This window comes from Netta rufina (genome assembly GCF_964035555.1).
Source record: "Netta rufina genome assembly, chromosome: Z".
Taxonomy (NCBI): domain Eukaryota; kingdom Metazoa; phylum Chordata; class Aves; order Anseriformes; family Anatidae; genus Netta; species Netta rufina.
The window spans coordinates 63,439,565-63,511,479 of NC_140126.1; the positions used below are offsets into that span (position 1 = coordinate 63,439,565).

The window sequence follows — 71,915 nt, forward strand, 5'->3', positions numbered from 1 at the left end:
CAGCTGTGGTGATACTTTCATAGTCCTGCTCTGACAGAATCCAGAGGGGAATTTTCTCCATCCTTGTTCTGCCCTGCTGGCAAGCCAGGTGGCAGACCCAGACCAGAAAGGGGCACTGGGAGCTTACCCATGCTGCTGATTTTCAGAAGAGCCAAGCTGGACAGGTAAGCAGTGGACTGTGGCACTTACCGTCACCCTACTTCGTGGGGTGCGTGATGGATCAGCTCAGATAGCCCCAGCACTCCAGGCACAGGCACAGAGGCTCCTCCTGAGCTGGGTCACGCAGGCACAACACTCCCGATGCACACAAGGCCTAAATAAATGCAGACAAGAAAACTGACAGCTGATGGGATAGCCTGTGCCTGCCTTCACATTTCTACCCACGGAATGGAAGGTGCTCATTAGCTTTGGCTTGACGAGCATTTGGGGTTAAACAACAAACACCAAAAATTGCAGAGTACTCGAGTATTCATGAACAGGACAGATCATTTCCTTAAACAATGCGATGAAGACAGATTTACAATTTCTATTATGATAATTATAAGTAACAAAAGATGGTATCTTTTATGAAATTAACTATTCACCATTTGTTGCTTTTGGCAGTACTTGGGTGTTTTCCTTGTTCTTTGTACAATTGTAAGTGCTCTGTGCAGAAGTAGAGAAATACATTTTGTGCAAGATTTAGGCTGTTTTTCTCTAACAATTATAGACAATTAGTTGATTCCTGACATTTTAGTTTCCAGTTCCTTCAGTATTTCATGTCCTGCATATGCTAGAATACAGTATCAATGAGCTTTTTTATTAGGTAACTCTTAGAACAAGCTCCCATTCAGCTGTCAAAGCAGGCACAAGAAAGCTCAGGATTAATTTCAGCTTTTTTTTTTTTTTTTTTAAATGTGCTACTAGAAAAAGGTCAAATGTGCTCACAGGAAGGCAGAGAGAACTTGTGTTTCCAGCTTGAACCTGCTTCTCCCTTTACACGAGTGACCCTTTCCTCCACCCATTCTTGTCAGGAAGAATAAATCAGAGAAGCAACATCTGCTTAAGAGGAAGAATTTTCTATATGCTTTCAATGTTGTAAAATATTCCCTCTTCCCAAAACATACTCAAGACAGTGACTTCACAGAGAAGAGGGGAGTACTTTTAACACAGTACCTGTACCCTCTGTTCTACTGCAGGCAGCATTCTCAGCTGATTCCAACATAACCCTCCTCCTCTGGGGGAAAAAGTCAAAAGGTTTTCCAGCAGTACTTAATGTCCCTGCCTCACCAGGAAAACTAGTTTCACTGTTTCAAGTTTACTGGGAACACCCACTCACTTGAGGGTACTTGTATCCTCTATGCACTTTCTCCATTTATTTAGAAGGATCCATCTTGCAAGAAGGAAGAAAAATAATCTCTCTGCTCCGTAGGGGCCTTAACACAAAGTCTTTGGCTTCTGAAAGGAAAATGCTTCCATACCCTTTCCTCTCAATACTTGAGATGTAGTCTGCACATTTTAGGAGAAGATTCTTCACACAGAGGGTGGTGAGGCCCTGGAACATGTTGCACAGACAAGCTGTGGATGCCCCATCCCTGGAGGTGTTCAAGGCCTGGTTGAATGGGGCTTTGAGCAACCTGGTCTGGTGGGAGGTGTCCCTGCACACGGCAGGGGGGTTGGAAGCAGATGGGCTTTCGGTCCCTACCAACCCAAACCATTTTATTATTCTGTGATTCTAGCCCAGGAGAGAATTTTCCTTCCAAAGACAAAAAATAAAATTACTTGTCACAAGCTGGCAGTTACTCTTACCATCTATTCAGGATCAATCTTCCCATTACTATGCTTTATAATAAATATCTCTGAACACATAACAAAAGAACGATCAGCTGTGGTTTGAAGACAAGCAATCTGAGCAGCTTCAGATTTGGTTAAGGCACTTCCCCCTGCATCCCCAGAACACAAACAGATGTGGAACATGCTCACCTTATAGAATACTGAGGCCTGTGATACAGGGAATTTTGGATAATAAAAAAAAGAGGAGGTGTGGGGAAAGGTAGGAAAATGGATTAGTTAAGGCACCCTGAATGCTTGATTATTCATTTGTATTATTAATGTTGCAATCTTCTTAAAATTATCTCTGTGCGTGAGGGCTACCAAAAATTAGCACAAATAACACTTACTACAGTTCAATTGCTATGATCATATGAAAAAGCTTCTCCCCAAAACCCATAACTTGCATTAAAAATTTCACTAGCAGAGAAAACACAACTGAGTATGAAGGAAAATCTAACATGGGAAACCAACACGAGGTGATGTTTCAGGTAACACTAGTACCAAACAGTCTCAGCATTTAAGAGGACACACTAGGAAAAAAAAAAATGCATTATAATTCTCATGAAGGCAATGAATACAGGGAGGTCACCATCACAGCAAACCTTTGATTACCTGCACGCAAGGCAAGACCTAGAAGATCAAGAACAAGGATGACATTCTCATCATTCCTGTCGATCTTCCCATGACTGGTTTTATTTTAATGCCTGGCAGAGTCAAGTGACATATATGGGTAACATTGCCCCTGGCAAACTAATGACACTCCTCCAGCAGAAGACTGGTAAATAGCTTCAGCTGTGCTGAAAGTCCATGTGATCATGTCATCTGTGAAGACAAAACTATTACCATTCAGGCTTTCTGCAGTATACCTCTTTTGTGCATGAGAAAGAGAGCTTCTCTTTGAAAGGAATGCAATTCTAATGTCAAAAATCAAGAATTTCTTCCCATCCAAGGATTTTTACTAAGGGAGCTCCAGTTGTAGCTTTTAGCCACATCCTTGCACTAAGTGTTTGCTAGCCAGTCACAAGCAGAGAAGCTTCTTGAAGTCTGATGTCTATAGAAAAGCTGTCCAGAGAAGAATACCCTCCTGCAGAAGCCACATTCTCAGGTAGGAGGGAGGTGGTACAAATAACAGTAATCAAAAGTTAAAATAAAATAAAATAAAATAAAATAAATAAAATAAAATAAAATAAAATAAAATAAAATAAAATAAAGCTTTAAAAAAGTCACATAATTGCTAATAGCTAAGTTCTAATTCACTAAAATAATTTGTTAATAGCTAGGCTTCCTTGAGAGTTGAGAAATTCAACTGAAACATGCTTCATGTCAAGATGCATCTCAGACATATTTTCCCTGAACAGTTAGAAAAATGTTTGATTCAAACAAAACCTGAAAAGACTTCACGGTAGGGAATGATTTTTTTTTTTAAATTATGTGAACTTACAAGTCTGAAATGAGCTTGAGGGAGAAAAGTGAGACAAGAAATGGAGGACTTGAAAATTTCTGAAATTATGAACTCTTTCACAAATAGCAAGAACTATCTGTAGGTCAGAGTAGCACATGTTTCAAAGTTTCCTATTTCTTCTGCAGCAGCAGCACGGAGTAATCCCTCAGAAGGGAACAATGTGGAAAATTTCCAACATCTTTACTTTGAATGTCACATGGTCTATGCATTAAGCAGAAAAACAAAAGTTGGCAAAAGCAGGTGAAGCTCTAACAGTTCCAGATTTGTTTTAGCTAAGCTGTGTAACTTGGGAATACTAAAGATACTCTACATCATATAAAAAATGCTGCATGTTTCATTCTCTTTTTTCTAAGAGTGGAAATGACAAAGTGTTCATTTTCTCCTTATCCCTCTCCCCCCCGAAATTTCCTCAGAACTCATAACTACGAAACTTAACTTGGAAGAATATACATTCATGAGGGATGAAGAGGGCAATTCTTCTTTCAAATGCACTTACGAAATAGTAAGTGTTCCTTGATGCTTATTAAATGTCATAAGAACAATACAAATGAAGTTCCTTTATTTTCTTAAAAAACACATCTAAGTTCCTCAGATTGTATCAGATTTTATACTTCAAAATTACTGTCTCTCTTTTTCCCCTCTCAACATATGCTCTCAAAAAGTACCAGTGGTAATTACAAATGATTAAGCTGAGATTGAGATGTGATTCCACATTTATCCTATGGGTTATGTCTAACATTCGACTCAAAAGAAGGTTTCACTTACATAAAATACAACTTTCTAAAGTAACATAGTCAGACTAGCCCTGAAATGTGTTGTCCTTGATGCAATATTATTGTGTTTTCATATAAATTTACAATTGCATACATGTTTTTGGAGAAGAAAACTTTAGAGGCATTCTTAAATATGCGAATGATGATTTTATTATTAATTTGAAGAGTTTTGTACATCACACAGAGCTTAAGTGCATGACTATAAAAATTAATCACTATCCTCCTTTATTTTTTTAAATCACAGAAAAGCTGAAGAGCTGAGCAACTTACACAGACGTGATAGTACTTAGATTTTCTGAGGTCTTGACAACACTACGTATCTCATAAATCTCCAAGTAGAGAACTGCAAATTCCACCAGACACAGAGGCCCTATTAAAGTATACTTGTAAGTATCTTTGCAGAGTCCTTTTTCTTCTCACATTACATGATACACTTACATTTACAGTTCTGAGCTGCCCAATCATTTCAGCCTGTTCTGTACTTCCCACAACAGACACAGGGAACTGCAGAAACCCTTCTGAGTCCCCTTTTCTCCCCAGACAAAGTCAGACCATCAGGAAAAGTCTATCAGATTGTGTAAGTATCTTCTCAACATCTATATGTAAACAGAAGTCATCAGACCTTCAGTAAAGGCAGTATTTCCTTCAGGATAACAATGAACAGCTTTTGTGAGAGATGTTAAGAGCCAGTATGTTCAATACAACACTCCAGTGTAATACCTTCAGAGATTAAAATACAACATTAATGCTTGCTGCAACAGTATTTATGTGTAGTCAATAGGCTCAATGAATAGGAAATAAAAGTGATTTATTGCAATGAGTCAATATCAGACAAACAGGTATTTAGAAGTCCAGTTTGTTGTGATTTTATTTAAACAAAACAAAGGTTTAATGTTTTCATGCAATATTTGCACTTAAATAATCATGACAAAGAGCAGAAGTAGTTAAGGAATGCACTAATTATAGACCTTAGTGAACATACAAAAAACTCAGCATTATAGGTTATACAAAGTAAAGAACATCTTAAATACTTTCCCAAAATACTGCAGCAGCCGCGACACAGTGATATGCCTTACAAGGGCATAGGAATGTAATTTAGAAATCACATGGGAACTACCCATTTCCTTTAATTTCACAAACAAGACAAAAGCAACATTCAACTCCACACAATGATTTTTCAAATAATGTCTATACAGTACCTTGAGTTTTATCCAAATAGTAAAAGTTAGACATGTTGTTTATTTAGTAAACAATTATGTGGTAAACCTCTATTACATTTTTCCTTGGTTTTACCTGGAGTAGCCATGTTATTTAAAAGTGGGCAGGTTTGGCACTTTTATACTGATGTCGCCAATATTAATATTTCTTGGGATCTCTGGCAGATTCATATTCTTTACAGCTGAAACAGCCCGGGCTGGAGCTCCTGCTAAACCAGCCTGTGTACAAAGCGAGGAAAAATGTAAGTCAGGCAAAGTTGGTTACGAAAAGATTCAATAGCAGTGTACACAGACAACTAACTTTCCCAGTACTTCCATGGTTTTACACAATTAGAAAGACCAGATGGTAATTGTGTTTGGAATGAAATGGGTTATTTGGAAATATTAAACCAGAAAGAGAAAACAGTTCACACGTTCCTTTTTATATGGTAAAACATGTAATGTCAACTTGATGGAAAAGTATGCAGAGAGGAATAAGAGGGCTCATCCACGTGTGTGCAATATGCAGGTTATTGAAGAGACAATGTCGAGGTACTTAAGTTCAACGTGCTGTCTTTGTCTCTCGCCTATTCTAAGAGTTCATGTGGTTTGGAGTTGACCGATATTGGTTACAGGTTCAGAATATGTAACCTCAAAGTAGCAAGTTACTGAAAGCCAGTTGAACCATATTACATATCAAAATGCAAACAAATATGAGGTAATTCAAGGTGGCTTAGCCTGAAATGAAAAGGGTGAAAACCTTGCATTTCTGGATGATAAGGAGCATGTAGAAAGATTATTTCTCTAGACCAAATGATGTAATCTGTTACCCTTCGTAATTATTTGCTAACATATCTGCAGCCTTTAGGCACACAGGAGCATTATATAATCTGATCATGCCAAATTAAGTACTGTAATACCTACTTTGTAATAAATTCCTCTACTGCAGTTTCTCCATTTAAAGCTATAGTTCTACTTCATAAATATACAAATTTAGCAATATAGAAGTAAGTTCGTTACTGACTTCCATTCAGTTCTGCCTTTTAGATAAAATAACTGTGCAGTTTACACACTAGAGCTTATTACTGAAGTACTAAGAAAGATGATTTCTAACTTGTAAGTCTGAAGACATACAGAACATGATCATTCCCAACTGTTTCTGAAGAACAGCTTTCAAAGCTTCCTTAGTTTAAGGACTGTTAAAGACCAAAAACTGTTTGATATTTGATACTGTGTAGAAAAGGTAGCACTCATTAAAAATTTGGAATTGTTTCTTCTAGAAGTCCAAATTCACTAAGTATATTTAGAATTAGCTCTGTGGCATTATTTCAGACTTGCCACTGAAGTGCAGAAGTCTTTTTTTTCTTGCTAAAAAAATATAAATAAAATAAATTAAAAATAAAAAAGTTAAAGCCTGTAAGATCTTTAAAGCAAAACTAATAGTTGCAGAAATTCCGTGAATAAGTAGGGGAAAAAAAAAAGGACTTTTTATTTTTGTTTTAAAAGTAGGCTTAAAAATATTTGCAAAAGATAAAACACAATAAAGTGAAACGATTTTCAAAACTACTGTGGTTTTACATTGTGGCATCTGACAGGTCAGTAAAAAAGGGGAGAAATACAAGAAACAAAGCAACATGCTAAGAGTTGGTAAAAAAACAAACAAACAAACAAAAGAAAAGCCTAACAACCCTGTAGAAATGGAAGGTCTTTCATTAAAAATGATTTTACTTAAGGGAGTCAAAGACTGAAGAAATCAGTGCACTCGTGCATAAAATAATTCTGAGCCAGAAACACAGCATTTCAAAAGGAGAATATTCTGGAAAAAGTTTATATCATATTTGATTAATTAGTGTTTGTAGATTACTGCTTTTAGTATAACCTTTTCATTTTCTCAATTTTCGCTGAAATTCATTGTAATTACAGGGTATATTTAGACAGAGGAGAATATTTTAATTCTGATGTGTACACCTGCACTAATACACAAAAGGAGGTGGACACCTCATACACTCCTCAGAGAACAAATCCACTATTTGAAGGCTATGCACAACTACTTTTCCCTTTTACTACTCTCTTAATAAAGAAACAACATATAGCCAAATTAACATAAAGTTTCCACCTTAAATCCTACTTAGAGTTCTGCTGTAGTCTTTTCTCCCCTCCGAAAAGATAACCCATAGTCAAAATAAAACCTATTAAAGTTTCTGACTTTGAGCTAACCCACTTATGTTATGTGGAAAGGCTTAAGCATCATAAATCCCTAGATGTTAGCCACAGGAGGATTCCTGGTACTAGGAACAGAGACCAGATAGCCGTGAGTCATCTGTTACAAAATCCCCCCTGCCAAAGACTCCTATGTGCTACATGCCAAAGTTTTGAAAGGCAGGTGGGGGTATAGGAGAAAGCTCCAGAAATCTTCTGTCTCTTAATGCAACCAAGTAATTTGCTCTCACTTCTGCCCTTCACATAATCCAAATTATCCCTTCTCAGCTGTATGGCTAACTACAACTAGAAAGGCGGAAAAAATTAATTTTAAAGCCTCTTTTTCCTTGGTTTCCCTTCATGTCACCAAGTGTTATGCACTTCTGAGGCCGTTTCAATTCCAATCCCTTCTTGAAGGGGAATGTATGGACCTTATACTAGTAGTATTAAGAAAAGTACATGTCCATAATCCACAACCCTTAATCTGCAATATCTTAAAGATGCAGCATTAGATACTGCAATTTCTTGTTATTTAACATGTTCAAAAATGGTGCAGAAGATATGTAGATGTTTGTCAGTATCTTTTCCTGTTTGAGAACTTAGAGTTATTAATTTTAAATGAAGAGTAAATACCAGTGAATTTTTATCAGATAAACCAATAAATGCATTTCCTTTTTATTTGGTTCTACCTTTTAAATTCTATATTCAGTAATTGAAGAAAAAATCTTGAAGAAAAGCCAAAAATGGGGCAATGTAAACTGTTTTCCATACAGAAGATGAAAATACTAATAAAGTAGTAACAAAAGCAATGAGTTATACAATTCGTAACTGAAAAAATGGGAAACCAGAAAAATACCATAAGTGATGGACATGGTCCACACAAACAGGCATGGCTGGCAATTCAAAAGAGAGATGCCTTCTAGGTGACTAGGATGGAGATTCCTTACCCTATTTTAATGAAAGTTAATTATTCTTAATGGACAAGTAGAAGTTTTAGTAGAACTCGTCATTATTTTTACCTACCTGCAGCTATCCTCTTTACACAGACTTACAGTCCCTGCCTCCCGCCCCAATGGCATAGGACACAATGGAGACACAATTGAGAATTATTCAAAATACCACAATTGACACATTGCCCTTCCACCCCCCTATGTAGTCACGACTTCCAACAGTCACATTTCATTAGGATCACTTGAATCAGGATCAACAAAGATCCCTTAAAAAAGTACTAGGAATTTCAGTTTACCTCTTTTTTTTTTTTTTTTTTTTTTTTTTTTTTTTTTTGCCAGCAAGGTTGTCTTTCACTACCACATACTGGAGTAGAGAATTTCAAACTATTACAGTCTCTTCTCCCGTGATTCTCTATATTAAGTGGTTTTGTATCAATGTATAGGTAATATGCACAGCAGAATGCTGTTTATTAAAACTAATGTTGATCATACAAAACATAACAGTCATACTGTATTTTGAAGTCAGAGCAGTTTGTAAAAAATATCTAATAAAATGACTGAAAACTACTTAAACTTCAAAACTGGATAGTTAATAAATTATTTCAAATGCGATTGCATTCCTTTTTAGCATGTCAAACAGTGAACTAGTATGTAGTCTGCCATTAATCATCTTTTAGAGCAGGTGAACTGTATCTACAAACACAACGGTTCTACATGAAATATTTCCAGACCACTGTGCTTTAAGCAGTTTTATAGAGGTACCTGATTAAAAGAGCCATCATTGTAACACTGCACTGGACATGTTTCAACTGCCTTTATTATAAAATAATTCAGCAAGTAACTTGGTGAGGTGCAAAGAAAAAACCGTTTCACTTGAAAAAAAATCAAAACACGCAAGCTTTAAACATGCAGTGAATGATGAGTAGTCTGTCACAGCCAGCAAATGACTTAAGCAAGTGAAAATGATACTTCTTAAGACACATTAATGAATTTTCAGAAATACAGTACGAATTGCATACAGCTGGTATTACAAAGAGCCAATAAATCAGATATTTTTTTTTTGCCACAGCTGCTTTGTATTCTCAATTTCATTTCTTATCAAAGTTGTACTTGAATCTTGAAACACTCCATATTATCTTTTTAAGTTCAGTTACTGCACAAAATTATTGCAAACATGTTCATACGCTTTTAGAGTGAAAAAGCAATTCTATAAATGCAAAACAACGATGCTATATTAAAGATTGAAATAGATGAATTTAATAACAGAACTTATTCTAGTGGTCCTAGTCTATCAAGTGAGAAATATGAACTGTTGTTAGTTTACTTAGGTCATTTTTTATTACTGTAAGAATCAATTTCCTTTGTTGTTATGATCACCGTTTCTTATAGTATCCCAGCGGTAACATTACATGAAAGTAACCCCCAAAACATTGTTTTATTAAAAAAAAAAAAAACAAAAAACAACTCATATCATTTGGAAAGAAGATTAGAAGATTACATATCACAAATTTAGTTAATGTGTATATACAAAAAAAAAAAAAAAAAAAAAAACAGGAAAAGGGAAAAAAGATTCAGACTGCCATCCCAAGCAACTCTACACAGAGCGAGCTACCACCAAAACAAACGTGAAAATATATAGCTTACTGGAAAACAAAATAATTCAGGCTAAAGCTTTGCAAAAGAAGCTTTTCCAGATATACTGGAGGTACAAGGATCTCTCTGCTGCTGGTGTTTCATACTAATACTTCTTTCCAGAACAAGTATGACTTCAAAGCAGCAGGGTTATGAAAGAATGAAAAGATGCAATACATAATATAAAGGAATGATCATGTCCCCTGCTTATGAGGTTAAATAAATGAACATAATTAGAGAAAAAACAAAATGAAGTCTGCAAGTATATCAAAATGAGGCCAAACAGATAAGAAGACTTAAGACGTACTCTTAGAAATTTTAAGCACTTGAATCACAAAGAGTAATGGATGGGAATGATTAATTATTTGTTTGTTTGTTTTTCATTGCCAGACCCAAAAATAAAAATAGAACATGGGTGAGCAGAACAGAGAAAAAAAAAAAAAAAAAGAAAAGAAGTAGCTTTGCACAAATAATAAAAAAAAAAAACTGAAATCAAGCTCCCTACTGTTACAATGAAATACGGATTATATGTTACAAGTGTTGACATATTAGGCAGAGGAAGGTCATTTCCTTGATTTTCTTCATGTGCCATAACAACTCCAAATTTATGTAAAATATTTCATACTACCCAAAAATATTTTAGCTAATGCTATAAAACCTACTGCTAGTAAAACCAATTACAGAACTGTATTTTCTAAGTTTTAAAGTAAGGTATTATATTACCTTTTTTCCTGGAAAAATCATGTAAAAAGACAAGAGCAAAGCTATTTATAAATTAAATAAACTTAATCTCCTTAAGAGTCTAGCTATTTAAACTACCTACAGTTCAAATACATAGATACTTAAAATGAATGGAAATGAAGTTTGAAATAGTGCAATTAACATTGACCGACATTCAAACGGCTGAATTCAACTAAATGTTTCAAATAGCAAATGACAGGGGGACAATGACCATAAACTGAACTTTAAACATATATTTTCCTCCTCCTTTTTCAATTCCTCATTAACATTCATGTTCAGTGACTGGGGTTACCAAGGTATCTTAAATCAAAATTCAGTGATTCATGGCAAGGGTAGTAAACGTACATCTGAAGTTTAGTACAAGCTTACTGCCCTTTTCATTTTATGTTTGATACACTTAGTAACTGAAAGAACAATTTTGGTATTTCTACATCACCTTTATAAACTATACTGAAAAATTTATTTCACATGTATAAAACTGTTTGGATCTGTTTGTTTTCTTTTTAAGTTCTGTTTACCTGAAACTTACTCTGAAACTTCACTTCTCTTTGCAAGCAGGTAAGTTGTTTGTTTTCATCTGGAAGTATTAAGTTGTACTAAGCAAGACATTTCTTACCTATGTTAAATTTTTTCAATCAGGAAGCTATATTGACTATATCATCACATTCTATTTTGCTAGCTGTGTGTTCAGTTTCTATTAAGATCAGTTTTGCAACTTTTAAAAAAAAATCATACAACTTCATATTTCTTTGTTTCTTAAACAATGATACAAAGAAAAGTTAAATTCTAAAATGCAGGAAGAGAAATAAAAGAAAAAATATGATGTCAATGGAAAGCTAGTAAAATACACTATAGCCAATAAAAAGATGAGGGAGCTACAAGAAGAAACTAGCACAAAAAGTAGGCTACAAGGACTAGTATGGGTATTTTTACACATAATTTTTGAGTCTGGCCTACATAATTTATTGCCTTTGACATCATTTTGCTTTCCCTTTTTGTTAAAAGTACATTTTTTTCTCAAAGTCAGCAATACCTTTGTCTACCTGTCCTGTCTGGGAGACTGAAAGATAAAGGTCTGTAAGAGAGAAGAATGAAAGAGCTAGAAAAGATCAGGAGGTTCGGAAAAAATGAGGTCCAACTTAAAAGTCTAAATCACAGGCAGTTGAACACTCCAAATAGAGAAAAGGTAGCCCAGGTTTACCTACAATACTTCCAGAAGCTGTGGATAAAATCCCAATGACCCCTCTCCCATAAATTCCCTCCCTTAATCACAACGATCCTTTGGCTTTAGAAAGGTTGACCAGAAATCCATTCACAGATAAACACTAAACTTTAAGGTCGGGAGATACAGTAAAGACATTTTTGCAGGGTACAAATACAATTTCCCTCTTAGCTCATCCACGCTACTTAAAGAGCTGAATCAGAAATCAAAGCTAGGGATTCAATCACAGTGATATAAACAAATAACCTCTGTTGAAAGGATTAATTAATACTTTGAATGGATAACATTGTTCAAATATTCGTGAATTAAACAAACACATTTTTTCTCACTTGCTAAATTCCAACCGAAAGCTTATTTAGAAACCTAATATAAAACTAATCAAATACTCAATGTCAAATGGCTGGATTTTGTGTATCAAAGGAAAGTTGGGTGGACACACTGCAAAATTTAGAACACTTCTGTAAATGGAGCTTACTTACAATTTCATTAGATTCACCGTTTCAGCCGGCAATTCAAAATTCAAAAAGCAATTCAGCCTCAACACAGATAAGTAATAGATGCCACAACCATGACTGCGGTTGAAAAAGTGGAACAGAGTAAAGCTTGAATGCTGTGGCACAGGTGGCAGTCCTATGAACTACAGCTGATATAATAATAATTTGTTTTTAAAATAAATTTTATTTCTGATGAAACAAAACTAAGAGGATCCACTAGTTTTGATTTCTTAGTGACCAGCAATCAAAAACATTATTAATGAAGTTATTACTGTTTTTGATTTACACAAACTGGATTTTCCTCTATCTTCTATCTAAATACATGTTTAGGAAAGACACTGAAAGATTTACAATCCTGATCAAAGAGACAAAAGGAAAAGAAATATCAATCAGCAAATTTCTGAGAATATCCATGAAACAACCAATTAATGAGCTACAGAGATATTTATCAGGTATTGCGAACTATCACAATAACTGTTATATTTGAGAAGAGACAGTCACTGAACTAAAAAAAACATTTGTGGTAAGCAGATTGTGAAATGTTCTGCTCCATCCCAGTCACCAAGTGTTTCAATTTATTACTGCTACTTCTTTACCTTCCATAATTCATCGCCAAATGTGAAAGAATAAATTACTATTTGCTATTTTCCCTGCTTATGCTCTGAGTTCTCCATGTTTTTTTTGTTGTTGTTTGTTTGTTTGTTTTTTGTTTGTTTGTTTGTTTGTTTTTTAACCTTCTACCATCTGATTTTCTTCTAAAAGTACCTTAACAGAAAGAATGACTTACTGATGGATAATGGAAAACAGCAAAAATTGCAGCTGGCTGCACTGAATTTATATGTTTTGGATGCCTAATGAGAGACTGGTTTATAGTTGATTTGGTGATAGAATGCATATAATTAAGAAAAACCTTCTTCATTAAATGCTTTTAGGTGAAACTGATTTTGTGCATAACACAAGGTAGAACATACTTGCTTAGTAAATTCAGCTTTTGGGACACTATACTACTCTTCCATCAATATATAAAAAATATATGTATACAGAAATTATTCAAATACAGCAGTAATTCATGAGAATAAATCCAAGTATTCGTCTCTATGAACAACAACTCATTCTGAGTTTGAGAAAGTGGTAAAATGAATGTACTGAATATCTTCATTATCTGTAATATGATCTTTCTGGATGTGTATTGCCATGCACAATATCCTATCAAACTGCTTTTTCCTGCTTTTCACAGTGTTGTCCTGTTCTTGGGAACAGTTTGGAAGTTGTGTAAAACAGACAATTAAATGTATCAAAACACTCAAGATGATGCAGTGTGAGATTGCAGAATTAGGAGAACAGTATACATTTACCCCAAAAAAGCTGAAGAATTAATTTCTCTCTGCTTTACAAGATGTACTTGAGTTAAAACTAGGAAGCTCTCTGTGTCTTCCCCACAAATGTCATTTAGTTCATATTTATGCCACCTGTAGTATTTCAATCCACTCAGCTGACCTCAGCTTTAGAACAAGTCTCCAATTCAAGCAAAAGTTGGTTTACAAATTTGAAAAAGCTTTGAAAGTCAGGTGATATGTTCTTCTGATATGTTCTCTCTGTTATCAGTAAGAATCACAGTCTTACTACTAGCATTTTAGCTTACATGACAAGTCTGATGATGTTTAAAAAAGTAGCATTCTGTCTCATAGCTAAAATAATTTTAAAATCCCTTCTCTTTCTAAATTTCTCTCCTAAACATTCAACAGTATTAAAGACAAGCATTTTAATATCCAGATTTGCACACTCCAAATCTTGATGTGGAATTACAGGTATGTCTTATCACTGTTCCACAAGTGTATATCTTTTCCACTTAGCAAGTGGAAAAGAGATTTCCACAAGTTATGCAAGTATACCTTGCTAAGACTAATATCGGTATGTAGAGAATTCCATCTTCTCACTAGAATCTACTCAACCAATGACCAAATGTTCAGATTATCAATATAACAGAATTCATATCAACTTCAAAGGGCCTAAAAGTGGGCTTTACTTTCTATCAAGTCCATCTAACTCCAATTTACTATATCATGTCACAGTGTTTTTGTGACACTAAATACAATTCCATTTATTTCAGCTGCCAGAAGCAGACAGGAATATGTTGTCTACATACTTTGGTTCTTCTAATTTCAACTGTTACAGTCATCAGTGGTTTCCAACAAAATAAGTGTACTGGAAATAAAATGCTTTCTGCAGAAGAAACTTACAGAACTACAGATGTATCCCAATAGCAATGACAGGCACTGCTATTAGATACAGATAGCAAAAACTAAACAGCTAATCTTTTAAGCAATTATAATGAAACGTACAATACACTAACTTAGTGATACACTGTGAATTTTTAGCATTATAAGCAAGCAGCTCTATATAGTTTGCCACTGAAGAACAAGCAGCATTACAAAGCATGCATTTACTACAATCATGTTTTTAGTTTAGATGCTACATAGTGCTGCTTCATTCTTACCTCAGATTTCTCCAGTTTATTTTGAGCATCAATCTGAGTGACAATTTCATTCATGTTGGTCTCCAAAACCATTCCACCCATGACCATTTCAGCCAATATATTATGGACCTAAAAAAGAACATAGGAAAAAATTTAAATGTCAAATACATATCTGGACAAATGATGCCTAGGTTCATCAATCAAGGAACACATATATTCTGTAAATAAATTAAGATAATTTCTTTAAAACAATTTGGGACAAAAAGCTCATAACCTGCTGTTTGTTTGTACAACATCCTCTTTGCTCATAGTTCTTTTACAATCTCATAATCTACCCCACTTTGCTTATCAATGCTAGGAGAAGAAACTGTCATTCATCTTTCTTTCAGTATGTGTCTTCTGTCCAAGCACTATGAACAAAAGCTCTAATTAGCAGCATAAGTTCTACAATATTAACAAATTGGTCACAGTTGTATAAAAACTACTTTGGGCTACATCTATGAAGGACAAGAGATTGAGTGATGTTCACCCATGACTACCACGACTAGGCTCAGGAACGGCTGTAACTCAACTGAACACACACACCACAAACACAAAGATGTCGGTATCTAGGATGGGGATTGACAGCCTGGACCCAAACTGAAAGACTGAATAAACCAATTGGAGACATTAATGAAATTGCTATGTCTAAAATTCCTCTTTCCTGTAACCCTGATTTCAGAATGAGAGCCTTGGTTCACTAATCTCTGCCTTCGCATACTTTCTACTAAAACTTGAGTTCATTTATAATGTAAAATAGTGCAATCCCAAAAATTTCCCCTAAATTGTCACCAAAACTTCAACCTTGGATATAGGAAGAACAGACTTCAGGCTGCTCAGAGAACTAGTTAATAAGGTCCTCTGGGAAACCGCTTTTGAAGGCATGGGGGTCCATCAGTACTGGTCAATTTTTAAGTAAAAGCACAGGAACGGGCAATTTCAAATTGTCAGAAATCAAGCAGGCACAGGCGGCCTGGCTGAGCAAGGATCTTCTTCTAGACCTTAGTCAGAAAAGGAAAGTGTATAGCCACTGGAAGTGAGGTCAGGAAACATGAGAGGACTAATAAGACACTATTCGCCTTTGAATGGAGAAAATTCACGTGGCCAAGGTTCAATTAGGGTTGGCCAGTACTGTGGGGAACAACGAAAAGGATTTTTGTTGTTGTTGTTGTTTTTAATATGTTAACAGCAAAAGGAGGACCAGAGAAAACATTCATTGCTCTGATACTTGATGAGGATGGTCACCTCACAAACAATTTGGAGATGTAGACAAAGCTCAGACATTTAATGCCTTCTACACCTCTGTCCTCAACACCAATGATGAGCTCGGGTATACCAAGTGCTCCGAGCTGGAGGACCGTGACTGCAGTAACAACTCCCAGCCAAGCCCAAACTTGTGCAGGACTTGCTGCTCCTGCTGGATGCATGAAAGTCTATGGGGACTGATGGGATTCATCGCAGGGTACTCAGAGAGCTGGCTGATGTCATTGCAAGACCTCTCTCCACTATTTTTCAATGGTCTTGGGAAGCTGGAGAGGTCCTGGTTGTCTGAAGGCTGGCAAATATTGTTCCATTTTTCAACAAGGGCAGGAAAGATCCTGGTAATTACAGGCCTGTAAGTCTCACTCTAGTGTTTGGTAAAATTATGGGGAAAATTATTTTGCGACTTATTGAAAAACACCGGAAGGGCAATTGCCCACAGCCAGCACAGATGAAACATGCGAAGTTTCTGCTTAACAGCCTTAAATTCTTTTATGAAGAGGTTGATCTAGTTGATCGAGAGAAGCCAGCAGATGTCACTTTTTGGATTTCAGCAAAGCTTTCGATACTGTTACTAACAGTATCCTTCAGCACAAAATGTTCGGTTAGATAAAAACATAATATATGATGGGGTGATCAATTGGTGATCAATTGGCTGATGGGTTTGGCTCAAAGGGTCATAGTAAATGGGGTTACACCTGGCTGGCAGCAAGTCGCTAGAGTGGTTCCCTAGGGCTCCATTTTAGGGCCAGTTCTCTTTAATGTTTTCATAAATGACTCAAATGTAGGACTAGAAGGTGTTTTCAGTAAGTCTGCAGATGTCACTAAATTGGGAGGAGCTGTTTACTCCCCTGAGAGCAGACAGGCCTTGAAGAGATATCTTGACAAATTGGAGAGCTTAGCAATCACAAACAGTAGAACAAGTGCCATATCCTGCATCCAGGATAGGGCAATGCTGGCTGTACGTAGAGCCTGAGGGAAGAGAATCTGGACAGCAGCCCTGAAGAAAGAGATCTGGACACTTCGGTTGACAGCAAGTTGAAATAAGCCAGCAGCATGCCCTGGCAGACAGAAGGGCCAACCGCATCCTGAGGTGCATCAGGCACAGCACTGCCAGCTGTTTGAGGGAAAGGATTGTCCTGCTCTGTTCTGTACTGGTACAGTCTCACCTCAAGTACTGTGTGAGGTTTAGGGCACCACAGTTTAAAAGAACAAAAAGCTGTGAGAGAACATCCAAAGGAGGGCTACAAAGATGATGAAGAGTGTGGAGGGGAAGACGTATGAGGTGTGACTGAGATCCCTTGGTTTGTTCAGCCCCGAGCAGAGCAGGCTGAGGGGAGGCCTCATGGCAGCCTGCAGCTCCCTCACGAGGGGAGCGGAGGGGCAGGCGCTGAGCTCTGCTCTCTGGGGACAGCGACAGGACCCGAGGGCACGGCATGGAGCTGGGACAGGGGAGGGTCAGGCTGGGGGTTAGGGAAAGGGTCTGCACCCAGAGGGTGGTCGGGCACTGGGACAGGCTGCCCAGGGAGCAGCACTAAGTCTGTCACAGCACTAAGTCTGTCAGAGTTTAAGAAGCATTTGGACAATGCTCTCAGACACATGGTCTGATTTTTGGGTGGGGCTATATAGAGCCAGGAATTGGCCTCAGTGATCCTTGTGGCTCCCTTCAAGCTCAGGATATTCTATGATTCTGTAATTCTGTGTTTCTGAAGACATGGAACATATGATCACTTTTCTGAGATAAACACATCGTACCTGATACTTCAGAGCATAACTACGCTATTATTTTGGATATGCATGAAATTTTCCCGTGAATTAAAGGTAAATCTCTAAATCAAAGATGTAAAGATGAGTTGAGGGTAATATATTAAAAACCACCACACTTCCTGCTTTTGTGCCATACCTCATAAGTATATTTCAGAAGAAAGCAGCTCTCTTCTGTCTATTGCTGCTGAGTAAAGGTTTAAGAATCAAATATTTGTTAGAAAGGCTAAAAATCCTTAATAAACCACTCACTTCACTCCTAGTATGTATGTATTCCTCACAACATACCAAAATGGTAAGCATAATATGAAAGTGATGCTAAGCAATCAGTTCTCCTGGTTTGCAATGACGTGAATTTAAAGATTTTCTAGCATCACAATCAGAAAAGATACAAACATGGTAATCTAGCATTAATACATTCTTCACTGACAATCCAAATGCATTGGAAAATGACATCAATATTTACTTCCTTTTATTGAAGACTCATTTTCACTTATTGTATAAAGAAAATTTACAGCCCTAAACAAACAGGAGTTAGCATACACATTGCATGGGCTACCTACAATACTGAACACTTACGTGAAGTTGCATTTGGCTACAGATTTGCAAAGAATGATTTCACAGACAACTCATGAAAGATACAACTCATTCAACAGAATCAACAGAAAAAGAAACTGCTCTTTCAGTCAGTTCTCAATTTTACTCATAGAGAAGGCTTGATAATACAAGTTGATGATGTAAAATATTGACTTAAGATATTGTTAGTATGAAAAACAAAATATCAAAGATATTAATATGGAGACCATGATAAACACATAATATTAAAATTGATACAGATATAGCTTTTTTTTTTTTCCCTTAGCATGTTAACAATAAGTAACACAGAGCATGTTTAGAAAACACTACATCTGTGCCACTGGTGGTGTTCATAAAGCCTGTCCACTTTAAAGTGGTCTAGCAAAAGATGATACAGAATCAGAGTTCCAAGTCTGTCAGTTTGGTGCTGTCCCCCCCAACATCCTCCACGACATCCTTATCTTGAAATTGGAAAGACATGGGTTTGATAGCTGGACCACTGAATGGGTAAGGAATTGGCTGGATGGTTGCATCCAAAGAGCTGCAGTCAACGGCTCTATGTCCAAGTGGAGATCAGTAGTGAGTGGTGGGACTGGTACTGTTTAACATCTTTCAGTGACAGGGACAGTGGGATCTAGTGCACCCTCAGCAAGTTTGCCAATGAGACCAAGATAAGGCCTGGGGGTTGGAGTTAGATGATCTTTAATGTCCCTTCAAACTCAAACCATTCTATGGTTCTATGAATGCAGTTATATTTCAATCATTTACTAAGCAAGTATTTTTCACATATTATGTAAATAGTGTTGTTGTTTTTTCCTAGTTTCTGAATGTGCACTGTACAGACTTATGGTAGGACTAATACATAATTCATGTCTCCCTACACAAGTCAGGGAGAAATTTTCAGGTTAGTCTTACATAAGCCCGGCATTAAACATATATTAAATTGTTCTTTTCCTTCTCTCAACAGAAATACAGCGTAACAGTGTAAATACCATCACTTACTATTGCATATTATAGACCTGAATTATATTTTCTTTTTTAAAGTATACGTGGCTCTAAAACAGCAAATACAGTCCCTACCTTTTGACTTTAGAGGAGTACCATACATTTTGCTCTCTTTGGCAGAGCTGGTGATGTCAAGAAAGAAATTCCACTGTAACTTTAGCCCAAATGCATATCCTTAAAATTCAGACACTATTCGCTTTAAAGCCAAGGAGGGTGGAAGCAAAACAGTATTTTCGTCATTGAAGAATACATTTTAATGTCGCAGGCACCTGAAACTGCATTGTTAAGTACATGAGAAACTAAATTCCAGCCTACATCCTGATGAGGAAATGAAATTTAATTTCCTCTTAATATTCCTGAAATCTTTGGTAAGTTCTAGAACTTGGCCCTTCTTCTAAAGCACGGGAGTAACTCATATATATTTCTGACAGAAGAGGGAAGAAAGGACACCTTTTATTTTGCTAGTCAGCAGAGAACTTCACAGAAGCAATGGAAGTCTAGCAGAACAGAACAAGAACACAAACGAGCGGGTCTTGGTCTTTTCAGATTTTTCATTACTGTTTAAAAAAAAAAGTCGTAATATTACTACAAAAGTATCTCAGACAATTTGTTTCAAACAGCTTACTGATATGACATCCTCAGATGTCAAACGCTGAAATAAAAGATTGAATTTCATATCAAATCTCCAAAACGACCAAAGACAGTGAGTATCTGATCTTGCTTTTACAAATGGTCTGGTTTCTCTGCAGTAGATTACAAGTACATTTAAAAAAATAAGTCTCATTCAATCATGCCAGTTTTGGTGACTATTTTTGCCTCCTAAAATACAAAGGTAAGTAATTGCAGTCCTGTCAGTAATAATAAAGATATATTTTTTTTTTTCTTCTAGAGTGCTAACATGGTAAATAAGCAATGCAATAGGCTACATTTAGAATACTGTGTCCAATTCAGGGAATAGCCAGTGCAAGAAATACATTGTTACATGTAAGTTGGAGTCAATTCAGCAAATTATTATTACTATTACGTAATTCTAAGAATGAAGAAGATGAGCCATTTTTCTAATTTGTAAAGAAAAAAAAATGCTTCTTGAACACACAGTCCACTTACAAAAAGATGCAGCCCAATTGTAACAACAAACCATGGCAACTGCTGCATGACACAGAGAAAGAATTTCACTTAAAAGGTTAGGCGAATGCCTGCCATCAAAGCATTCCCTGGACAATCGCCCTTTATACAAGTTTTGAAAGAAGTCCACAACATGGAAGCAAGGTACAGATAAAGAAATAATTGAAAAGGTAGCACTACATGCAGATGGAAAAGGGTAGAGAAGGCAAACTTCAGGATTCTAACCCGTTACGGCACTGATGCTATAACTGTGTGGAACACCAGTATGCCTGCATAGGGCAGGGACAGTTGTTAATATCCAGCCTTTGGTAGATACTGCCCTTATACTTCTTATGATGGATGCAGTGAAAAAGAATGAATACAACAGCTTCACACACACACACAAAAGCTCATAATTGAAACTGTAATGTTTGTAAATCTGAATATACAATTAGCATTAAAGACAGGCAGAAAAACAGGCATATCATTTCTTTTCTAAAACAAATTAATATACAGATGAAACCTCAGTATTCTACAATGCATCAAAACATTAAGAAAATACCTCCTCAATCTTTACAGTCATAAAGAAACTATTTCTTTATTCTAGCTTTTGGTGCTTTATAGGATTGCTCTATTATCATTATGATCTCAAAAAGTATTAAATACACAGTTCAGATTAAAGCACCATGAATTATTGATGAACAGATGATTCAGTATTTCGTATTTGGTGTTTCACATTACAGAATATGTTCATCATAACATTTAACTTTCACATTTTTTAAAACAATTTGCATGCTGGAAAGCGAAAATTACTACTTATGCTCATGGTTGCTTTAAAAACATCAATCAGATGCAAAATACATTCAGCACTTTATCCAGCTCTAAAAATTCATCAGTTGACACTTAAAAAAAAATTAAGCAAGAATTCTGAAAATTACTCTTTATCCTGATATATTATCTCTCACAGAATCACAGAATCACAGAATCACAGAATTTCTAGGTTGGAAGAGACCTCAAGGTCATCGAGTCCAACCTCCAACCTAACGCTAACAGCCCTCCACTAAACCATATCCCTAAGCTCTACATCTAAACGTCTTTTGAAGACTTCCAGGGATGGTGACTCCACCACTTCCCTGGGCAGCCTGTTCCAATGTCTAACAACCCTTTCAGTGAAGAAGTTCTTCCTAACATCTAACCTAAAACTCCCCTGGCTCAACTTAAGCCCATTCCCCCTCGTCCTGTCACCAGGCACGTGGGAGAACAGGCCAACCCCCACCTCGCTACAGCCTCCCTTGAGGTACCTAAAAAGAGCGATAAGGTCACCCCTGAGCCTCCTCTTCTCCAGGCTGAACAAGCCCAGCTCCCTCAGCCGCTCCTCGTAGGACTTGTTCTCCAGGCCCCTCACCAGCTTCGTCGCCCTTCTCTGCACCCGCTCAAGCACCTCGATATCCTTCTTGTAGCGAGGGGCCCAAAACTGAACACAGTACTCGAGGTGTGGCCTCACCAGAGCTGAGTACAGGGGGACGATCACCTCCCTAGCACTGCTGGTCACGCTGTTCCTGATACAAGCCAGGATGCCGTTGGCCTTCTTGGCCACCTGAGCACACTGCTGGCTCATATTCAGCCGACTATCCACCATTACTCCCAGGTCCTTCTCTGCCTGGCAGCTCTCCAACCACTCATCTCCCAGCCTGTAGCTCTGCTTGGGGTTATTGCGCCCCAGGTGCAGGACCCGGCACTTGGCCTTGTTGAACTTCATGCAGTTGACCTCAGCCCATCGGTGCAGCCTATCCAGATCCTCCTGCAGAGCTTTCCTACCCTCGAGCAGATCGACACACGCACCTAACTTGGTGTCATCTGCGAACTTACTGAGGGTGCACTCGATGCCCTCGTCCAGAAATCTCTCCTTCAAAGTATCCTATGTAAGGATTCCTGAAACAGAAATTATTTGGTTTTTGTTGCTGAATTATTTTACAGCCCTTGTCAGATTTTTCTTTTGTTAATATATATCACTTTTGAACCTATTTATTGTATTATTGGTAAATCCAATAAAATGGGACAATTTTATGGGACTTCCATAATTTAATTATAAATCATGAAAAATACATTGTTTTCTTTGTTTCAAACTTATTTCCTGCAAATTTTATCTGATATGCCATTGTTCTGTTTTTTGTTTGTTTGTTTGTTTTTTGTTTTTTTTTTTGTTTTGTTTTTGTTTTTTTTTTTGCCAATGACAAGTTTTCATCTTCCTCAGGCCTTTCAATACTTTATTTTTGTTAATGGTTTTTTGTTCTCTGCTTCCAGTGTCTTGAATATTTAACCTCTTCTCCAATGCAAAAAGTTCCATAGTTTTAATTATGCTTCCTAGGTTTCTCTGTAATTGTATTCCCACTTTTAGTATGCAATATACAGTTCTAACATGCAGTATTTAAAACCATTTATAAACCATTTATAAACACAGTGATTAATGATTTTTTTTTTCCTTGCTCCATTTTAAAGAGATGCTTTTCTAAATAACAGAATGCAATGTTTTTAGTTGTTAATCTGAAATGGAAGGAAATTATGGTTATAACAAGTAGTACTATGCAAACAATGTAATCCACTTATTTCCCTTCTCTTAAATAAATTGCACAAATAAAAGAGTACTAGCAAAAATTTGCCCAGATATAAGCAGTAGAAAGACCAACATTTTTAGTATTAACTAAAAAGGAAAAAAAGAATGGAAGCGACATCAGGTTAGACAGAACTGTACAACTACTGTTACTGTATTGTTGGTGATAGCCTTGCATTACCTGCAGTTCAACAGGTATTGCAGTATTGTATTCTCTTACAGACTTATGCTCAAGTTAAAAATCACTGTGCTGGTAAATGCCATTTTCAAAAACTTTTGAACTCAAGGTTCCACTGATCTTTTATTTTTGAGATGGATTACTCTTATTAAATTACCTACTTAGGTATAGAGGGTTCACATTTTCCTCAGTTTAAAATTCTAGCCTTAACATTTAAAGGGATTCTCATGCATTTTCTTCTATTTTTACTAAATCAAATTAAATACTTCACTTTTAGCTTCCCTTTGACAATTATTTTTCACCAAGAAAATATAATCTCATCATTAGTAACTTCTGCAGCTTGTAACTTGCACAATACAAAGTGAAATATAGTTTCAGGAATTTAAAATGGTGGAGCACGTAAAATTTTCTAAATTTTATTTGAGAGATGTTTTCCTGTAGAATGTAAAAGGCAACATTAAGGAATGTTGCTGAACGAAACATGCTACAGAGCTAAAGCTTAGACTACACAGCAGCTATTTTGCAGCTTAAGCTAAAGATCAAACTCCTTGCCACAAAAGTATTGCAAGATCTGGGTTCTTTAAGCTCAGAAGCTAATATATAAGCCACTCATTTTAGAAGTGTTTTTGAACTTTAGCCTGTCATTTTGGAAACAGCCAAGGTGTTCCAGGCAGGCTGGAAATCCTAATGACTTGTCATAAATATGTTATCAGTTCAAACACTTACTCAAGGTCATTTGCATTTCAGTGTCTGGTCAAGGTACAATTGTTTCTTCCATAAAGAATTTCCTGATTTTGAAATAAATTTAGTCAGTTGAAGGGGTTATTTCAGATATTTGTTACTATTTGAAAATGACTTCCAGTAATATTCATCTCATTTTCATGTCCTTTCCTGCTGATGCAAAAAGATGTTCACAAATGGGGAAGGCAGTTGCACAGGAAGTAATCACAGGCAGAAAAGGCAACTGAAGGAATAAATATGATCTCTATATATTCATTTCTCAGTAATTTAGGTATTACTTATACCAAGAGGTGGCAATGTCTTCTTAAATAAAAAGTACCATGACAGTAGGTTTTCTCAAAACCAAATTAGTAAATGAAGTACTTGATAGCTGGGAGTATTCAAAGAAGGCTGTTTTTAAATTCTTGAAGAAAAACATAGTGTCTGAGATTTAGGAAAGATCCGCACAGCATTTAAGTTACATAAACATCGTATTTGAAAGGCAACTGCCAGACCTAACAGGAAAACTGCAACACTTCCAATTCTCAGTAATATAACACCTACACATCAACAAAATAGAACAAATTATTTCTTTAAAATTTCTCCTACTCTGATAAGTAAAAGCAATATTGAGCTGTCTCCAACTTTACATGTGCAATAACACCACACAAAACTCCCAAATACTTTTTTTTTTTCTTAGAAAGGTGGGTTCCCCCCTAGCTTTCAAGTTTTAAAAAATAATACCTTGCTAGAATCTGTCTAGATTTCACTGACAATACAAGTCAAATCACTGCAGTTTTTAATACCAAGTATCAGCTGAACCAAACATTTCACTTGGCAAGAAATAGTACAGGAGCTCATCACAGTACCTTGTCCACATGGAAAATTAAATCCAGTTCACAGACATTTTCAAAACATTTGTCTAATGTTTCCACAAATACCTGCAGAGAGGCAAAACAAAAACAAAGGTCAAGTTTTAACATAAACTCGATAGACCCATTATGTCTGAGGTTCAACAAAGACAAATACAGAAAATAAACAATGGGCAGATTTTAAGACATTAAAAGCATCCACAAAAATTAGGTGGTTATCATTATTATGTTAATAGAATGTTACTTGTAGAGGAAAAACTGTATGCACAAGTCATTTTATGTCATAACTGCTAAAAATCACAAACAGTTGTGAAAATAGTTGAATCTTGGAAAAAGTGACACCACCTACGCTACAATTTTCTGAGCTGTCATTTCAAGCTTTCATTCCCATTTCCTTAGAATGTAATTATTAAGCAAAAATCTACTGTTTTTTTCCATTATTGTTACGTTTATTGATTACTACGTTGCAGGCATCTCCCAGTTACCAGTCTACAATCAACTCTCCTACAGAGACACAGATCCAATGCAAGATGTCAGCATTATGGCTTTTGGGAACAGTTCAGGGAGCAACACAGCAACTACCACATGGTTCAGACATGCTGAATTCAGGAAGGACCAAGGTAAAAGGTATCAGCCTTAGTGTCACACCCATTGATACTTTCAGGCATACCACCACCTAAACTCAGAAAGGTCCAGCAGTTTCTACCCAGGCTGAAAACCCCTCCTTGAATCTAGAACGTAGGTAGAAAAATCAACAAAATATTCAAAATAGAACAGGGCAGAAAAATCAAAGCAGCTGTTCAAGTCCAGCCACGGATGATTTCTGCCAGCTATGGGTTGTAGGTTACCCTGCTCTGGTACCTCCAAACAGAACCCTTGGCAGGCATGCTAGCCAGTTCCAGGCCTCTAAGATCATCCCAGCCCCCATTTAGGTTGCATAAAAAAAAAAAAATGACGACACTTGTACTCCTGTAGCCCCTGAGTGTCAATCACCATCTGCTTGTGGTATACTGGCAGACTCCGGTCTTACAGAGATGTAAGCAGAATTTCCTTTATGCAAGGGGTAACTCTTGTTTGACTTCACATGAGATATGGCAAGATCTCCAAGTGAAACATATGCTTGAGTTTGAGAGCTTAGGACTTTCAAAGTTAGAAAGAACTTCTGTAAGCATTTACAGATCATGCATTAATGACTAGTAAAGAAACTGCAACCTATGGAAAGTTTAAATTCATTTTTCTATATTTCAGTGCTGTTCTGTCACAATATGCATTTAATACTATTTCTTAACTTGTCACTGCACATAAATTATTTTTCGCAATTCTAAACTCACACCCAAATGCAGGAATATGGAAGAAGTTAAGCACCTGTTTTTGATTCCCTGTCTTTTCAATGTGGCTTATTAATTCCACCTTAGTCTTCAAGAGAAACCAGATTTCAAAATGCCTAGGCCCAAAGAAATTGAAATTTCTGCTGACATCTTCTACTGACGAAAAAAAAAAGGGAATAAAAGGCCTGCCTTTACATATACATATTTATGTCCATTTGATGTCAGTCATTTCCAGTTGCCTACCCTGCATAACAACTCACATTATTGCTATTTTCAATCCCTCAGTTTCAGAACCTGCTTACATATAAAAGAGTACCGTGTACTGCTGTTGCTAGTAACTTACTTTTAATTTCCATTTTCAAGTCCAACTACATCTAACTGATGTTCTATGCATTTAAAACAAGGATTATTCTTACATTCTAAAATACCAGTGAATAATGTAAACCAGGAACATTGAGCATTTTCACAGGCAGACTCAAGACAATGAAGATCATTAACAAGTTAACTACCTAAATGAACACATTCATGTTAAATTTTATTGAAACTAAGCAAAGCAGATTTTTTTCTTCAAGTAGGTGTTAATTTGTTGTGATAATAAAAGTCTTCTATAAACAAGGGAGGCAAGCAAATAAAATATATATATATTAAGCAGAACAAACTACACAGCTCATAAGTATGTGCAGCAAAACAAATAACCACAGATGTTCTCTTACTTTCCTTGTACCTTAGAAGAATGTGGATACAAGGACAGTGCTGTTTGAGATCAGCTGCAGGAAGAAGATTGAAAATAGCGTGTAAACGTAACCTTTACCTAAAGGTTTTAATTATAAGAGTTCACAGATTGAGACCATTTTTGAAAGAAAATATTCCTCATACACATCACAAAGTTCACACATAAACTTATATATCCTGACTTGGACATCCATCTAGTAGCTTGAGAAACAAATGTTCCACATTAAAAAAAGCTCAGAAGACCCCAAAGATATGTTTATTTAATAGCAGTATGTATGCCCACACATCAGAAACACAGAAGTTTTATTTTTCTTCCAGTAACCGGGGCTTCTCCCATAAAAGCCCCGTATCTACAGTAGTTGCTTTCACACCTCTACCCATTGCACAGTGACAACAGTACACAGCGCAGGAACTCATAAATCTCTGCACACAACACAGGGATACACTAAACATTTGTTTTTCTATACAGAAATCAGCTTGAACTGAGTATTCTTTAGAGAGTATTTTCACCAACTAAAGACTTCTGATGAAAGCCCTAGAAGCTTCTTCAATTTTCCATTCATGATGAAATGTTCATTCAGAGTAATGCCAGCACTGACAAGGTATAGAACCCTCACAAACTATTGGTCTATAAAAGCACTGATCTACAAGGCAAACTATGTATTTTTTTTACATTAACATTTCTCATCTGTTTTAAGATGTCTTCAAAAAATTGACGATTAGATAAAATTAGAGCCACTTTGCTTTCATTGCAATTTTAATTGAGAGTTGAATACACTGCACACAATAACAAGCAGTGCCAGAATTTATGTTCAGTAAATATCTCAGATACTGCATTCTGGCAGATCAAAATAAACAGAAGAGAATATACACCAATTGTTTCAGGTAATAAAAAAGGCGAAACAACACAAAAAAAAAACAAATTTACATTGTGATGTTATTGGAAAAGCAAAGGGAAAAGAAACGAATGAGTCAAATACAGAGCAGGAAATTAAGGATTTAAGAATGAATTCACAATGACTGTCTAGCTCCCCCTTGTGCTTCAATTTTGAAATTATAGCTTTTTACAATTCAAAGAAAAAAAAAGCATGAGTACCTGCATGAAAGTAAACAAAACAAAACAACAACAAAAAAAAAACTCTTTTGTAGTAAGTACACTTCAATTAAGCCAGGTACATAACTCAAGAGTAAAGCATATGTATAATAGTATCAATTTGCTGCTTATATTTACAGAACAGAATCCAGGAGCCCCCCATAATCATGAATATGTCAAAACACAGACCACCACGTTTACCAAGAAAACCTTATTTCCTAAACAGGCAAATAATAAGACAAAGGAGAAAAATATAGTTTAATATTGGGAAGATAAGAAAGATGGCAGAAAAAGCAGAATACGTAATCAGTTAAATTCATCTGTCTGAGGCTAGATAAAGTCCAATACCAACAAAAAACAGTATGTACAGAAATGCAACAAAACCAGCAAGCATTACTCACGTCAAGAAGATCCCATTCCTACTTCTAAGCTAAACAGCAGTGGCAAACTTTAATACACAATTAATTCCATCTGCCCATAAAGGGTCCTCCTCTTCACTGCTTTTTCCTGTTCAAATGCTACTTGAGACTCCCAACTAACTTTGGAACATAACAGTCCCACAATACAGCCAGTCCTCTATAAAAAAAGCTGGTTTCTTTTCTGCTTTGAGGGTGGTAGTAAGTCATCATTCATATATCACTGCAAGCATCTGAAGCCACCGCATTACCCACACTGGCACTGACATCCCATCCTTCTTTCAATAAAGTACTCTTACTCACAGCTTCTACAGAGAACACCAAGATTACAGCATAAGGGAAAGACTACTGAAGTCTTGCTATTAGTCAAAACAAAAGTGCATTGGCTTTCAAGCAGACCTGCCAATGAACTTAATGCATTACCATTAAGGGAATAAGGGTTTTTATGTAAAAAAGTCCCCTGCGGCCTGCAGTGAGGACCATGGTGGAGCAGGATGTCCCCCTGAAGCCCATGGAGGACCACAGTGGAGCAGGGTTCCACGCTGCAGCCCATGGAGGAGACCACGGTGGAGCAGGTGGCCCTGCACCGACGGAGGCTGCCGCCTGTGGAAGACCCCTGCCGGAACAGATTCCGGGCCAGACCTGTAGCCCGTGGAGAGGAGCCCACGCAGGAGCAGGTGACCTGGCAGGAGCTGCTGCCCATGGGGGACCCAGGTTGGAGCAGTTTTCTCCTGAGGGATGGACCCCGTGTTATAGACCCATATCTGGAGCAGTTCTGGAAGAGCTGCTGCCTGTGGGAAGCCCACGCCGGATCAGTTCATCAAGGACTGCATCCCATGGGTGGGATCCCACAGCACAGGGGACGAGAGTGACCGAGAAGGAGCGGCAGAGAAGAAGCGCTGTAGACTGACCATAACCCCCATTCCCCCATTCCCCTGCACCGCTCGGGGGGAGGAGGTGGAAGAGGGTGGATGGGGGGGAAGATGCTTTTGGTTTCTTTCCTTTGTTTCTCACTTCTCTAGCTTGTTAGTAATAAGCAATAAATCTTATTGTCTCCCTATGCTGAGTCTATTTTGCCTGTCACAATAATTAGTGCGTGATCTCCTCATCTCAACCTTTGAGCCCTTTTCATCGTATTTTCTCCCCGTTCCTCTTTGAGGAGGGGGAGTGAGAGAGCGGCTATGGTGGAGCTTGGCTGCCCACTCGAGCGGAACCACCACATTAGCATAAAAGAATCTCTGGTCTGGATGATCTGTCTATCCTTAGAAACTGAGAAAACTGTGTCTCAAAAGGAACTGCACTACATCTCCCATATACATCTATATACATCTTACTGAACAACAGTATCATGCTTATATAGTTATATAAAGGTTATATAAGACTTTTCATGCAAGATTATGATCTCACAGATTTAGCTACTTATTGAGACAACATGCTTTGGGAATGTAGCAGTGGGCTATAATCCTCAAAAATGCTTACAGCTGACACAGACCATTAGGCCCTTAGGATAGTTAGGCTCCATCATAAATGTCACTAATTGTACACTCATGCCAGTCCACAGCTTGTTATATTTTTATGTACTTTTTTTCCATGGGCTATAACATTATGTTTAAAGACCAACAAGAAGAGTCTATCAGAGCTACAACTTACCACCTAACTTACACTGAATCCAAAAGACTGCACAACATGGTACAGATGCTGACCTACCATTCAATAATGATACATTAATAAATAAAATATTGCTAGTGTCCATGTTAAAGAAAAGAAAGACCAAAATTAATACCTCAAGCAAATTCCTACTGTTATGTTCAAACGTCTCTAATTTTTACTCAGTATAAATACTGGGGTAGATCTTGTGACTTTTAATACATACAGTGCATTCATTAAACCAGAGCCAAGAAGACTTACCCATGAAACAGCTCAGACCTAATGGTGACCTAAGCGGCCTTCACAGAAGTATCTCAACTATTACTATGTACAGCAAAAATGTTATGCTGAAAAGAACTGATGATCACTATGTGCAATCTAATCTACTATAGTGCTTTCAGTTTACAAAACAGAGTAAGTCTTAAGTGCTACACAAAGGTCTAGGTTCATTTCACCACTTTATATTCATGAAATAGTAAACTGGCCTCCTATATAACTACTTATTTAAACAATTCAATACATGTACAATTCATAACTACAGATGGTTTACTCTTAGCTCGTTGTCTCTGAACTAGAGTAAACAAAGACATATGCAAAAAGTTCAACATTTCTGAACACAAAAACTAAGCTTATTTACTAGAGTATGTGCATGTGTATGTGTACATACTGTCAATATGCACTGCACATGGGATTGAGATGAAATAATAAACATTCTGAGGGTGTTTTTGCAGGGTAAGATCCATTTAACTCTGATTGCTATTGGTAAAAGGATTAAACAGATCTTTCTGGCAGCCATACTGGAAATCAAAAGTGTTTAATTAATCTCTGTATATTTTCTACTATAATCAAATGGTTGAATTACACTGATCTAGAGAAATGGGAACACTAAGCAGCTGCAGGTACTGTGGTGAGACTGTATTTATAAACAAAATCATATGTTTCAGAAAAAAAAATAAACAAGTATTGCTATACATAGAAATAGCATTTTTATTATTTCTGCTTCCTTTAAGTAGTTACAATTGCATGTAAATAAACACTGGGGCTTAATGGAAAAGATGTGAAATACATAGATATGGAGATGGAAATCAAAGAACTTTTGGGACAAGAAGCAACGCAATTTAAAGGAAAGGTTAAGCACTGCCTAATTCAGAGAATTTGATGGTCCTATATTTATATATGTAGTAGGAAGCTGCAGAACCTCAAAGTAAAATTAGTTTACACTATGTAACTGGAAATAATTGGACATTACTGGTGTGTCATTTTTAATATACCATTACAAATAAAAAGCTAGTTGAATCTGGATAATGGCCTGGTAGAATGTAGCAAGTCAGACACTGATGTAGGTAAGTCTTTCCTATTCTTACCATCTGATTAAATAAGAAGTATTATAAATAACCACTTTATCTGCAAAATATCTCTAAGTCGCATGAAACATTAATATGCTTCTTTTCTCAGTTTGGAAGTATTTTAGAAGACTTAACTAAGCAACAAGCAACTAAGCAACTGTGTAGAACAAAATGCTAAAAGCACGCAAGGCGATTATACACTGCCCTCAGCAACTTGCATTATTCAGGTATTGCAGAATCTTTGTATGAACAAAAATGATACTAGAATCTAGAAAAACAGTTTCCTTCCTTGTTATCCACACACCCACCTGCAAAGATAATTTGGATTTACAGTCTGGAAGAGCACTTCACTCCTAAGAGCTGTTCTGAACACTTGTAGGTAACTATAAGAAGCTATTCAGTGCCAAGAAAGGTCTGCAGGGAACCACAAGGCTTTTAAGGCTCACAGGGCTCTCTGCAATGCAATAGTCAATACATACAGGCCCATGTCTCAGGACACCACTGATCACGTAATAAAATCAATTTTCTCGACACACAAGCTTTTAAGGGAATTAATATTCCTAACACAAGTATACAATACAAACATAGTTCAAGCACATTAATAAATTAGCACGGAATCAAGTTTTAAAATGCTTAACCATAAGTGAATCACTGAGCTGAGACCCAATTTTATGTAATGACCTAGATCACTTCAGGGTGTGAAACGATTTTTTGTTTCACACATCTGACTACACTAACAATCATCAGTGAAATTGCTCATGCGCAAATTTTAAGTTGAAAATCACTGGTGTAGTCAGAGTTCTCTGAACATACAAGTTTTTGTATTACCAGACATGATTTTTCTTGCTGAGTTGATAAAGGCCTATTTAGCAATTTAAATCATACATGCTATGCTAGAAGCACTGTGGAAGACACTGTATTCAAGGAGTTAGTGATCTCATACAGGTCACATCTGCTCCATTGGGCTTTGTACTTTGGATTTGAGAAGCCCATATGTTATTAATGTAATCTGTAACTTGCAGCACCTTGGGGAAAGGTAAACTGTAGGTGGATCAAGGAGTGGAATGTATTGATCAAGGACCAAAAGACCATTGAACATACAGGAGTTGGCAATCCACATAATGCTTCATGTAAGCAGCCCCAGGCCTGTGCCATACTGCACGTACCCTGTAGCTTTCAGAACAGTGTTGTGCTGCACAAATATCTTGGCCACAGGATAAATGCTGCCAGCTAATCATAGCAGAGATGCTTGCCGGCAGCACCCGCTTGATAGCGGCAATTACACCACCTGCATGGTGTTGTCTTTATCTAAAATTGCAGCAAGAAATACTCATGAGAACATCCTTTAGGAACAGAGTTGTTTTCTTGTGAGGAAATTATATAATATCTGAAAATAGCTCCCGAAGAAGGGAGAACTTCTCTCTATGGACACAATCTAGTCTGTACAATGTGCTATGAGAAAATCTACCTGGGCTCCATTTGATGCTGCATGAACACAAGATGCATTGCAACTGAATGAACATAGGATTTACTCAGCATCTGCATTCCTCTTCTTATTCTATTTTATTAAACAGTTACCTTATTAAGCTGCTTTGTTGTCAATGCTTTCCTACGGAGACCCAAAGAACCCTGTACCAGATCTCTGTCTCTGTCCTCATTTCCCCTCCCCATCCCTGTACAGAACTTCCAAGGCATATATGAATAAAAGCTCCCAAACCACATGGACCTTTTTATCTAAAGAGGTTCTGGATGCTTTAATCTGTTACGTTTGTCGTAAATACACACACACGCATACACATGTACAAGCAGCTTTGTGTGTCAAAGCTCTAACATCCAAAATCATCTTGGCAAATGGTTGGACTGCATCAATTTGACCTGCAGCCAAAACAAGGCCTTGCAAAGCTGCAATTAAAAATAACTGATGATTGCTCCAAATTAACTGTTCTCTTCTTTACAACCTACTTGGGAAATAACTTTTTCAAAGAAAGTCCAGAAAACTGCAGGTGACCCAAAAATAATTCTCTACATTTTGAGAGTATTCACAGTTAGCTTCATTTCCAAGTATTACAGAAAAAGATAAATATTGAATTGAATTTCTAAGGTACTTAGAATCGTAATTCAACTTTAAAAACAAACAAAAAACAATGAGACAAACTTACTTGTATCAGGTCTAAAATGCCAAGCTCACTTTCTGAGGAATCCACACAGAACACAAAATACAAGGTAGCATAGTGTCGGTAAATAAGTTTGTTATCAGATCCACCTATTAATCTAAAATGGAAAGAAAACATAAAAGCTCAGTTAGCATCTCAGGATACGCTGGACAACTCCCCAGAGTTATTTCAGTTAACAGGAGCACTGTTACTAATGACTGGCTGGAGCTTTCCCAAATCTATGACACAACTTTTATTTTGTGATATAATTACAATGGAAGAAAGGAAAAAAAAAAAAAAACACACCAGGACAGCACAAGTTACATTTAACACACAAGCACAGTTAGTGTTATCTATATGGACATTAATAATTTCAACAAGAAGAGAAAATATTTAAACTGGTATTTCTCGTCTGCTATAGCCTCTCAGAATAAGATACACAAATCAAGGAAAGAGATGTTTGGCAGATCATTAACGTTCACTTTGGGCACGAGGATGTCTGCTCAGATAAAATTAGCCTGGACCTACATGGCTATACATCTCACAGTTCTCCTTTACCTCTATACCAGAACTGAACTACCTAAATTCTTCCAAATATTTCAGTACGCTAAGCTAGTATCTATAAAATCTGAGGCCTTTGGCCAAATTGCAAACTATAAAGTGATACCTGCCCTGAAAAAAAGTATATAGATTGAAATGGCAACTGCAGAATTGAGCAGTAAGAGGAAAGCCAGACTCGTGTTCTCTGTGTCTAGCTTCTTTCTGTTGTACCCTGTAATTTTTTTAAGGCTCCTAATGAGTTCTTGAGCTTAGAGATTTCAAGCCAACATATTTCCAGCTTGTAACCATCTTCAAGAACCTAACCCTAAGATCAAAAGTTGAGTAGTTAATAGAGAAGCATTTTATTTTAAATATATAAATGTATATACATGTATATAAGGGATCACCTTGACTAAGAAAAAGACATCATAACTGACATGGTACAGCTAGATATTTAGGTGTGACTCTGCACACAGAAAGTTAAGGCATTAACATACTAGCTTTCATCAATCAGAAAATTTCCATTATTAAAATGTTTAGCAGACTATGACAATCTCTACGTTTATACTGGAGATTACGAGCCTACTCTATCGACTATGACCCTTTTCCTTCATAGCTATTCAATCTTAATAACTAGTATCTAAAAACAAAACACTTTTCCACGTCAGAATTTCTTCAATTAAAGCCAGAGTGCATAAAAAAAAAAGACTTGATTCAAGAAATAGTATTTTGTATGTGTCTTCTGGAGATGTAGGACCCAAGTCTTGCTTTTTTCCTACTCTAACTATGCTAATAAAAAGTCTTAGTTACAACTGCAGTTAACGCTTTTTTTAAATACTTTTTTTTCTTACTTCATAGAGCAAGTCTGAACCCTGACAGAAAGGCTGGGGACTCCTACTCTCGGAGGCTGTCTCAAATTTTAAGAGCTTAAGCCTAAACAACAGCTATGAAATATCTTAATTTTCTCAGTGGGTATGGAAATAGCCAGTGCATCTGCAAATGAGACCATAAATTTTTAGCTGGATTATAGAGAAACTGGTTAGGTATCATCTGCCTGTTTCTTCCCCATCTTGTGCCTGAATCACTTTTAAGATTAGATATAGCACTGTGTCAATTACAGTACTAGAAAAAAATGTGGTTTAGTGCCTAAGTAATTTTGATACATACACACACATGTATAAGTGTTTATTCCAGTTAGTAAGGGAGAGCATACCTGGGATCAAGATGGTATCATTACTGGTGCACTAAATTGGTCAAGTGACATGGCATTTACATTAGAACTGTAAAAACAAGTGTGCTACTATCAGCAGAAATATTTGCAAGTACAGAATGCTTATTTTAAACCTGATACTTACAAGCCTCCTTCCAGGAAATTACAGACATTTTCATCACGTTTGGATACTAAATGGAAAGTTTCTCTGATAATTTGTTGCTGCGTATCTTCACTCTACAAAAGAAAACATATTTTGCTATCAAGCTAAAATGAATTAACTAACAATGCATAGCACCCACAGCAAATAAACAGAACACAAAGCATATGAGTATCCTTAAACTATCAGCCTTTCATGCCTTAAATCTGCCAAAACCAATATGCAGTTTGTTACTTATGGCATTTTAACACTTGCGGTTAAAAAAAAAAGAAAGATTTTTACAAGCTAAGTTGCAGAAGAACATGTTACTGTGAAGTGTGAAAAATGTGACAGCTTTTAAGAAAATTCTACAAATACCATGATTTAAAACTAGCTTATTCAATAAACAGGAAGTACTGTGAAATATTCAGGAAGAGCTACATCTCCACTGTAGCCTGAACAGCTAGACATCCTTTGAAACTGTTTTCTGCCTGCTAATGCATGAATGTAGTCTCAAAGCTCTAACAGGGGGGGTGGTGCAGCTATGTAAAAAAATCCCACAAAACATAACTCTTTCAGAAGTATGCTCATGTAGCCATTGCATTTGAGCCGTGTATAAGCTCTAAACTATAGATAAGATTTATATATAGATAGATAGATAATTATATTTATTTTATATAAATATAGATTTATAGCTAAGCTATAAACTTTCCTTCTGACAGTCTTTTATTGATCAGAAACATTGCTTCTAACTTTGAGTTCACCGCATTCTTCTTGAGTTCCCACTGCGACTGTCCATCATTTCTGCACATTTGCTTCTGCTACCCTTCTGTAACAGCAGACTCATTCCTTGCAAATCTATACATGCTTCAGCAGCCAAAAAATTTATAAGTAACTCTTCTAATTTTGCATTTGTTTTTTAAGCACTGAACCCTGAAGTCAGCAAGCAGAGGTAGCCCCAATCCCTGAACAATGATGGAAGCCAGCATTTTACACCACTGTATGAACAAATACTGGTGCATGCATATTAAAAGTGACTTCAGCTAGCAATTGGTGCAGTCCCCTCCACGACTGCTAAGCAAACAAAGCCTGGCATCAGTGCAGTTTGCATTCATCACCTTAAATTTGTGTGTTACTTTACAAATAATCTCTACAATCAAGAGACATTAACAAAAAGCTCCAGCAGACATAAATTACTCCATGAAACACAGAACAAGCCAAGTGCAGGTTCCTCTGCTTGTGTAGTCTGTGTTTCTTACATTGTGCCTGCCTTCCTCCACTGTAGTAATCTCAGCTTCTTTCCCTGTGTGTATCAGGAAAGAGAGGATGTGTCTTTTTCCCCTCGAGAAACTGAGATAAGTACTTTGACTACTTAAAATAGTTTTCATTTTCAGAATCTGCCCTTATTCTCAAAGTTGTTCTGAAGCTTATTTTCAACTTCTAATTTATGGCCACAAGTCTACAATATGAAACGTAAAGCTACACAGAAAGGGATGATCAAGGCAAGGTTGCAAACAACAGGCAACTAAAAATAATAATAGATAATGACATCATTTCATGTTTTCATTTGCTATTTTCATTTTAAAGACTACACAGTGTTGTTTACGTAGGCATATTATCCTACTTTATACATTAAGGATCTGTTCCTTCTGACAGGAGCCGAGTGGAATTCCTAAGAGAAATCTGTTATGCTCTTGTCATTCACTCCTCCTTCCCCTGTTTCTCCTTTTCCTACCCAGAAATTTGCAAATGCACAACCATATCAGAAAATAGAAAAAGATATTTATGTTTGAATTGAAATGAGAATGGAATTAAGTGCTTCACATTAATGATGGAGATGCATACCTTTCCAAAGTATTTCATCTACCTATTTAATCGTTATATCCCCATTGAGAGGGAGGAATAAGGGAGACATCTTTCAGAAGTTACTGAAGCTCTGCAATGGAAGTTATCCATAAAGAAACACAGAAATACACAAGGGGAATGTTTATCAATATAGGTAGGTGATAATACTCCACTTGAATTTTTAAATTAGGAACAGTGAAAGAAAGACAACAGCTTGGTAACACAGAATTGATGAGAGAGATGAAAAAGGCATTAACCAACATATATTAGAGTTTTTCGGTATCAACTTTCTGAGGAGAAAGGCTCAAATTCAGTTGCCCACAGCAATAACCTGTATCAGTTACACTCCTTTAATTAAAAGCCTTGCAGCGCAAACCGAGGCCTCAGAGTCATCATTTTTGCTCTGAGGTGTGTGTAGCAAGATACATCCCTTCCAGTAAAGCTAAATATGGCTTCCGTAGTGGCCAGAATTTTAAGTAACTGGCCACAGATACAAATAAATAATAGCACTTATTTGTAAGAATAATTAGTTTACATAATTTTGGGGAGTATCAGCTGTTTTCTTGGATTTTATTGTCCAAGGTCAGCCCAAGCAGAGCTTAGCCTGTTTGCTAGGAAAAGCTGTATGCGTGATTAAAGCATTAGCTTAAAATCTCTTATCCTTGAATTAAGCGTGGCCACACTGTTTCTTGGACCCCTCGGGCTGCACTTTCCCTTCAGACCAAGCCCTCACACCGCATTTTCAGAGCTGCTTCAGCCTCCCGTGTAAAAGAATATACTTTTGCAAGTGATTTTTTTTTTTTTTGGGGGGGGGGGGGGGGGAGAAATGTATTTTCCTATTATTTTGAAAGCTTTCAAAGGGAAAAGGGCAGCGCTGACTTAACTCCGCGGGCCGCGGAACGCCCTCCTCGCTCCAGCAGACAGACAGACAGACACGTAGCGCCACATCCGAGAGGAGGCCAAAAAAACACGCGCTGCGAGCCAGCTCCCAGAAACAAATGAACTAATTGACGAAATTAATTAACGCGAGAAATACAAATTAGTAAGTAAATAAATAAATAAATAGATAGATAGATAGCCCGGGAACGCAGCCTGCCAGTGAACCAGGGCTTCTCCCTCCACCCGGAGAACCACCGAGACGTTCGGCGCTGAATGAGAACACGCCAATAAATGAGGAAGTCGTTGGGAAAACGCCTTTTGCTGCGGGGACCTGGCGACGCGGGGGCGGTTGGAGGGCACCCCCCCCCACACACACCCACAGCCCCCAACGGCTCTAACCCCCGCTTCCACCCCACCCGCCCCCTCCCCGGGATGGTGCCGGCGCCCGTCCCGTACGTATCGCTGGTAGAACTTGGAGAGGCGCGGCTTGCCGTGGTTGTTGAAGATGAGGATGGCCTTGATCATGGTGCGGCCGCCCCCGCCGGCCGGGCCCGCGCCGAGCCGCAGCCGTTAACGGACCCAACCGCCGCCGCCGCCCCGCCCCCCAGCGCCTGACGGGACCGGAGGGGAAGGGGTGGGGGGGGGGGGGGGTGGGAAGGACGGCGTCCCGCGAGGGACAAAACGCCTCGCGGCGCCGCGCTGCGCTGCGCGGACGGGGCGTGGCTTCCGCCCGGCCCGCAGCAGCATGGCGGAGGACGGGGAGCAGGCGGCGGTGTCGCCGCAGGGGGAAGCCGGGGAGGAGGCTGCGGAAAGCGGGGTGGTGGCGGCGGCGGCGGGCGCTGCTGAGCCGGTGCCTCCCGCGGCCGGCTCGCCGGGCACCGAGGAACCCGCCGGCGACGCCAAGAAGAAAAGTAACGCGGCGGTTGGGCCGCTGTGGGGACGGGTATGGGGGGGGGGGGGCGGGGGGGGGTGATGGGCAGGCGAGAGGGCCAATCAGCGGAGAGAGCTGGCGGCGGTAGCCAATGAGGGCGCGGTGGGGGCGGGACGCCGCGGTCGGTTGCTAACGGTGCCCCCCCCCCCCTGCAGTTGACGTGCTGCTGAAGGCCGTGGGCGACACCCCCATCATGAGGACCAAGAAGTGGGCCGTGGAGCGCACCCGCACCATCCAGGGGCTCGTCGACTTCATCAAGAAGTTCCTCAAGCTGATGGCCTCCGAGCAGCTGGTACCTGAGGGGGGCCCGGCGGGGAGCCAGGCGGGTGTTGCTCGCAGGTGATAGGTGATAGGAGCAGAGGGGGTGGCCTCGAGTTGTGCCAGGGGAGGTTCAGGTTGGGAAATGAGGAGGCAGTTCTGCTCAGAAAGAGCAGAAAGAGCACTGGGACGGGCTGCCCAGGGAGGTGGTGGGGTCACCATCCCTGGGGGTGCTCAAGGAAAGGTTGGACGTGGTGCTTGGGGACAGGGTTCAGTGGGTGACACTGGTAGCAGGGCTATGGTCGGACCAGGTGGTCTTGAAATTCTCTTCCACCCCTAGTGACTCTACGATTCTACAGCCCAGCCTGCACTTCACACAGCTCTGTACATTCCGTGCAAAATTGCTCTTCATTGGGAGATTCATACGTGCAGCATAGGTCTAAAAACCAGCTGTATGGAAGGAGCGTTTAGGAAAAACGCTGAAGTGTTTGGGATTGACTTTCTGATTGCTGGTGGCTTGTCTCCTTCACAAGTTCTCTTCCAGACAGTTTAAAGGTGCTGTCAGAAGACTGATTCCTTTTTCAAAACGGTTAGCGTGGCTGGGCAGCACAGTGCCAGTGCTGTTCCTTAATCCCCTTGAAGCCTAAAAGTCCTTCTGTTAATGTAGGAGTTGGAACTGGTACAGAAATACTTTGAAATTACCACTTTTATTTCAACACCCATACACTTTTTAATATGAGCTTTCTTTTTAGATATAAAATAAAAGCTAGACTCAATACAATGCTGAAACGTGCAACTGAAGTATCAGATAAGGTAACTAACAATGTCTCAAAAAAGAGTAATAGTTACAGTTTTTACCGCTGGTGAATATTATCAACAGTTTAATTCATTAACTCATTGTCTTAACAAGAAAATAAAGAGGCACAGACTGTTCCAGCATGGAACTTAAAGCTAAACTTCAGGAACAAAACCCTAGGAACTGTATAGGCTTTTTTTTTTTTGGAAACTGCATGATATCTATATTGCCATCTTACGCTGCAGATCCCAAGGCCCTCTGACACTACAGACTAGCTACTCTGCGTACTTTTGTTTAAAGCAGGAAGTGAGAATGGTGACCAAAATAAAAATAAAATCTGTTTGTGTTTGTGAGTGTTGTTCTAATTGGGAAAATTTAGGTTAGTGGGAGTGGTTTGGATACTCAAAATCAGATGAAGAACTAAACCAGTGAGTTTATTTCCTGCTGCAGTATGGGAGAGCAGTGGATCATCCTATAGGAGAATGCATTCAGCACCTTGCTGGGGCTCATTTGGAAGTCACGCTGCCCCTCCACCCTGCAGTGAAGGTGCTAACTTGTTCTAGTTTGGTGCAGTCTGTAAAGATTATTAAATACATCATAAACATAGGACAGATTTACATATCCCAGGCTGAAGAACATTTCTTCTGGGTACCTTACTTATGAAGTCTCCATCTTCTGTTTTCTTTTCTTGCAGTTCATATATGTGAACCAGTCTTTTGCTCCATCTCCAGACCAGGAAGTTGGGACCCTCTATGAGGTGACTTTCAATTTTAAATATCCTTTTCAAATGTGCTTAGCAGAGGCTGTGGTATGATTCTGGCACATTAAATCTGTTACTGCTCCTAGCTGCACTGGTAGTATCTTCAATTTAGTGTAATAGCGTTGCAAATCACAGATCTGTATTGATAAGGTTTGAAGAGACATGACTTCATACAGCTTCTGGAAGAGCGGTACTTCACATGTGTATGTCATGCCTCCAGTTGTGATGGAGACCTTTGTTATGAACAACAGTATTTCACGATACATTCATCTGGCTTGTTTTTGTTTTGCTTTGTGTATATGCTAGTCTGTGAATAACCTAACAGCTCTTGGTTTTATTTTATTGCAGTGTTTTGGAAGTGATGGCAAGCTGGTGCTGCATTATTGCAAAACCCAGGCATGGGGGTGAAAGACAAGCAATACAGTTGCATAGGTGTGATCTTCAAAAATGCAAGAGGAACTCACTTTCTTAAACTCACCTGTAAATGCATGGAAAAAAGAGGGTTTGGATTTCTGCTTGTGACTGTATACTTACAAAAATGGCAGCAGTTGAATAGCATGAAAGAAGAGCTACCGAGGTTATCCAGTTGTGTAGCTTTCTTCCAATGTACACTTTGGGTACAGAAAAAAAATCTGCATATCTGTAGAACGGAGCCAGCTCTCCTGCTTCTGAGTTCCCAATTGCTGTACAGGAAGGGAAGCTTTTTCAAAGTTGTCTTCGGGACTGGGCAGCACTGTTGCTGTATATGGTGTATGGAAGATAAGGTTTCCTTTTAATTAAAAAGGGATGTGAATTGCACCTACAGCCTGGTATTCAGTTTGCTTCTCAAGTGTTGTTCATACGTTGTGTGCATTCTGTATGTTATGGACTCTACACCTTGAACATATGTTATCTCACTTCAAGAATGTATTTAGATTTTTTTCTCATAGTCAATATGCAGGTATTGGTAAATAACCTTGCTCTATGCCTTTTCATGTTGGCAGTCTAAGTACCTTATTTATATGGCACAGCGTAATGATAGAATATGCCTCAGAAATATGTCCTCCTGACAAATTGCATAGAACTTTGTACAAGGCTGAACACTTCAGCAGTTGCCAGGATATTTCATTTCTGGCATTGTTTAATGAGTAGCAAAACTCGTTGCGTCTTTCTGTTAATGAAGTAATAGACATGAGGTGCTAAAAACCTACTTTATATTTAGTCCTTTTGGCTGCTGCTCTTTCTGCTTCACCAGTTGCTTGTTCCATCAACCAAATAGAGTTCACTTTATGTCCTTGTGCTAAGCCATAATGTAATGAGGATTCTTTATTTTTTTCACCCTAGAGGGGACTTGGTACTTTGACTAGGGTGCCAACCTCTCCTTTTATTTATTGGAGGGTTTGGGAGGTGTGGTTATTGTGGGTTTGTTTTTTTTTTTCTTTTACGTTTGCTGTTTTTGTTTCGGGTTATTTCTGTGAATTTATTTTAAATTGGTTGTGCTATCTTCTATGTTTGTTTTATCTGTACTAAATTAAATGTTAGCTGTCTGCTTGCTGTAAGACTGTTCTTACGCTCGCAGTTTTGGTCCCTGATGCAATCCACTTCTTGAGCACATGCGGGCAAAGCAGCCTCTGCAGGTTCAAAGCAGCAGGCCTGTCCAATAGCTTGAGCGATCTGTTGCTGTCTCATGTAACCTGTGTGTCCGGTATGAGCAGTTCTTATGTGGTCTCTTGCAACCAACATGCCAAATTGTTTCTACCCTTTGAGGAATTCTGGAGGACTAATGCTTGGTTTAATGTAGAGGTGGGTGCTGCTGCTATTTCCATATTTCCATGCACCCAAGAATGTGGCACGTGCACCAGATGTGTAATACTTCCTATGAGAGAATAGTGACTTTTTTGGTGGAAAACCTACATAAGAATCCATTGGATTCAGCTAACAATGCAGAATTTTTGTAGTTTTTCTTGTTCATAACCCTGATCTCATGAATCTTTGTTGATTTAACAGAACTAGTGCAGAGGTGAGCACTCTGATTCCATTCTGAAGAAACTGCCTGCTTAGTTACTGTAAAGCCAGTATAACCTTGTACAGCCACCAGAGGGTACACAAGGACAAAGATATTTGCTTTTTTTTTTTTTTTCTGGATTTTTTTCCAATCTTTTTCATAATATGTCCACTTGCCTACCTCGAAATGTGTAGCAGTTTGTTCTCCTGTGTGGCACTATGTTTGCCTAAGATAAGGCAATAGTCTGGCAGGTCCATTGGTGCCTTTTACCTTATTTGATCTTAACATATGAAACTATTCGATGCAGTGCAAATGTGCTCTTTAGGACTGATGCAAGAACTTTGTTTTGTGTGTGTTTAGTTTTTTTCCTTTTTTTTTTTCTTTAATAAAATAAAAATCCATCGGGATCTGGAAGTGAAGGAGGACTGTAGGTCACCGTATCTTGCCAGCTAATGTTAGAGGGTTGTCCTTTATGTTGAATCTATAGATAAATTTTATCTTTGAGTTTAAAAAAAAAAAAATGTTTGCCTCAATTCCTTCAGAGCTAACAGTCCAGTAAAGTAAAACCAACAGAAGTAGTTTGTGTTGCTTGTATTCACCACATTCATTTCTGAATTTGGACAACTTAACCATACAGGTTTGAGTTATGCATCTATTTAAGATTCAGCATGTTCCTTGCACCACACGCATTACTTGTTCCAATACTGCTCTTTCTAATGCAATTTCTAATGTTAGTTACTAGGTATTTAGTCACTTCATTAATTTAAGAGACTTCCTCAGAGACTTTAATTCCAGTTTATTTTGGTTTTTGTCAGATTCTGAGACTCAGAAATCATTAAGCCCCCTTTCTTGTAACAATTGAAGGAGTTGAAGGAGACATTGAATCTATGTCAAAATAGTACACTACTTGCAGAATTCATTTTATCATTCTACAATAAGCCATAAGGCATAACGTTACCCTAAAAAAAAACACAACACCCTTGATGTGGGTTTTGGGTGTATCCAGCAGAAACGTATGTATGTGTGCATGCATACACTCCTGATGGACAAAGCAAGGACTGCCTAACGTGTCTAGTGAACAGCCAAAAACAGAATCACAAAAGAAAGCTAAAAGGAGCTTTCTCTTCCTACCTACAGGCAGGGCTAATAGTATTTAATTGTTCTTGGTATGTGTTTGATTAGAAAAACATCAGTAACAATGAATACTCACAAAGTCTGTGGGTACTGTCTTCTAATTAATACTACTATATTACTTTGGAGGTTTTTTTTCCTACTGCCCTGCTGCTGCCAATATATATGTATGACTTGCAGCATCAGTATTGTGTTGTTGTTTGCTGCTTTGTTTTGTTTTCGATGCAGTGTTTTTCCTGATACACAATCACTTCTGTTTCTCATGAACTTCTGTTTCCATGACCTTCGTACCTTTCTTGAGGTACCGTAGCCCAAGTAGGTAATAGTACCCTAGCTGAAGTGTCAGCTAGACAAGATCTGTTTTTGTAATTAGTCCTGATACTGTGTGGAGTGAAAGGAAGATGCTGAACTGTTTCTACTCTTCATTTTTTTTCCAACCATAGCTATATTGTTTATTGGCTCCTAATTTACCAGTATACAGTGACTACTCACCTCTTGCCTTGTCTGACTGATGAGTGAATGAATGCTCCGAGTGGCTGCCTTTATTATGTTCCTTTCATTTTAATGACTACCGGTTCTGATTCTGCTAATTCCCCAGTGTAGCTTCCATACTTCATGTAATGTGACTCCTCCTTTTTGTCATTTTCTCTGTTACTGTCTCAAGTCAGAGAGCTAGTCATCTATTGTCAGTCTGGTACCTTTGGGGCCCACAGCTTCTCTTTCTGGAGTCAGGATATAATCGTTCCTGTTGTAAGTGACAGAAGCATTTCTTTTGTGTATTAAGTAATAGACTAGAAAGCAGATGCGTCAAATACATTACACAGCAGATAAAAGACTCGCAGTCCATGGCTTGTAGAATTTGCAAAACACAAATCTTGCAAAAGACAAATTAAATTTTAAAATATGAAGATGTAGCATCTAAAATCATAGATGATCCTGAAATTCTTTAAAATGTTTGTAGTTATCTTTTAAGAAAGAATACTTCCACTAAATTGTAAGCATCAGAAGCTTAAGTGGAACATGACACATCATATCCCCTGTACACAGCATACCTTGAGTAACATTGTAGACTTAGGAGTGTTGTCTTCCATTTAAAGATGCTACACGACTATTCCATATAGAACTGAGCTAACAATATTTGCAATGTAATTTATTCACTTGATTTTATGTAATTGAATGAACAGAATAGACAAGTTGGAAAAAAAAAACAGTAAACTATTTTAAATATTGAGAGAGGTAAGGATAAATATTTAGAAGGAAGATGATTACACTGTTTTCAGGAAGGGTTTAGTGCTTCACAGTGTTCTGATACTAAATAGTGCTATGCAAAATTGTTACTCTGTTTCCAAGGTAACAGTGACAGAGTTCAAACCCTCTCATCCAGGAGGCATTGTTTATGATTTATTATTCTGATAATGGTTTGGAGATTAATTATAAAACTCTAATCTGAAGCTTGAACTAATCTTAAAAGCATGTAGAAAACAAAGGAGCTAAGTGTAACTGAAGTTGCCTCAGGAGTGAAATAATTGCATAATTATGTTGCCTATGGCCATATTGAGCTAATGCCAACTTCTAAATCTCGAAGAATTACTGCTAACGTATTAACAGAAAAGATGTCTGTGTTAATTATACCCTCAACATAATCTTGAACGTACTGATCTACAGTAAAATGAAGGAAGACTTTTCACTTATTAATTCTGCAAACTCATCCTTAGCTCCCAAGCAGATTCTATTCATGCATTGCTGCAATTTGTGGTCACTTTGCAGATCAAACTCTGTTTTTACTTGCCCAAGCTTTTATCTTATGCTGTTCCTGAGTATCCTGAGGTCTTCATTACTCTTCAGATGACATTGGACAAAGGCTATGCAAGGCATTGACATACTACAACATCTTCATATGGAGAGATGAGACAAAGAAAGGAGGGGGAAATGCCTTTAACACTGGGTTTTGCATGATGATTATGACTCTGTTACAACTGTGCATAAAATGCCATATATATTAAAAAGTGTTTTTGGCTTTGTTTTGTATTGGATCATCAAGAGAACAAAAACATTTGGTAACAGAGCAAGTTAAATATGTTCATTCTTATTTTCTGAGATCACACTTTAGCTTTTCTAGTATCATACTTAATATGCTCCCAAGAGTAAACAACATAAGATCCTAGGTATTTTTCTTGCTCCTGCTTTGCTTTTGCTTCAATAACCACAAGCCCATGAGGTGTCAGGTACTTCTCACCAGTTTTTTGTCACCAGAAAACTTTGACTTGATGCCTAACTATATAGAGAGATAAGAATACATTTAGAGGTTGTTTCAACCTAAAATAGATGCTTAAAAAAAGGTTGAATGAATCACATTGTTGACTAAAGAGAGGCCCAAATAAGTTAGAAGCTTAACATTAAGCCAGTCACACTACGTCTGTGTTACTAGAGTCAGTAGTGCCAGGAAATTTTCTGGGGCACTGTAGCTAAGTCATGTGTACAGCTAATTGGTAGAGCAGTTGCTAGCATAGATTTTGGCATACACACAATTCATGCGTTACCAAGGTGCCTTTTCTGGTACACATTTTGTATGTTACCGTCTTGTTCTGGTTGCTAACAGGTTAATAATATGGATGCAGGCTGCACTTTGATAGCTGGCCTCTGTGCCACAGAGCAGTCCTTGGGTTATTTACTAGTAGATACACAGTCCCAATTTCAGGTGAGATTTGATCCCTTGTGTCCACATTGAGAAGAATTAAACTTCAGGGAAGAAAAAAAAAAAAAAAAAAGTTGCTCTTTGAACTTGAGAAGCAGTCTCACAAGTTTTTCAAACAGTTCTCCAGCTTTCCCATGGAACAGATACTTGTGCTAAATGTCTGCAGACAGCTAGGTGCTGTAATGTTTTTTGTTAAAGATGCAGGTTATAGATGGTGCAGAAATACTACTTACACAATCATAATTTTCTCATACTTCTTCTTAGAGGTACATGATGAACATTAAATAGTAAAATTTAGGAAAAACTGCAGGAGTCTATGTCCTTGCTCTACATCTTCTCATGGAGTTGTTCCTGATTAATATTATTTATGTATATATCAACCAATCAGAGTGCAAAGTGTTAAAATACCATTCTTTAGAGGGCTATTAGCATTAAAAATATTAGAGGCTATAGTTAGTTGTTGCAGTTGCAAAAATCAGTGTATAAAGTTAAAGTAGACAAAAATGTCTTTCCCTCAAGACCAGCTTGGTAACAGAACTAACAACCTTGGCAACTCTTGAGAATTAAAATGCATTAAGAGCTCTCCAACTCTGAAACAGGAAACCTCAAAGAAGAGAAGGGCTCCAAACAAAACTACACAGCAAATATTGTCAGTGCAGAGAAGTCTAGGCAGGACTTTATTTAGCTTTCTCAAAGAAATACTACCAAAAAAAAAAAAAAAGTTATTTTAATTTATTTTTCTCACAGAGAGCATATGGATGTCAATATTTTCCATTTTATTTATAACATATGCACCTTCTGCACAGCATACTAACTTCCACCAAAACTGAATCAAATTATTTTGAGTCTTTTCTGAGCTGTGTGGTTTAATGCCACCCAGCAATTCGTGCACTTTGCTTCATTCAGCAGTACATGCACTGCTTAGCAGATGTTAGTGTTTTCAAAGTATGGTGTGACATGGTATGTTGTACTTCACTCACTGATCACTGTATTTTGAAGCCTGATTGTGTTTCACTGTATGATCTGTGTTTGATACGATTTATTCTCATGTTTTGGTTTTTTGTTTGTTTTGTTTTGTTTTTTGGTATCATTGTTCAAGCAGCAGATTCTCATGCAAGGTCTATTGGGTGCAGAAGGCTGGATCTCATGAGGTTATATGGCTGAGAGGAGGCTGCAAGTGCTTTTTCACAGCCCCAGAATGAGTCAGTCTGTCTGGATGTAGGGTCCCCTAATCATTTAGCTTGGTCTTCCAGATCTGAGTTTGGGAACTGCTACTTCAGGTGGTGCATTGCTGTGTATTTCCAAATAGCAATCTTGGTGATGTTTGCAACAAATGTTTACTTACGTTTCCTCCTGATTATAACCCAAAAGGTCTCTTTGCAAATGGCATCCACCCAAAAGTTCAAAGATCTTCATGTGAAATAGAAGGTGCAGAGCTCTAGGTATCACCGAGTCGCTTTGAGTTCTCAGATGCAGGCTGCAGTCCTTCTTAAATCATACAAAGGCTGAAGAAAAAGGTGGTGACTGGACTGTAGGGCTTTGGGACTGTGCAGTGAAATATTTCAGTAAGGTGAATTTCCCTGGGGCAGGTTATTAAACCTATCTCTATGACTGTCTTGTGTCAAAATACTCTGTTCTCTTACCCCTTTTTAGAGAGGTACTGCCATTGAGTCATGTAGTCCCAAAACTTGCAAGGCACAATGCATATGCACAACAGCAGTAGCTCCAAACATTCCCTTACAGAAGCCCCCTCTGCAGATTCAAAGGCACTTAGGGGAACAGGAACTTAATAGCAATGAATAAATGGTTGTAGTTATAACATGTGGAGGAAGAGTGTAAGCTCACTTTATTGGGTTGAAGTGCGATTATCTTTTCAGGATAGAAGACCAGAGGGAGTAAGCACAATGTAGTTGCTTGCCACAATGGTCTGACAATTCAGGCACCTTGGGTCCCTTTTTTTCAGATTGACCACAAATCTTACTTGAAATAACAAGGTGCACCATATAATCTTCAATCAATTTCATCATTCTTAATCAAAGATTTTCTTAAATGAGGCAGGAAAAAAACAAAATGTGAGCTGCACCCCTATGGAAGGTGAGGTGGCAACACCTGCTCGGAACTTAAGCTGGTGTAAATCTCTCTCCCAGTTAGGCATCGTGTCCAGTGATTGCTTGAAGTGCCTGCACTTGTCTTTTGGATAGAATTTGAGTGGTTGGGCATTTGTCCATGGAGAAACATTTCTGTGGTTGTATTTCAAACTCCCATTTTCCAAGATAGGGTTTTAACTGTCAGGATATCAACGGGAATGGTTTATTTGTTTCCTTTCTGCCTCCTAGTGAAGTCATGTCATAACGAATGCAAGAATGATTCACTTTCTGTGGGAACCCTCCAAGTTTCTGTGCTTTTCACAAGGGCTACCTAATGTGAAATACAGAAAAAAATCCTTAAACCTTTATGCTTCTTCCGCAAGCTACATACTTGTTCTTACTCTCACTCTCTCTCTAGCCCAAAGAATGTACGTCCACTTCAGGCACTGTGGTATTTGAATACATTTCATATGTATGTATTGCCACCCTGTGAGTATTGTAGCATCAAATAGACTCAGAAGTACCAAATGTGAGTATGTGTTTCCTCTGAGGAACGCCAGTGTGTGTCATCATTAAGCAAAGTGGAAACAGCTTGTTTTTCAGGGAAGCAAAATACAAGAATCTGGTCACATGAACAAGGAAATGTTTCTGCAGAATTATTTAATGGGAATATGATACTAAATACCTGTTAATCTTGAATGACAAAGACTGAGTACTGGCACTACCCAGAGACAGGTTGATGGATCTGATTGGTGAGGCGTGTTGGTACAGTAGAACCCTGATCAACAGTGATGGAGCAGAAGGGATTGTTTCTGTAATTTTTTTACCTTCACTATCTAATCAAGTAAGATGCGTGGCCATCCCTGACACCACAGCTGTGTGCAAGTCCAGCTCTTGAGGAACTGTCAGTGCAGTTCCTGAGCATTGGCTGCAGCCGTGCATCCTGCACGGTAAGGCATGGCAGTGTGAATCACTGTTCGCCTCCGTAACTTTGGACTTATTTTTCAAATAAGCTTCAAGTCTTTAAATGGACCTAAACTTTTTGTTGTAAAATTGAAAGCTACAACATCCCTTACATTTGTTGGAATAAAGTCTCCTACAGACTTCAGTGTTGTTCTAATGAATAGTTGAGAAATATGTTTAATATTTAATTTCTTCAAGGGTATAAACACATGATTTCCAGAAATAAAAAGAAACATAAAATGCTGTATACTCCTTAATAAGAAGCACAACTGAGAATGTGAAGACAATTCCTGTGCTCTGTGGATTACAATGCTCTCTTCTTTTTTTTTAATTTTTCAGTGACAGATGCCCTAAGTGACTGAAGCTAGAATGTGTTAACTGCTGTACATGCACTCAGATCCTTGTGCCATTTGTCCGTGGGGTGTTAGTAAAAACATAAGCTGGAGAGCCATAAATATTGTTCCTAATGAGTTTCATGCAAACAAATAATGAACTCCTACAGAAGTTTTCAGGATCAAAATGTAATGTTGAATGTAATGTTTTGTTCTCACAAAATTAAAATATGTGTGAGTAGTTTTGAATAGGAGCAAACAGAAGTATAAGGCTTTCTATTACTACTAGAGAAGTTTAAGTCTTTGTAACTGAGTTAAAGGAAAAACTTTGACAAGGTCATGGGTACAGCATTATAAGTGAGCTATAGTCAACAGCAGTACATATTTGAAACTGCAGTAAGCAGATCCAGACTGATCCACTAGTTGTAACACAGGATATATGAAGTGCCCTTTGCTCTTGCTAGCAGTATTTAAAGTAATCACTAATGATCACATCACCATTATGGCAAAGGAATCAAAGTTTTGAAGTTTCTGACATTGGCAGCAGAAGCACCATGTTTTTTCCTGGATTTAAACAACAGAACATCACCAAACATATAGGTTTGTAAACAAGCAAAGAGACATTGTAACTCCTGGAAAATACTTTATATCAGATCTTGGGAATATCAGAATAAATCATATTTGGTGGGTGTGGGGTTTTTTTTTTGTTTGTTTGTTTGTTTGTTTTGTGTGTGGGGGAATACATGTATATCTCATCACTCATTTCACAACCCAATGAAGCATTGCTCCGGTGATCCTTACAGCAGCTTATTTGTTTAAGGTATTTTATTCCTTCTGACTAAGATAGTGTGAATTCTACCTTTCAGATAAATGGCACTGGTCATTTCGACCACTATTTTGAATTCTTCACAACCTACAGCAGTTTTAATGGTGCCCAAGTGGAAATACTTGAGCAAGTACTCTAAAAAAGTGCCACTTACTTGCCTTTTATAGTCTTTTGACACCAACCCATAGCTAAAATTCCATTAGGAAATGAGGCAGTTGTTCTTAATACTGAGGTAGAATAAGTAAGTTAGCAAGGGAGTGATGTCTTTGTTCTTTATGGGTTGCTCTCCCATAAAGACTGGATGTTTTTTAACTGCACGATGGCTGCTGTTATTGTTTCCAGGGTATCCTGATTGCATTGCATAAATTCAGAGTGATCTTAGGTTCTTTCAGATCTCTAAAAGTCTGATTGAAGTCAGCATAGTTCTCCGTCTCCCACATGCCTACCAACACAACTTTCTAAAAGAGTAGCAATGAGGGGAAGTCTGCTTTCTGTGTGCCAGAGAAGTTTTGGGACAGATCAGTGACTGTACCTATTCAGTACATTCAACCATGTTTCACTCCAATGTGTTAGATCCCTGACCCATGTAAAGCCATGCTGATGTCTCTCTAACTGCAGACTCTCAAGTTGCAGCGATGACATTAGTGGGACTTTTTTTTTTCTTGCAGCTACTGGATGCACAGGTCAGAAAGAGAGAAACCAGGCACACTGGATGTCAGTTCCTCTAAGTCAGGCATTGGAATGGGTTGCCTTAGGAGGTGGTGGAGTAACTTCCCTGGGGGTGTTTAAGGAGAGGTTGGATGTGGTGCTTAGGGACATGGTTTAGAGTGTGATAGTGGTGTTTGGGGGATGGTTGGACCAGATGATCATGGAAGTCTTTTCCAACCTTAATTACTCTATGACTCTGTGATTCTAAGGATGTGTGCAAGTACTGTGAGCACCTTGAAAGCTACTGCAGGTTTCACAGTGCTGATCTGCCTGCTTACCACCTCACAACCATCAAGCAGGCCTGAGCAGCTGAAGCCTTTTTTTTGGGGGGAGGGAGAAGGGAGCAAAAAGAACGGTGGCTTTGGGGTGCATTTTGAGTGGAAAAAAAAATGCTGTTTTACAGTCAGTTCTACAGCATACGGTGAATTCAGTGGCCCAGACTCGTGAGGACGAGAGACCCCAACAACATCCAGACCCAGCCTGAAGACCACACTCTCCTCGCAGCGGGTGCTGGGCTGCGGGGGCTGTCTGTCCCCCCGGATATACAGGACCAGGCCGCCCCCCGGCAGCCTCCCCCGCCGCCTGCTGCCCGGCACCACACCCCAGCGGCCGTCCTGCCGGTCGCTGTCCCCGGCCAAGGGCTGGGCACGGCCGGCCGCGGTCCCGCCCGCCCGGCGGGGCGGTGGTGGCTCCCGCCGTGCCTCCCGGCGCATAAAGGCGAGCGGCGGGGGCCGGCCGGGGGTGTGGTGGGGGTGGCAGCAGCAGCAGCCGGCGATGGAGCAGCCGGTGCAGACGGAGATGTGGAAGGCGCGGAGCCTGGAGGAGCTGGTGCGCATCCTGCACCGGCTTTTCGCCGAGGACAAAGTCAGCGTGGAGGAGGTGCAGGCGCTGATGGAGTCCTACGAGAGCAACCCCGAGGAGTGGCTGCAGTACGCCAAGTTCGACCAGTACCGGTACGGAGCCGCTCCGCCGCCCGGGAACGGGCACGGGCACGGGGCAGCCGAGGGGGGCTGCCCCGGGACCCCCGAGGCTGTGGCGCTCAGGGGGAGGCGGCCCCGAGCGCAGCCGGGGCCGGGGCAGCCCGAGCGGGGGCTTGGCGGTGCTTCCCCGGAGGCTCCGGGGCGCTCCCGCTGCGCCCCCAGCCCCGGTGTGAAGGCGAGGTGTCCGGCAGGATCCTCCGGGACGGGCGAGCCTCTCCTGACCCCGCTATCCTACGAGCATCATCCTGCTGCTGCGACTCTCCTGGCCGCCTCTGGCCGGGTCTGTCTCCGGTGGGATCCGATGGCGAAATTGTGGCAGGGAGTGGGAAGCGAAGTAGAGAGGGGGTGGAAAAATGTGTGTGGTAACATGGGAAGTGTGCACGGCAGCCTTGGAGTTGGCCGGCTGAGCTGAAATAGCAGCGTTTGAGAAGTTGGGTCAAGTGCCAGCATTGACTGCTTATGTTCTGACAGCATGCAAGAAATACGTCTGCAGACAGACTGTGGATGCAGTAAGAGGCAGCATATGGGTACAAACCTACTTTGCTGCAAGCATCCTATCGATTACAGCCTTATGAAGAACCTAATTTAAAATAAATAAATAAATAAATATCAGTTGGCATCAGTGCACTTTCTATGTGCCTGTGCTTGCATCTTTGAGACAAGAACGAGGTGTCCTGCATGAGCTTAGATATTTGATTTGCTTGGCAAAGTAAGCCCTGATAATCGTGACTGAAGCTAAAGCAAAAGCAGGAGGTCCCGGTGGGTTATTTGCACCATAGCAGCCAGAAGCCCAAGCCCCAGTTCGGTAGGCAGTGCTAGGTTGAAGGTTGATCTTAGAGGTCTTTTCCAACCAAAATGGCTCTGTGGTTCATTGTGATTAGAGCCCCTGTATGGAGAGGAATGCTTAGAGCAAAATCCCAGGCCCTTCTCCAGGGAGCTTCTCAACAAGAGGCAAGCGACAGCTCAGGAGAGGCTTTCAGGGGGCACAAGGAACCAAACCTAAGAGGTGGCTATTAACACAAAATGTTTTCAAGCCACAGAAGCAAAGCCGGAAAAGCCTCTAGAAGGCTTAATGTTTTTAAGAAAATATGCTGATACACTTTGTTTAGAAGCAGATGCTGGCAGAAATTTCACCACAGGTATTTTATCCACACCAAAAGGCTACAGTACAAGATGTAGAACTTTTAGGGAAAGGAGTACCATGTATGGAAAGCCTGACATCTTTTCTTTTTTGACCTAGTACAAATGAGTGCTGTGTAACACAAAGAAAGCCAAGAATATCCAAAAAGAGCTGTAGAAGAATGTAACTATGTATTTCTCTTCTCTTCTCTTCTCTTCTCTTCTCTTCTCTTCTCTTCTCTTCTCTTCTCTTCTCTTCTCTTCTCTTCTCTTCTCTTCTCTTCTCTTCTCTTCTCTTCTCTTCTCTTCTCTTCTCTTCTCTTCTCTTCTCTTTCCTTCTCTTTCCTTTTTTTTTTTTTTTTTTTTTTTTTTTTCATTGCAGTCCTCTGTTTCTAATTATAAGCCAGCTGCTGGAGTGACTTCATTCAATAACTATTTTGATTTGATCCTGTCTACCACTCTAAGCTTGGACTCGCAGTTCCCAAACTCTGATCATTTATGTAATTCAATTGCAATACGACTGTCAAATATTAACTATGTCCAGTTTTTTTTCTTCCCAGAAAAAGTACTTTCACAACAACAGCTTAAAAGTCCAATTTCACTTTTTTTCCAAGGAAAACTTGGCTTTCAAGAGAAAGGGAAAAAGAAAAAAAAAAAAAAAAGATGTTTATATTATAGTCACAACCTTCCTTCACAACAATGTTTATATAGTTTTGTATTTTATAGGCATATCAGTACAGTAAAAAGCAAACACTTTGTATTTCAGGTATACAAGAAATCTTGTGGACAATGGAAATGGAAAGTTCAACTTGATGATCTTGTGCTGGGGTGAAGGGCATGGCAGGTTCGTATCCAAAGATTATGGTTTTAGCAAACAGATATAAAGCTACCGTATCTTCCACTGTCATGTAAGAGGAAAAACAATCAGCTCTACCTGAGCTATTAGAAAATGTCTGGTAACTAAGCAGTACAGAACTCCTAAGTGTTCCTTTGGTACAGAAGACCTGAATACTTAGTTTATTTTTTTTGGCAATGTTGTCTCTCACAGTCATTTTTAGAGCATTTAAAAATGCTCTGGCCAAATCGTGTGCTCCTTCTGTTGGAGGAAATTTTTAATCCCAGAGACACTGTGGGTCCTCTGGGCAGGGCAGGTTGGTCAGACCCTGCTGGTTCTCAGAGTTCCTCACTTTGTTGTGGAAGCAGGACCTGGTTCAGTTTAAACAGTCCTCATTCTCTCATGTTGAAATCCAACCTCTGTGATATGACAAAAAAACTAGGTTGGGGTTAGAACTGTAGTTCTAGGTTCAGGCATCCCACCTCTCTCAAAGCAGACCATGCTGCTGGTGTGCCTCCAGAGTTGTGCATGCAGACCATACCCTGGACACCGTACCCTGGACTGTGTAGTCCTACAAACGTGAGGGCAGGATCTTGGAGTGTCTTTTGCAAGATGTTGGCTAAAGCACAGTATGGAATAACAAAACTTGCAGGTTTTCTGATTGTCCTTGGATATAAATAGAAACCCTAAGGAGCTGCTGGGATGTTTTTATTATTTGTTTTAATTGAGAATACATTCTGAGCATTTATGGTGTTCTCTAGGGAATGCCATGGAGTTATACCCAGAGAGATGTAGGAACCCAGCCCACCACCTCTATTCCTTCTGGGCTATTCCCACAAAGACTGTAATTTATGTCAAACTATGTTTGAGTTGGATGAGTATTTGCTAGAGCTAGATTGAGACCACAAGCTGGTTTTTTGCTTCCTACATGGGTAGGATCAGATTGTTCTCATGGCTTGTAGAAGGACCATGACAACGTGGCATTTGTGAATTGTTCTATGCCTGAAGCAAGCTCTGCTCTCTTGGCATCTCGTTTTACAGGGAAACTTTGACATTTGTTTATTGAAAACAGTAATGTACAAGTACCAAGTTTTTGATTGAAACTTGTTAGCACTGTACCAAAGGGAGGGCCAAATTCCCCTTTCCTCCACAAACCCAATGAGTAGACAGCTCTCCCTTTGTCTTAATCCTATTGACTGCTCTAACAGTTAGTCTTCTATTTTAAATAAAAATAAAGCCAAAACCCAACTGTGTATCTACTGAATATGTCTCTAAACATAGCAATTAAAGCATACCTCTGAGCAAGGAGACAGATGAAAGAAACATACAGATCATGATAGATCCTGCTGTTTATTCACTGCCACTGCAGTGAAATTGTATTTATCGATGGTTGTACTTAGAGTCAGAGGTACAGCATTTTCTATATTCAGCAAATGCCTGTGTATTCCACCAGTAAAGAGTCCATATAAATTAATTGGAAGTAATTGTTTTTTCCTCTGTTTTGGAGGGGAATATGGTGGCTCTGGAAATACTAGATATATTTGCAACATTATACTGGCCTCTGCCTGTGGTCACTTCAGAGAGCAACATTTTGTTTCTTGGCCCACAAGAATTAGTGTTCTGAAGCTTTTTTTCTGTCCTCCTCCAGGCTTTCTTTGGTAAGGTCCAAAGTTGACCAAAATCTGACTTTTCCCAAAGTTCTGCTGTATGTAAGTTTACCCGGATATATTTCCAATGTAGCATTTTAAAGTAGGCCTATCATAGTCACTCTGTTTTTTGTTTTGTTTTGTTTTGTTTCCTAAGACTCTTATGCATGATCCATGTGCAATAGCATATCATTTTAGGGCTACATCCAGATACTGTATGCTATGCCATCTGTTCTGTTTGCTGTACTTAAATTAGATATGCATATCATAGTGAGTTAGGTTATTCTTTTCACATATATAGCAGCATCCATGATCACACTGATTCACACTGCTTTATGAAGATCCTCCAAGGAAATCTAAAGGAGACGCTGTTTGAATGGCCTGAGAAAAAAGGAAATGGTGAAATGACTAAGAAATCAGAGCGAGTTTTGAGGGAAAATCAATGTGCCTATATTAATGGTAAGCTCTTCTAATAGTTTGTTTCACATCTACCCATCCCTGAGTCTTACTCCGAAGAAAAGTGTTTGTATGCTCTCCAAATAGTCTCCTATCTCTAACAGTATCTTGCTAATGGTGTTTTGCATGGTGGTTAAAGAACTGGGCTCTTTTGCTTCTGCACAAACCCCACATTTATGCTCAGTAAAACAAAAAACAAGTCCATTAACTCTCTCATGAGACATTGCAACAATTGCTCAATACTTAAACATTCCAGATAGCTCCTTTACACCAAACAGCCTTCAGCACTGTGCTGCAAATAACTACTTGAAATTGCTAGTAAACTTACAGCTTAAATAGTATTTAGTGAGAAATAAGGGAATCAAATAGTTTAATTGCTGCTTTTTTTTCTTCTTCTCAGATAAATAATCCTTTTGGACAGTTGTGGAAATCCTAGGGGAAAAAAATACAAAAGCTGTCTATGGAATAAACAGAACAAGCAAAGGCCCTGATGCTCAGTGTTAGTTTTGTCCAAATCAACAGAAGAGTACGGTGCTGAAGTGCAGTGTCAGCAAAAATGGATAAGCTTGAGCATTTCAATCTACAAAGCAAATGCCTCTTCCCACAGATGCTGAGAGACAGCTAAGTCTCTACCAGTAAGGTTGCCTAGGTACCTGGAGCTGTCCCATTACGTATATTCTTAGCTATCACCATGTTGTGCTCTTCTGGAGGCCATCTGTAAGTTGCCAGCTGGGCATAACATTCTGACCCTATGCAAGATATTATATATCATGTTGAAGAGTAATGAGTACCACAGAACAATGGCAAAATGCTGGAGAAAGGGACCATCTGCCTTTAAGATGATGATTCAAAAACTGGAGCACACATGTTGCAGGACTGAGCCCTGGAACTCCCCAAGGGAGCTTCATGTCGGATAATGGATTAAGCCAGGGTGATGGTGTGGAGGAAGCCTGAGTAGCAGTCTGCAGACCTTTGTTGAAGATATACTATGTTAACTGAAAAAAAAAAAAAAAACAAAAAACCATAGGACAGGAAATGCAAAAAGGAGCTTGTCATGTCTGCTGAAGGACGTGGTACTCCCACACCTGGGCCACGGGTTCTTACAATCATTTAAGTTTCCCTCACTGTGTGGTTCTTTCCCATGCAAGCAATTATAGCCTATGTTCATCTTATCCAAACTTTCTCAGTTACTTAAAACAAATTTACTATCTAATTCTCTGAGGCAGTTTGGATCTCTGCCATGTTTCCTAACTGATAGGTGAGTTTAAAAAAAAAAAAAAAAGAAAAAAAGGTAAAACCAGTAGAAGAAAAATACTGATGGTATGTTAATTGCTTTAACTACTTCAACAGTGACCTTCATGTTTCTGTTGTGTGCTTCTTGGTTACTGTTGTACTTTACTTTTAAGGTTAAAGCCCACTCAGCTGGGTTTATTTGGGTCTCCCATTGCATGAGCATAGAATTAGGACTTCCTTCTACCACATCCTCTATTTAGATAAACTATATTAACGGCACTTGGGGCTTACACTTGAAATGTATCAGAGTTAAGAGTGCACTTATGATTCTCAGAGTATCATGACTACATTGCACAATATGAGTCTAGGTATTATATAACATATTAGTGCAAGTACAAAGGCTGAGCTGTTTTTACAGCAGGGTCATAAATTTAAATTCAAGGTCTCTTCTAAGTAACTCAAAAATTCTAGTGTAGAACGGAAATGGTTTGTTGCATGGATATGGTTCTTCATACCTTACATTTTCACCTAACACATTGGTTTCTACTCCAGTGTCCCAGCAAACACCATTACTTCATTAGTAGCCACACAATAGACAGTGCTGTATTTTATTACAAATTCAGTTATGCCTGCTAGTCAGCTAAGGTTGGAAGTATGCCAGTCACTAGTAATTTGTCACCTTAGTCAAAAGATCAGACAAATGAGAAGCCTATTCTTCTCTAAACTAATAAACTGGAAGGATTAATTACTAAACAGATGCCAGCAACAGAAGACAACTACATTTTTCCCCTTGAGTCCATGCCCTAAATACAAGTAGCTGTCTGTTACTATGCCTGATACCCTTGTTACTGTACTTAATTTAACAATATTAAATTGTTAAATAATTGTTGTTAAAATGATTAATAATACAAAAACTTCTGCCCTGTAAAATTTCTTGCTATATTTTTTAGAAAATCTAACTTCCCTGCTTCTAGAATACCTAGAACAATGGTATCTCCTAGGAAAGTAAATAACCTCAAGCTTCTTTGGAAATGATAGCTTGAAAATAAGTGATAGTATGGTCTTCCTTAGGCTTCTCTGGGTTTCTTTTGGCCTTTAACCTGTAGCAGATAATCCAGTGTTCTAGGAGGTGCAGAAGGCAGTAAAGTAATCTGAAGTATTTAGGAACCTGTGATGGGCACCAGCATCCAAATTCCCTGTACTGAGTTATGCAGTGCCCATAAAAATGCAGGTATGCCTAACTGGCTGGCTCATGAATTTAAGTTTGGATGGCATTTTTTCCAGGTATCTGAGATCTCATTAAATCTTCCTGTTAATGCAACTTCTTGTTTCATGCCCTCTCTTGTGTAGACTCCATTGGCCTGCACCGTGTGGAGAACATAAGCCACACAGAGTCTGCCGTCAGCCTGCATTTGTACAGCCCACCCTTTGACAGCTGCAACACCTTTGACCAGAGGACTGGACACAAGCACAAAGTCAAGATGACCTTCTACAGCCAGTTTGGAGAACGAACTCTCTGTGTAAGTAGGAGATGGCAAACAACCCTTCAGCCCTTGACTGAACTCTGCCACATGTGGGGATGGGGCTGAGGGGCTGCACTCCTGCCTTCGTTTATCAGAGCAGTGGCTCTGGGGATGCTGCCTGCAACAGGCAGGAGTTCCTGGGGCATCCAGGTATGACATCAGCATGAAGCCTATTTCCAAATAGTACTCAATTTGTCTGTTAGCACTTCCCTGGTATGCAGTACTCTGCTTCATGAGAAAGGACAGTAACGCAACCATGTGTTTTATAAATGGGAAAACTGAGGCTGAAAACTTACCGTGTATCATGACACTGGATTTGGCTGCTCTGCTCACCACCCTCTTTTTCCTTGCCTGTGGACTCAGTCAGGTTTTGTGAGGGTTGGAATAGCCTTCATCTCCTTGATCAGCAGATCAGTTCTGTGCTGAGAAATGAGAATTTGGCTGTTAGTTGAGTGTCTTCAGACAGCAGATGATGGTAAATACAACCTAGTCAATGGAAAACAGTGAAGCAGACAGATTGTTTTAGCCAATTTAAGTCATGTGTAACATTTCCTGCCTAGACTGTTCTGCCAAAAAGCATCAAGTTTCAAGTCTGTTTTTTTTTTTAAATCTCATAACTTACTGTGAACGGAAGAATTTTTAATAAATTTAATGTGATTCCTTAAAATTGAACCTTTGAAATGGAAAGATAGGCTTTTAAAGAGAGTAGGCTGGTTGTCTGTTGTCTGCATTCTTGAGAAACAACACAAGATTCTACTTAGGTAGAACAAAAATCTTAAAATCAGCTTTGGGGTAGGTACCAAGCTAGGATATCTGGGAGAGCATAATAGGGCTCTTTTTGGCACTCTTCCATGCATTGGAAAACTAAACTATTAATGAGGGGTGAAAAGATAAATTCTTGCTGGTCAGCCATCCAGAGTTTCAAAGACTGTTTTTTCTTAGGTACAGAACACTTTCACCTTTCACTGAAGCCAGAAATTCAGTACACAGGAGTTTCATGGAGTGAGCCTTTAGTAAAATCCTGTTAAAGTTTTATATAATTGACAGGACAATGTAATTATTTCTTTGAAGCTTGTCACATTAAATGGTTACTTTACCAAACAGCTGAAACACCAACTTTAACCTTCCCAAGTTTGAAAGCTCTTTGAGAAAGTAAACTTGAATTTATCCTTCAGATTTTAAAGGAAAATGAATGTGGAAAACTGTTTAGCAAACTTCACATGAGAATGCAGTATTTGCTTGCTTCCTTTTCATTTTAAGTGCTTATTGAATATGAAAAATGTAAGATAACAAGTGAAACTAGATATTTTGACTTGGACAGTTTTTACACTCTTGATCTGTAACCAACTGGCAACATTGGTACCTTTTTTGGGAAATTGGATCTGGCTTACAGGATAGAGGTAAATCTTAATCACTGGGTCTCTTTCATGAATTCCTGTAAATGGAATTCCAGTGAAAAAGTGGTGGCTGGCCGGGGCCATCCAGCTGTCTGAAATGACTTCAGACTACAAAAACCTTCTGGTCTGGGTGAGGGTTTCTGGAAAGCTCGCTGGAAACTCAGGCTTTCTTCTGCTTACTAGATCTCAAAAGTACATACAAAGGCAGAGAGCTATAAGTTAAAAATGCACAGAGAGTAATGTGAAGCACATGTGCATATCTTTTACTAGTGAGAATATCTGCCTAACCAAACATTCATAGCTTCCCATTTGCCTTACGTTTTTCTGCAAGAAAAACACTCAGGTAAATCCCTGGTGGCTTCTGACCACACTGAAGTCTTAATTAACTAGTTCTGCAGTAAAGACTTAAAAAAATTAGATAGGCCTAATAGCTAAAATAATAAGTAGATATGTTACCAAGGCCTTGTCCGTGGAAGTGACTGCACAGTCCAGGTACAAACCATAAGTATACTGATGCAAAAGCTCACTGAGGAAAGGCTGGTTTTGCTATGGGTGCCATAGCACATCAGAAGTTCTTGCTACCAGAGATTTTGCTGGGGAAGGAGGTTCCTTGCTGAAGTCTGCCTTTCAGGCTGGAGTTCCAGTTTCAGTCAGACCAATGTGACCTTGGGGAGAAAAGGCAGCCAGTAGGAGGATGTTCTCCTCAGCTGTCTCATGGTCATGATCAGAGCCAATGGATGGGGAGGTTGATTTTGCCAGATGCATGGTACCCTCTGTAAAACATGGGGAATGTCTTGCAAGCTGTACTGAAAAGAAATACAGCAAGTCTTGTAAGGTGCTGAGCTACCCTGACTATAAATCCCATGCAGAACACATGAAGCACGGTCTCTGCCTCTTTTCTTAAAGAAGCAACCTTTCCTCTTCCCTTTCAGGCAACGGCAGTGCCACAGGAGAACAACTGAGAAGCACCAGCACATGTTTGCACAAGACCTGCTGAATGTTGAACTGGGGACAGAAGACTTGCATGGCTCAGGCCGGCAGCCATCTCTTTCTATACCTTGTACATAGACCTACACTAGGGCAGCTTCCAGCAAACCCCGTTCCCTGAGTGAATGGTGATCATGGGCACTAGGCTAACTAGTGCTGTCAACTACTTCAGAGGTTAGATGCCTTTCCTTAGGCTATTGCCAAGTCAGAATTAAGTAGTTTGTTTTCTGATTCTAGCCTCCTTTTAATTTTGCTTCTGAAACCACACTGAGAATATCAGAAATAAGGTTTTTAAATATCTGACACTACTTAATAGGCCTACATGTATGTATGCTCTCAGTGTACTTAATAAACACATAAACTTCAAAGCTTCCAGTCATTTGTACCTATGGGTAGCACACTAGATACAACTAACAGCAGATTTTTATTATTGTCTTCTAGGTTTTAATGCTCTAGGCCATTTTGTTAGTTTTGTGCATTTTTTACCTTTTTTTTTTTTTTTTACAATTTCATTTGTCAGATCTTGTTTTAAATGAGAGCAGTGAAATGCTTCATATACAATGATTTTCAAAACTGATTGGGCAGAAATTTGGGATTTTAATAAAACTAATCAAACAATGCATCTAATGTCCAGTTTCCAAAGTGTTCTGTATAGCTACTGAAGTCCTTTCAGGTAACTGAAATAAAACTGGATTTGTGCATAAATTTCAAAGTTTTCAGCCTTTTTTTCTTGGTAACTAAGATATTCATCACACTTTACTAATATTCACATTGCTCCTGAACATCAAAGTATTTTCCAAGCAATAAGCTTTCAGAAAAGGCTTTAGAAAGTCAGAAATATTTCAAATATTCAAAGAATCCTGATCCCAATAAAGTTAATGGGAGATTTGCCATTGAGTTCACTGATGCTTTGTAATATCCTCAAGTTTTAGTTAAAGGAAAGCACCACCTTGAAAAAAAGAGTTAATTCTAATTAAATGCATGAAAATAAGTGAAATCACCCTCACTGAGGCTGTCCTGTTCACTTAACACAACTAGTACGTAAGTACGTAAGACAAAGAATCTGTAGAAAGTCTGTTAGTCTCTGAGGTAACTGCTTATTGCTCAATAAGCAATATAAGTTCTAACATTACCCCTTTTAGATGAGTCTCATATTTCCCTCCATCTTGACCAGCCCAGCAAATACAATATTTGCTTGATGAGACCCTGTTTTCCTGTTTTCAGAAAGGCTCCTTCAGATTTCCAAACAATGTTTAAGCAGTGTCACTGTGTTTAAATGAAACTAACTTTGAGCTGCAGGTATTCTGAAAGCCCATGGGAAAGCTATAGGTGCTTTGTCAGGGAAGAGAAAGGGTATCTAAGGAACAGATGAAGAGAAATGAAAGACAAACTGGACCTAAAGGCAAAAGAACAGGGGGAATCATCAGTAGTAAGCAGGGATTTTCTGCCTGAGGTGGACCTGGAGGCTATGCCAAAGTGGGGGTCAAGGGGACATGTGGCCCCAAACTGGAAGCAACTTTAAGAGCACTGACACCATGAGCATAAATAATCTACTGTGATTTTTTTCTGGGGTCTGGCATGCCTTAAAATTTAGCATGTTTCTTTCTCATTCACTATGAATCAGTTCCTGGAAAATCTTGTCAAGCCAGGTGTTGGGCTTTAGCTTTTTAATTTGACACCACTCAGATTGCTGTGAGGATGTCACAGCATCAGAAACAAGTGATGCTGGCAGGCACCAGTGGAGGCTGTGTCAACCAGCAACCCTGCTAATGCAGGGTTATCTAGAGCAGGTAGCTGTGGCTCTGTCCAGTTGGGTTTGGAGCACCACAATTTTGCTTACTAGGTAAAATTAAAGGGCAAACTCAACAGCTCACAGAGCACAGGTCACTCAAGCCAAAGGAAATGGGAAGTTCAGAGAGACAGCCAGGAAGCAAAGAAACAGTGAGGGCAGCAGCTAGCTGTACTGAGATAAACAATATAGAAACTCATACAGTACTCCAGCTAGCCACACCCATACCTAGAAAGTTAGCCAGAGGAAATGTAAGCAGAATAGATGAAAACCCTCTACGCAAATTGGCTCAAACAGTGTTTACCCATGGTAAATTGGACATTGCACAAAACACTACAGGAATTCCAGTGTTTCAAAATATGGTAATAGCCAGGTACTTATGCCTGCCATATCAGAAACAAGGGGGTTGCATACCCAACATAAGGGGCATTAATGCAAGAAACCTCAAGAGAAATCATGAATTTGTTTCAGAGTCTATAGAACATACACCACAGCTGCCTTTTTGCTAAACCCTAAGCACTACGTATCTTGTGCTCTGAACGAACAAACTAACAGCTACTGAGAGCCATACTGAATCAATAAATGTCATGCAATATAATGAAGAGAGTCACATTTTCTCTTGCACAAATGTGTTCACATAACCTATACGGGCTTAAAACATAGAAACCAGCAATGGCAAGATAGTATTTGCACATTATTATGGATGAACAGCCAATGTGTTAAACCTTCTAGCATATGAAAATACTTGAGATTCAGACCAGCACTAACTGGCTAACTGATGAGGTAGCAACATGCTGTGGACTGACAATTAGCTTTCACTGGGCAACGAACAGACATGTTTCATATGCTTTCAGCTGGGTACAAGCTATAGAGTAGGGTTACTGAATTAAAGAGAGCTAGTTCAACATTTACCTGGGTTACTGCTAAGATTGCTAAGTGGTGAGAAACACTGCTCTAAACTATTAATACTACTAAATCATTTAGGCTGGCAAAAGCAGGAGGAAGTCAGTCTGAGTGTGGTTTGGTGAGCTAACTAAGAACCCAGTGAAGGAGCTTCAACAGAAAGATGTAGGGAGGTCAAGTAATGCCAGCAATGGAGAGTGGTATTTACATGAATTTAGCCAATTCCAAGGGTTTGGTGGTTTTGTCATCATTGTTGTTGTTTTGGAGAGTCATTATTAGAAATGTTGCAAGAAGAGGAGTGGTTTATCAAAGACATGTTGTACCTGGGGAGGCTCTGTAGCTAAGAATGCCTGCTTATGCAGGAAAAGGCTGGCAACAGGGACTCCTCTGGGAATGGAAATGACGCCCTGGTCTGTGTGGCTGTGGCTGATGAGGTCCACACAAGCTCATCAAGTATGATGTGGGGGTTTCCACCTACGTGTAACCAGCAAGCGAGCAGCTTTTTCTCTTCCTGTGCTGAGGTGTGGGAGCCTGGAAGCCTCTAACAGGAATTGTTGCAGGAGAGGGTCCCTTGCCCTGTAAACACGGTTTCTCAGTTCATGAGACAATTGAGACTAGAGTTGCTTTCATTCTAACTCACTACAAAATCTTAAACAAATTAGTGCAATTTTTTTGTTTAAGCCTAGATGACACTTGTCTAAGTGTCTTGACTTTATTCCTCTTCTTCCTTTAGTCAACACAGAGAAGAACACAGAGGAATCAAAATCTATGCTGCATGTAGCTCTGCTTCCATTACAAAGTTTTTCCTAAGCCACAAAGATACAAGATGTGCTATTCACTAGCTAATCTTTATAGTTATTATTCACACTCCTGTCACACTAAAGAGAAAGCTATGTTGCAAGAATATAGCCCTCCCAAGGTTAAAAGAGGTGGTGTGCCTACAGTGACTCTTTGCAAATAGTAGATTTGAAGCTCAGTACTTTCCAATCATTATATATATTCTACTCCTGCCAACATACCTCACAAAAGCCTTTGCCATCCTTAAAACGTTAGAGAGTCTTACATTCCAGGCACAGGCAGTAGCTCCAGCCCCTCTGACCAGTAATGGGAGCAAAGCCACCATCAGTGAATTGTGCAGCCCTTCAAGGCTACTTCTGCCCCCTTTGTGAAGTTTTATTCAATAATTAGATCCCAAATATTTGACTCCTTTTGGTACTTAGAACTACAGCTTATTTCTTCAGGGTTGGACAATCCTCAAAATAGAGACAGGCAAAACCTTCTAAATGAAGTGCTCATTCTTGTATGCAAATACAGAAAATTTCTGTTTGTTTGTTTGTCTTTAACAAATAACAAAACAATTTATTTCTCTTCCAGAGCTGTTTCCTCTATGCTTTTACTCTCCAATTCACTGCAAAACTTTGGTACAGACAAATGACTACTTTTTCTCTGAAAGCGTAATTTCTTGACATTTGAGGTGTTCTTCCATCCTGACCCATTGTGAGGTCAGAGGAAGACATTGATGTCAAAATTTACTTTATTTACACTTAAAAACAAAACAAAACAAAACAAAACAAACAAACAAACAAACAAACAAACAAAAACACTTTTCTGAACCACGAAATTAAAAATGTTTGTGGTGGTCACTGTCTTACACTTTAGATGAGTTTTCATGCCCCTCTCTCCTCCTCTTGGTTTTAATTTTCTTTTCTTCAGGGGCCCTGTACTCTTCCAGCTTTACTTATCTAACTGGCTGACCTGCAGCAAAAGGCAATGACATATGTTTAGAAACACAGTGGCTAAAATGTGAGCTAATGTGTTTCTTAGGGGATGAAGCTTCCTAAGTTCATAACAATCAGAAAATACCATACGAGGACTGTGTTGCACATGCTGCTCTGATTTTGCCAGTGTCCCTGAGCGCCCCATGAAACACAAAGCAACCACGAATAAAACATACTCCCTGAATAGAAAGGAAAAAATATGTTCTGGAAGACAACAGCCTGTTCTCTGCTCCTGCTTAGTATTCAGTATTTAGATTCAGACCCCAGTACACATCTCCCCGTGCCCCCTTTGCTTATTATATCACCTTGTGAATGCAAAGTGTTTGATTTTCTCTGTATGTCACTTGTCTCGGGAAGCTCTGAGAGCAGAAGCCAGGAGAAACAAACCTCCTCCTCTCTCCCTAGTGGACAAAGATGCCCCTGGGACTCATCATGTGTTTGTCATCATCTCTCTGATCAAATTAGTGCGCTGAAGAGCGTCTCTTCCCCTGCGCCTGCCTGCAGGCAGGTCCATGGCTTTGCCCTTAAGTGGGTTGCAAAACAGCAGCGTGAGCACTTGGAACGAAGTGCAGGGACCTCCTGTCCATGACTCCCTTGGAGGATGGCCCTGACACGGTGTCCTAAGCATGAGGACAGTCAACCCTGAGGAGCAGGAATAACTCTGGAGATTAGAGAACTGCTCAGTAAATGCTGCGGGTCTGTTGCTACTGCAAAGACCAAGTTCATCTGAGGTCTGGTGACATATGGTTACAATAGCCATGGCTTGACCTTCACCCTGAAATACTGAAAAACCTGCTGGAATGCACTGGGACCCCGTGGCACACGTCTGCTTCTCCATGGTGACAAAGGCTCTGAAGGGGCTTGGGGTTGCTGGTGCAAGAACACTCACTGAACACATGCTTAGAGAATAAAACAGCATTTGGAAAAGCTTGCTTTAGGGGAAATGTGCAAAACAGCCTTGTTTAAACATAGAGGCTGGAGGAAGGCTTTTATCAGCTCTTCAGGCTAGATCTTTATTCAGTGACAGTTGGAATGGCAATGCTGTCATCGGCTGACTTACAACACTTCAAATCAGCTGAGACAATAGTTCTTATTTTAAGCCCTTGCTGGGAGTGAGTGGTTATTTCCAGTTAAATTTATTACCTGAGACTTCAGACTGTGGCCCCCACTAAGCATGGTTACTTACGAGTGGAAAAGGCACTCACAGCTGAAGGAAAACCTTAGCACCCAGTGCCTCAAGTTGGCCAGGAGCAATCAGAGCTAGAGTCTCTGGACAAAAGGCATGTGTAAGAGGAAAAACCTTTCCCTGCCTCATTGCATCGGTTAAAGCAAACAGCACACCTCTCTGTTTTTGCACTTCACCTCATTGCTTCATTACAGCATGAACTCAGATTAAGGAGGTACTTTCATTTGTAGTACCTACTTTGGGGTTCTGATATCTTAGAAAAATAAAACCCTTGTGTTAAAGTTTATGGTCTGGATTCTGGCCCCTGCTCTGTTGGCACAAAGCAGTTGAAAAATGAGCTTGAGTTATCTGGAGACTTCCCAAACTTTGTATCGCTGTTAACATGGCCATTAGGGCATTTTGCAGAGCTGTGCAATACTGTAATTGTAAACATTCTTAAACCAAGCAGGAAAAGTACTCGACGTCCTTAATGAAGTACATGAGGTACATGAAAGTAAATTATTGCTGCCATCTCACACACAACATGGTATTGCTAATGCCATCCTTCCATGGGTAGATACCATGCCAGGTATTTATGAATTAGACTGATATATGAAACAATTTGAGTTATGCTTAAACTACTTATGTAGCCTAATCTGCTGCAGCATTTCAGCTCTTAAAACTATTTGTTCTTACCATATCAACACTGTGGTAGGGGAGTAATGTTAAGTCCTTCAACAGAAATCAAACTGAGGCACAATGAAGTTGGTGACTTTCTGTCATTTGGGGCAGACAGCTGTGCATAAGTGTAGCATACCCCTTACTAGTTTCCAATCCATTTAGCTAGTCTGTATTTCTATTGCTATCTGAAATACTATCATCTTCCATGGTGAACTAAAATATAAGGAGAGTAAATATTCTTACAAAGTGTCTATAACTAAGTTGCCTTGCACTTCTATTGTAAGACTAAAAGGTTGACCTAAGGTCTGGAAATATCAAATGCTCTTTCACAGGGAAAGCTCATTCCCAAAGGAAATAACACTAATACTTTGTGTTAGCTGTTGACTCTGAAGTCACAATCATAATATTCAATAAAAGCATCTTTCATCATCAGAAAGTCCCAAACACTTGTGCAGGTCTTTTCCACAGAGCTTAAAATGATTCAAAACAAATGGAAAAATCTTTCCATAGACTCATACTAAACCAAAGGTGGTGTTTTGGAAAACAGTTGGCTCCAGGCAAAACAAGACCCAAATATTGACATGCAGAATGCCTCTAGAGTCTCCATCTTCTCACCTGCAGGGCAGCTTTTGAGGTCATCCGAAGTAAATGAGTGAGTTAAAGAGTCACTGCAGTGTTAAATGCTCACCTCAGTTACTACATTCAATGCTCACCTCAGTTGAAAACTATTTCTTTGAAATGGTTAATTGTCTCTGTTTGAATAGCTGAAAAAGTTATCTTACTATCACTTGAAAAAAAAAATAAAAAAAATGAAGTGATTGTAAATGACCACATGCTCAAAGCACCATGAGCTTGGGCTTGCAACCACTGCTCAGAGCCAGTTATACCATGTTATGGAGAGACTTAAAAGACATGGGCTGCCAGCTCCCCAGACTTAGCTCTGTGAAAACATTTGTGCAATTCAGTGAGGAACACTCAGGACCGTGACTCACCAGTGATCTAAAATGGACAGACTAAGCCTTGACTGCCTCCAGCTATCCATCTGCACATCTGTTTTTCAAAGACCAGAGCCTCACTGCAGGGTCAGCTGAAGCCGCTTTTGAATCACTGCAGTCTGCAGCCTGGCACATTAAGACAAACTGAAACTGGTGCCAAATTTATGTTAGATGTGGAGTGGTAAATCACCTGAGTTCATGAGCAGCTATGCATTCTCTCAGCTGTTCTTGGTGCGGAGTGGGAAGGGAAGGTGGTGGTCAAGTCATATCAATAAATAGAGAAACAACCATCAGCTGCATCACTCGGATTTAGGATGGGAAAGAAGAAAACAATTTGGTGTTGTACCAGGTCTGCTCTCTGTATGACAGCTTGGAACTACTAGCTGTTGCAGATGTTCTAACCTTGTTCTTAGGAAATATAATGGCCTTGAAGCTGCTTCAGCTTGCTCTTTCTCATGTCTCTAATGAGGAGCGGTACATTAAGTTAACATGTGGATATATCTATATACTACCTCATGCTCTCAGATCATGGATGTGCTTACATATTCAACTAAGCAGAATTTAAACAGCCATACATGAAGAACCATGCAACATGGAAAAAGAGGTGATGATCTTGGACAAAACTGTCCCACTGGCAGTAATCACAAGGTTTAAGATCAGAGCCTCTTAGACAAAAGAGCTCTAAAAGGATTTTTTTTTTAATATTTTTCAACCAACTGACAGTAATTGCTGTCTAGGATCCCATAAGTTCTTCCTATGTAAGATTCATTGTAGGACTCAGAGAAAAATGTTACCTTTAAAAATATGTCGAGTTATTGATTGGTGAAAGTGCAATGGCTTAACAGTTAAAACTGTGCTGATTTCTCAATATTACTGCTACCTGTGTTATTGTGATGCAAATAGTTTATACCAAACATCAAGAGTGCTGAGAAGAGATTTATTTTTGTTTAGTAAGGACATGAAGTTCCTGTTAAGGGCCAAAGTACACAGCCTTGTCTACAAGGGTGGGGACATCATGGATTAAAGGAGACGGTATCTCCTAAATCCATCTCATTTGAATGAATCCTGTGTGTATCAAGAGTTGTCCTTTTTCAGTAGTGGAGCACTGATAGAGAGATAACGCAGAACACTCACTAGGCCACTGTTTTGAGGTCCACACTGGGCTTTTTAAATGCTTTTGGGATGTTGTAGATCTGTTGGCACATCTCCTGGGCAGATTCCTTACTAGCTACCTGTGCCTTGGCACATGGCTTCACAGGCCAACTGCCTTAAACTTCTCAGGTTGACTGTCTCTTCCAGAATTGTCTGTAGTTTCCCTGTGCTCCTCCTCTGGCATCACCTTTTCAGATGATCTTCACATGGAAATGTGAGGCACAAAGAATACAACCACGTAATAAAAATCACAAAGAGGGGTCTTTGCTACAGGGTGGGCCTTGTAACTCATTTTTACAACTCATAAGTTAGTAAAAACAATGCCTAACTCATAAGTTAGTAAAAAAGAAACTTGTACAAACCAAGACACTACTTCTTTCAGCAAGCATTATTAAACCTGCTAGGAGAATTAGGAAAAATGGAGAAGGGTTCAGGCACACATGACCTTTTCCTACGTGGAGACAATGAACAGGCATGATTTCATCTCAGAAAAAAATTATGGTTGAGATGGTAATCTACTGTTTTACAGGAAGGTTCCTGATAGAGTTGAATTCTTTTACAGAATGGTAATATCAGCAAAACAATAATAATAGTAGTAATAATAATAATAAGTAGTAATAATAATAATAATAAAACTGTAAAACCTGATTGACAGGAGAATTGCAAAACAAGACTGTGGTGATGTTCAGAAATACTCTTCAGACAAGTGCTTTTGTAATAAATTTGAGTTTTTCCATTGCCTCCCATGGGAGCAGAACTGGATTCAGTGGTGTTGATGCCTCTCTACCTTAATGATGTTAACAGCAAGTGTTTGCTCTTTTGGGGGTTGGAAAGGGCTGCAGCAAGGCAATAATGTTCTTCACACCTGTTAGGTCCCCTTCAGTAGAGCCAGATGTCATTCACAAATTCCCTTGAACTTTGCTGAGTTGAACAGGGAACAGATTGTTCTTCTAAGAGTTGCCTAGGATCAGAAGTGCCTGGGCTAGCCGGGGTCTAAGACTGTGATGTTGTTTAGTCATATTCTGGCTCCAAACTCCTTGTTTTCTTTACTTTGAAACTACTTTCCTTTGCTGAGCACAATGTCAATTCAACTCACAGGAATTTGTTTTCTGTTTTCCACTCTTTCAAACCTCTTTCATGGTTGGCTTTCAGCTGAGGAAGTTACCTTTTTCCACACAGACATTTTTTCCACTACAGTTGCAATTAGATCTTTTTTTTTTTTTTTTTTTTTTTCCTCTTCACTTTTTACCTTATTCTGGTAAGTAGCCTTATTACTCATTGAGAAATGTTCCTTGTTCTGCAGTTGTATTTTAGGTACTCCAATATGGATTAAGTTAAGAGACATTTGTTGCTGGACATTGTAAAGCAATATCTCACTGAAGAAAAAGCAG

At 39.0% G+C, this 71,915-nt stretch overlaps 3 protein-coding genes across 4 annotated transcripts; 2 read left to right on the top strand and 1 right to left on the bottom strand.

The window, feature by feature from the left end:
• Positions 1 to 4,187: 4,187 nt before the first annotated feature.
• AP3S1 (adaptor related protein complex 3 subunit sigma 1) lies at positions 4,188 to 39,009 on the bottom strand. Of its 2 annotated transcripts, XM_084305535.1 has the most exons (7): positions 38,871 to 39,009; positions 35,697 to 35,788; positions 33,808 to 33,919; positions 25,084 to 25,155; positions 14,979 to 15,086; positions 5,341 to 5,483; positions 4,188 to 4,767 (listed from the first exon to the last, which is right to left on the bottom strand). In XM_084305535.1, the coding sequence occupies exons 1-6, from the start codon at positions 38,937 to 38,939 to the stop codon at positions 5,355 to 5,357; spliced, it is 582 nt and encodes a 193-aa protein (XP_084161661.1). In that variant the 5' UTR covers positions 38,940 to 39,009; the 3' UTR covers positions 4,188 to 4,767; positions 5,341 to 5,354. The 2 variants fall into 2 exon arrangements, with proteins under 2 accessions (XP_084161661.1, XP_084161660.1); XM_084305534.1 differs by lacking the exon at positions 4,188 to 4,767 and having other exon boundaries at positions 4,839 to 5,483.
• Positions 39,010 to 39,144: 135 nt separating this feature from the next.
• On the top strand, positions 39,145 to 41,963 carry ATG12 (autophagy related 12). The gene is made up of 4 exons (XM_084304944.1): positions 39,145 to 39,325; positions 39,501 to 39,637; positions 41,094 to 41,156; positions 41,508 to 41,963. Exons 1-4 carry the CDS (start codon positions 39,160 to 39,162, stop codon positions 41,565 to 41,567), a joined length of 426 nt encoding a protein of 141 aa, XP_084161070.1. The 5' UTR covers positions 39,145 to 39,159; the 3' UTR covers positions 41,568 to 41,963.
• A 10,676-nt stretch (positions 41,964 to 52,639) lies between these two features.
• CDO1 (cysteine dioxygenase type 1) lies at positions 52,640 to 62,640 on the top strand. The gene is made up of 5 exons (XM_084304773.1): positions 52,640 to 52,838; positions 54,751 to 54,828; positions 56,767 to 56,924; positions 59,505 to 59,674; positions 62,007 to 62,640. Exons 1-5 carry the CDS (start codon positions 52,660 to 52,662, stop codon positions 62,034 to 62,036), a joined length of 615 nt encoding a protein of 204 aa, XP_084160899.1. The 5' UTR covers positions 52,640 to 52,659; the 3' UTR covers positions 62,037 to 62,640.
• Positions 62,641 to 71,915: the final 9,275 nt, after the last annotated feature.

What these genes read in the sequence shown, in the direction of transcription:
- CDO1 (XM_084304773.1), top strand. Translation starts at nt 52,660, where the DNA reads ATGGAGCAGCCGGTGCAGACGGAGATGTGGAAGGCGCGGAGCCTGGAG. An exon ending in TGGGGTGAAGGGCATGGCAG is followed by an intron (nt 54,829 to 56,766) that starts GTTCGTATCCAA and finishes TCACATATATAG; the next exon opens with CAGCATCCATGATCACACTG. An exon ending in TCAATGTGCCTATATTAATG is followed by an intron (nt 56,925 to 59,504) that starts GTAAGCTCTTCT and finishes TCTCTTGTGTAG; the next exon opens with ACTCCATTGGCCTGCACCGT.
- AP3S1 (XM_084305535.1), bottom strand. Translation starts at nt 38,939, where the DNA reads ATGATCAAGGCCATCCTCATCTTCAACAACCACGGCAAGCCGCGCCTC. An exon ending in CCAAGTTCTACCAGCGATAC is followed by an intron (nt 35,789 to 38,870) that starts GTACGGGACGGG and finishes TTTCTTTTGTAG; the next exon opens with AGTGAAGATACGCAGCAACA. An exon ending in GCATTTTAGACCTGATACAA is followed by an intron (nt 25,156 to 33,807) that starts GTAAGTTTGTCT and finishes GCCTCTCTGCAG; the next exon opens with GTATTTGTGGAAACATTAGA.
- ATG12 (XM_084304944.1), top strand. Translation starts at nt 39,160, where the DNA reads ATGGCGGAGGACGGGGAGCAGGCGGCGGTGTCGCCGCAGGGGGAAGCC. An exon ending in CGGCGACGCCAAGAAGAAAA is followed by an intron (nt 39,326 to 39,500) that starts GTAACGCGGCGG and finishes CCCCCCCTGCAG; the next exon opens with TTGACGTGCTGCTGAAGGCC. An exon ending in TGATGGCCTCCGAGCAGCTG is followed by an intron (nt 39,638 to 41,093) that starts GTACCTGAGGGG and finishes CTTTTCTTGCAG; the next exon opens with TTCATATATGTGAACCAGTC.